This window comes from Myxocyprinus asiaticus, chromosome 16 (assembly GCF_019703515.2).
Source record: "Myxocyprinus asiaticus isolate MX2 ecotype Aquarium Trade chromosome 16, UBuf_Myxa_2, whole genome shotgun sequence".
NCBI lineage: Eukaryota > Metazoa > Chordata > Actinopteri > Cypriniformes > Catostomidae > Myxocyprinus > Myxocyprinus asiaticus.
Genome location: NC_059359.1, coordinates 7,607,569 through 7,677,680, shown reverse-complemented (window position 1 = coordinate 7,677,680; position 70,112 = coordinate 7,607,569). Strand labels below are relative to the sequence as shown.

Here is a 70,112-nt window from a genome sequence, read left to right as displayed (position 1 = left end):
TGGTCCTCTGGGCCACTGGGAATGTAGTCCACCCATTTTGGACCACATATCAGTGTGATAATCAGTCCACTCATTTTCTTTCATTATGAGGAATCATGCGCTTTGAAAGCTGGACATTGACGAAAATGAGATGAAAAGGAGCACCACATGCTGTAAAAAATAAAAAAAAATTCAACCCACTTCAACATAAAAACTTTAAGGAATATTTCACCCAAAAATGAAATGCTGTCATCATTATTCACCCTTGTGTAGTTCCAAATCCACCTGACTTTCTTTTTTCCATCTTACACAAAAAGACATGTTAGGCAGAATGTTACCCTCAGTCACCATTCTTTCCATATTTTTTTTTTTGTTTTTTTTTTTACAATAAAAGTGAATCGTGACTGAGACTAAACATTCTGCCTAATATCTCCTTATATGTTCCACGAAATAAATTAAATAATAGAGAACAATGTAAGGATGAGTAAATAATGTCAGAATTGTTATTTTAGGGTGAACTATCCCTTTAATGTATACAGTATAACGTCTCTTTATTCTGAATACGATTCCATAGAAGCTAGGATGATCTGTAGCATTAGTAATTTGCCAAATCACCAGGATGAAGGAACTTCCCTTTTAAGACCCCCCAAAACAATGAGCCCACACCCTAATTTTAGGATGCCACAAGGCGCCAGCTCCCAGAAGTATAGACCAGCAACTGTTCCCGTCTTTGTCTTCTTCTCAGTCTAGTAAACAAAAAAGTGTCTAGTAAACAAAAAATAGTTGCACAAACAATGGAATGTTAGTCTGGAGCCAGTAGTGATATAATAAAAATACACTGGTAAGAAGCATACTCACAAATATGCACCCAGGCACTGGGGTTATTGTGCGAGACAGCTGCGCTGGGTGTGAACAGATGCTGCAGGAAGAGACAGCAGATGTCAGACAGACTCCTGTGACATTTGCACACACACCTAAAAATGACTCTGATTCCAGAGAGATAGTGTGGATATGTCATCTGAGGAATGATTTAGATTTTTTTCTTTCAGTTGTTATTTTTATGGGTGATTTATTTGAGACTTATGGGTGATTTATTTGAGACTTACACTGTATTCAGTTTGGGTCTTCAATTAAAGTCTTCATTCTCATTCTCATATCATTCCCCACACTTTGCAATTCACTACTTGATTAAAATGAACATTTTTTACTAGGGCATGTTGTGGGGTACAAAAATATGAGATCATCAGTGATGGATGGATGGATGGATGGATGGATTGAAATATTGATTTGTTGGATGGATGGATGGATGGATGAATGGAAATAGTAATTTGTTGAAGAGAAGGATGGATCGATAGATGGATGGATGGATGAACAAATGGATGGATGGATGGATGGATGGATGGATGAAAACAGTGATTTGATGGATGGATGGAAACAGTGATTTGATTGGTGGATGGATGAAATGGGATGGATGGTTGGATGGATGGAATGAAATTTATTGATAGATGAATAAATAGATGGAAATAGAGATTTGTTGGATAGATGAATGATTGATGGATGGATGATTGATGAATGGATAGGTGGATGGATGGATGGATGAATGGATGGGTGGATGGATGGCTAAATGGATGTAAAAAGTAAATTGTTGATGGATGAATGGATGATGTCAGTTATTTGCTGGATGGGTGGATGTATGGATGATTGGATGTATGGATGAAAACAGTGATTTGATTGATGGATGGATGGTTGCATGGGTGGATGGATGGAAACAGTGATTTAATTGATGGATGGATGGATGGATGGATGGATGGATGATAGATGGATGGACAGACGGATGGATGTATGACGGAATGGAATGGAACTGAATGGATGGATGGAATAGAATAGAATAAAATGGGATGAGATGGAATTGGATGGGGTGCGGTGCATGGATGGATGGATAGATAGATGGATAGATTGAATGGAATGGGTGGATGAGATGAGATTGATGGTGGATGGAATTGGATTGAATGGGGTAAATGGAATGGAATGTATGGATGCATGGATGGATGGATAAAACACAAAATGAGCACAATTGTTACGAAATGCCGCAGTAAAACTTGGGAAAGGAGCAGGTCGGGATGCTCAAACAAACTGAGCAATGTTTTGATACTGCAACAGAGTAACTAGAAGTAACTAGGAACTGCCGACTTATAGGTGTCTCTGCATATTAAGATAGAATAAAAGATAGTATTTTAGCATTGAAAAATTATACACTTCACCTTTAAGTGTGCAAGGCATAAAAACACATGTACATGATCAACAAATGTAAGACTGGCCCAAAATTATTTGTCTCTGTATAGGAGAGAGTATTTTAACATTAAAAAAATACATAAACACTTCAGCTTTAAGATAAACTGTCCACCCCACTTTCTCACAACACAGCAAACCTGCAGCTTTCAAGTTTGTATTCTTTGTATTGAGCAGAAAGTTCAATTAGATCCTATATTTGTCAAACGCCTACTCACTTTGCAAATTAGCAGGTCAAAATTCATTTGAACTTGAACTTTGGTACACAATGAAAGATTTCCTGCTCTCTCACCTTCATATGTGCATGAATAAAAATGAATGTAACACAAAGGCTGTGTCCAAATTCCAGTATTATGAGTACAACAATATGTACTAAATTCAATGAAAACTGTTGACTGTTGTAGGTATGCAGGTAGGTGTGTAGTAAATACATCCACCATGTTTACATTGTCTTTTGACCCTTGTGTTCTGTTTACCTGCAGGATGATGTATTAACAAGAAACTTGAAAACAGTTTACTCAAGTTGTATTAAACAAGTACAATCTTCAGTATGCAGCATGCATAATGCACACGGTATGCACATTTTCCAGGCTGGATGACCTGCTACAGTATATTTGCCAAACATGCAGCAAACAATAGAGCACACTGTGTGAATATTGTATCTTTGAGAAGACACAGTAGTACATCCCCACAATGGACAACTTCCTCTAATACACAAATGACATGAACTTAGAATCTAAATATAGCCACATTGTCTATTCATTACTATAATGTGTATTCTTCACAGAAATTCTTTAGTTTAAAAAGCCTTCAATACCATGTGGATTTTGAGACCATTCCATGCACATCAAACAAATGAGGTCCATACGTTGTTTGATGTCTTTGAAACACTATCAAGAAACAGTCTCTCAAGAACAAACAGGTAAAAATAAGAAACATAATTGGTTGATGTTAAAGCTTTGCAGACTCTATACATTAAATACCTTATATGTACAACTACTAAAGATTATCTTCAAACACAAAAGCTAATGTCTGTCTGACGTCAGTATCACTGCAGCTGCCTGCACTCTGGCCTCTAGGATACTGTAGGAGCTTTTTAATTTGTATATTAGAATTAGTGTGTAGTCAAAACAAAGGTGGAGTGGCCGGATAGAGAATCTGATTTAATGTAAAGACACGTCTTATCTCTCAGGTGAAGAAAATCATTCAGACAATAGCAGGAAAAGCACCGCATTTCAGCACCAGTAAATAAAATCACACGAACAAATACGAAAAGGCCTACTGACTGCAGTAGGTGTAAATAAAGAGCAAACAGTGTGATGTAGTAGATTTGTTGTAATGTTGGCAAAAATAGTTCAGTCCCTTCATTCTTCAAAGGGATAGTTCACCCAAAAATTGCAATTCTGTCATCGTTTACTCACCTTCATGTTGTTCCAAACCCGTATGATTTTCCTCCATGGAACACAAAAACGGGATGTAAGACAGAATGTTGGCCTCAGTCATCATTCACTTTCATTTGTGAATGAGGCCAACATACTGCCCAACATCTTTTGTATTCCAAGGACGAAAGTAAGTCATATGGGTTTGGAACAAGATGAAAGTGAGTAAATTACAACAGAATTTACATTTTTGGGTGAAAATTGCAGGAAGGTGGAAATTTGATGAGAACTATCAAGGCAACTTTTCTAAGACTGTACATAGAACAAAAACAGTTTGCACAAATAAAGTTTTTGTAATCACACTATACTGACTAGAGCAATGATTAGATTAGATTATGATAGGATATATTGACCTGTTTCAGTGACGTCACTTTTTCCCCTCATCCGCCATATTTGTGACCATCAGTGGAAGGAAACAATGGTGGTGAATGGAAAAACACCCGTAAAAAAACATAAAAAAACGCTTTTGATCCATGCCAAGTCCCAGGAAAGGTGTATACAGGTCTGAGGTCAGCACAAATATTGCCAAATTTGACTTTCGCTGACATTTAAATATATTTTATCCATTATTTATCTCCGTACGCCAGCGAGTATGGTGTGTTACTGGCGAGTACACACGCCCAACGGTACATCACTGTGAACATCTCTCATTCAGAAGTTATGAAGTTTGTGTTGTTTTCTGTTCTGATTTGTTCACAATACTACAAAATGTCTTTGATAATTCCATCTTCTTGAATGTAAGAGCTGCTTTTAACTCACGAAGAACACACAGAAAGCAACCGAGGCATATTAGTGTATATGACAAATATGTATACATTGTGGTCTGGTGGTGTGAATAAAATCTGTAATTCATGATTTTATGAAGTGCTTTTTATAGATTAACATTAAACACATTAAATATATATAATATTTTCACATATAGTGCTTTTTTATTTATTAGTGTCAGTCTGGGTGATATGAAAAACATCGTCCCATGTGCATTTCCAGTTTAAATGTATATTTGGTACACATTCTAAATCAGCCTCTCTTCACAATATGACAGGTTTAAAGAATGTTTTATTTTCTTAGAATATGTTTTATGCTTTTAAGAATTTGCTATATCATTTGAAAGCAAGCAGAAAAACTTTTAAGAAACTTTAATGACAGAACTTTAATCATAAGAGCTAAAATGTAGAAACCATGTATGAATGAACATTATCATATTAACAAAGAATGATCATATAAATTAATCACTATCAAACATTTCAAACATTGGTCCAGTCAGCCAGAACCAAATAAAAAATTCCTTAATGTCCGTGTCAAATATGATCTTACCGTAACTATTTCAGAAGCTTGTGTCACCTCTCTGTCTACACAGTTGACTTGTTCACAGAAATTTTCTTTTCTTTTCTTTTCTTTTTTTTTTCTAAAATAGATATCACCGTTACATTCATCTAAGCTCAATATAATAGCCAAACAAAAAACATGGAAAAGTCGAAGAAGAATATCATTGTTAAGATTTATACTATGACATTAGATTATTGTTGTCACACACATGAAATAAATCCTGAATGTCTGTCCCCTTTTTTTTTTTGTCTGGGGGTTGTACAAGAGGGGAATTGTTCATTGATATATATATATATATATATATATATATATATATATATATATATATATAGTCTTATTGTATATTTCTATATATACTTAAATTTTCTATTCACTTTTTATTTTTAATTCTCTTTTTTATTATTATTATTATCTCTACACTGGAAGCTTCTGTCACCAAGACAAATTCCTTACATGTGTAAGCAGACTTGGCAATAAAGCTCATTCTGATTCCGATTCTGAGTGTTTTAGTGAAAAAGACTAACAATATTTAAAACTAGCTAAAAGTTACCAAAATGTAAAATGTTTCCATCTGTTTAGCAACATTAACGTACAATAGTCAAAGATGACTTTTCTGTTTGCTCACGTCTTGTCTCAGGTAGATTGCCTGAAAGGCTTTTGGGCTCATTAATATTAATCAAGTTGTCTGGGTCAAAAGGTGGACTATGACCTGTGAGTGATAACCAATGGGATTAGCGCTTTTGAGTTAATTCCGCCCACTGCCGAAGCAACCAGCTGACAGAGGCTTCTGCTGGGCCTTAAATGCTTTGTATTAGGCGAACGGCTGCACTTTTTCCCTTGCACAACAATTAAGCGGAAAAAAACAACAAACATATTACGTATTATCATTATACGTATTATTGTTCTCAAAAAGTGGGGGGGACATGCCCCCTCAGTTATAATGGTTCCTACGCCCCTGACCATCAGGACCAGGACAAACTCAGGGTTTGACATAAAGTCTGATATTTCAAGGATGACCATCATTGCCCCACAGTTGCTGTTGGTAAATTCGGATGAAGGAATCACACAAACCGCATACTTAGGCCAAACCATGATCATATACCACCATGGAATACCTAACAGGATTAACCGGACCCCATCAAAACCGCCGGCTGTTTGTGAATGAAAATGTGAGTAAAGATAATGTGCTACTTCTAAAATGTGTCTTTGCATTTATTTCAAATAGGGATGTCCCCAGTACTGATACTGGTATCGTGTCTGATTGTGTTCATGTACTGGTACTTGTAAAAAATACTCAGATAACAAAAACCGTCTTAAGTACGAATGCCATTACATAAACATTCAGCACAAAATTTAAAATCACGTAATGCCCTAGTGAGATTATTTTACCGCAAAAGCTGCGATTTAATGATATAAATAAATAGTTTGCATGTGCTGCACACTTCAAATGTGAGCCCTTGTGAATGTGTGGAGACAGTGTTGTGCGACACCAGCTGCACGTCCCTTTTAATCCTTCTTGGCTCATACAGGGAACACTGTCATGAGCATTGAGTGCTCTGTTTCAAGTAGATGACAGTGAACAGAGTGCAAATTCACTTTGTAGCACGAGGCACAGACAGAGTACATGCTTATTTAATTAAATAGCAGCCTTTGCGGTTTAATAATCACTTTGAGTCATGTAGTGACTGGATTCTTGTTCTGTGGCTTCTTCTTCGGTGGTGCGTGGCCCATGGGGGTAACTGTTTGTAATGCCTGAGCAAAAACCTATCATGTTATTGTGATAGCATGTCACTGAAGTCTAGGCTTACTGAAAAACACAAACAACGACACATCTTTCATTTAACAATCTATAATTTCAGTTATATACTATTATGTATAACTTATGGTTTAAAAGTCATTAAATGTCATATTTATAAAGTTATATCGACATACACCATAAAATGATTTTAAAGGATTTCTACTCAGGCAGTGAATATAGTACCCATTAATAGGTCCCTCAGCCAATAGAATTGTTGTGATATTAGAGGGAGACCTGATTTTCAGGGGGGACTTGATTTCTCTCTCTCTCTCTCTCTCTTTTTGCTTTAATCAGTAGAACATGACAGTCAAACCAATTGAGAAAAAAGAAAAAGAAATAAAAGAAAAAAAGAGAACTTACCAAAGGGTATATCGACAGTGTACAGAATACATCAGGCTATAAATTATACAGTATACAACACATATACAATTAAGATTCAAAAAGGGATATTCAAGGCTTTATAAAAGTTAATACTCTTTTGCGCTTTTCTGTATTTTTACTCCTGTTAACATATTCAAATAATAATTTATTTCTATTTTGAAGTGTGTGAAATTTGGTTTCTGTAATGACCATTTACATTTATGAATAAATTTGTTCCCCCATAAATCAACAATAAATGTATAATATACCATGCTTATGTTCAATTTAACTATCAAAATAAAATAAAACATCTTTTAAATGCATATCAATACCTGTATTCATCCTAATAAAATATTCAAAATCACACCAGAACATTTTTGTATAAATACAGTCAAAAAGAGGTGTACAATGCTTTCAATTTCAATGTTACAAAAAGCACATTTTAAATCAGCGTCATTCCTAAATCTTGCAATAACTTGTTTAATAGGGTAAATCCTGTGAATAATCTTAAACGAGACTTCACGAATCTTATTGGTCACTCAGTATCGTCTTGTAATTTTAAAAGTTTCTTCCCAATTCATATTTTGAAATTGTTAATTCCAAAAACATTTGGCTTAGGGAACTATGACATTTTGACAGATTTTCCTAAAATAGCCATTTTTTTCTTTTTTTCTTTTATTCTGTAATACATATACCTACCAACTTAACACTGAAATAAACATTTGGTCTTTAAAATTTTTTATATTTTAATAATTCAATAAGTTCAAAGAGTATAGCACCAATCACAGTCATAAACTCTTTAATGGATACTGGGAAGGAATACTTTTCAGAGATTTCTGAGTATGTAAGTAAGTTACCATTGCTGTTAAATAATTGTCACCAATAAAATGACGTTTTTAAACCAACTGTCAAAAACAATTTATTGTTATTTATTACAAAATGTATTTATTATTTATTGTTCCAAATTAAACGTCTGTGAGGGGAGAAGTTGTGCTTATACATAATCATCCACAATAGCAATACCTGTTTATGGAAATTAGATAATTTAATGGGAAGTCTGCTGACATCAAAGTAACAATTAAGAAGAAAGTCAATGCCTCCAATTTTCTTGATTATATTTGGGATGTAAAACCATAACCTATCTCTTGCACAAATGTAATTGTAATTGAATCCATTTGACTTTGAGGATAATGTTGGATGATTCAGAATCTACATTTAACCCAACTTGAGTTTATTTATTTATTTATTTATTTATTATTATTATTATTCAGATAGTGAATCTTATTTCTCCAAATGAAATTATATATGTTTTTATTTACCTGATTAATTAGGGATTTTGGAACATCTATGACCATTGCAGTATAAATCAGTCTTGATAAACCTTCTGACTTTGATAGTAATACTCTCCTATTTAAGGACAAATTAACCAGGAATTAAGCTATTTTCGAATATAGTTATTAATGGGGAGTAGTTTAAATGTATTCTTTCTTTCGTTTTTTTTTTTTTAAAACTAATTGTAATACCCAAATAAGAGATTTCATCCTTAATTGGTATACCATAGAGTTCTGACAAATTATCAGGTCTGTCTTTGAGAGCAAATAATTAGCATTTCTTAATATTTATGTTTAACCCAGACACTAAAAAATTAACGGAGACACTCAAGAGCCAATTTGAATTCTTTTTCATTTTCTTAGAAATATAGCTGTATCATCTGCCAATTGGGAACATTTCATTTCATGATCAAATATCTGAATGCCTTGAAATGGATTTACTTTAATATGGAGACACATTACTAGCATGACCATCAAGAATAATAAAGGAGCTATTGGATCACCTAGTTTGACTGCTTATATTCAATCTAGGGGTTGTCCCAGAGGGTAAATTAATAGGGCGGGGACTCGATTTCTCATGACATGGGGTCAGTGCTACTTGGTCATAACAACATAGAAAAACTTCAAAATAAAAGCTCTTTGGAGCCAAGAAGTTTAAAATCCCAGATGATATTACTTCCAGTTCATTTGTTACACTGGTACTGGAAGGTCTCTGTTGTATACTGCACTTTTTGGACACTAATATACATACTGTACACCGTATACATGCTATATACTGAATAAATAGGAAGAGTAGTATGGTAGTATGCTATTCCACAACAAAGTCATAGTTGCAATACATGTAGTGTGAAATATAAAGAATGTGTGAAAATGTAACCATTACATGATATTATATTGTCATAAATGTTATAGACTATATGTATGACTATGTACTTTGTACAGAGATGGAGACACCCTGATCATCATGCTGTGGCAAAAGATAACTAAATGCAAGGAAGTGTGTACAAAAGCAATCAAGTCTAGTTAAAAGGAATATTTGCACAAATAACCAAGTTTCAGTCAGTACCTCCAATACCTCCGCCGGGGCTTAAATCAAACTTTAAACATGTTCTAGGTCTGGAGCCTCTCTTGCCAAATACATACCTTACTCACCCTTGACCAATGAACTCATTTGACCTGGTGAAAGTTCTCTCTGCTGATACTGTAGAATCGTATTAGCTTTTCCTTGAAGAAAGAAAATAAGGTCCAATAAATACCTTCAAACCCTTATGCAATCTATTGGTGTACTCTGAGGCCACCCACATGCCCAGGCAGAAAGCCCTCAGAATAGCAAAGAAAAATAAACTTCATTGGCTTGGTCAGGAAACAACAATTGTACGACAAACACTGACCCAGATAACAACACAAAACAATCCTAAAATAATACACTGTCCATTCCTGGTCTCTTAATTCTTATAAATGTTTTTTTTTTTCTTTAAATTGGCAACTGAAGCATGCAGCATGTTTTTGTTCCTTATTTTGTATTGGATAATAAAAAACTTTAAACTTTGCTGCAAATTAAAAATATTAGGGCCTTCGAAAGATTAAAAGTATCAGAATGAATGGGATCATTCATCCAAGAATGAAAATTCTGTCATCATCTACTCTCATGTTATTCCAAACCCATTTGACTTTCTTTCTTCCGTGAACACAAAAGGAGAAATTTTAAAGAATGTAGATGTGCTCTTGCTTTCCGTACAATGAAAGTGAATGGTGACTAAAATTGTCAGTCCCTTGCATTCTGCCTGCTTTTTAGAGGTGGGTAAAAATATCGATTTCCCAATGCATCACAATCTTCATTTGAACTCGATATCGATTCTTAAATCCCAAGAACGATCTTTTACTCTATATGCTCAACCCTCCACTACAAAGAGAGGAAATAACTCGCATTTGCAACCAAATTTCGTGCTATGCGACTAAACATTTATATATAAATGTACTTTTGCACTTTTATATGCAATATAATATCATACTTATTGATTAAATGCATTGATTTGTTCATTTTTAAAAATCTAAAATGTGACCAAAATGATGAAAAACTAATAAAATGTATATTATTAATAGTAGTGAAATTAATATTTTCATATTGTACCTAGTTAGAAGGGCCTCCTGTATAATTAACAGCATTAGCTGGGAGAGAATTTATTTCATATGTAAGCAAAAGGGACATTATAACTAAAATATACCTATATTGAATCAAATTGTGAGTGGTGGTGGCGTAGTGGGCTAAAGCACATAACTGGTAATCAGAAGGTTGCTGGTTCAATCCCCACAGCCACCAGCATTGTGTCCTTGAGCAAGACACTTAACTCCAGGTTGCTCTGGGGGGATTGTCCCTGTAATAAGTGCACTGTAAGTCGCTTTGGATAAAAGCGTCATGTAAATCGGAACCAACAGCTTGTGACTCAGAATCAAATTGAATCAGGAAGTCTGAATCAATACCCAGCCCTACTGCTTTTTTAATTATTTTCATTGGTAGAGCAAAAATAAGCAACATCATACAGTATTCTGTCTAAAATGTAAGTTACTCAATTTTAACTTCTTGTTTATAGAACTATGTATTACAGATTTTCTCGATCAGTTTTACACATTTCTCCAAACTCAGGTCATTGCTTTCAAAACAATTAGTATAGCCATCTGAACACTTTGTAATTGTCCTAAACAGATTGTAAAAGTTTCTTGATTTTCATCATTTTCTTGAAACACTACACACAAATTTCTCCGAGCCAAGATTCATGCTTTCAAAACAGTTAACACAAACAACTAAATTAAAGTCATACTCTCAAATGCACATGTCAGAGTGTCAAACAACTTCATATTGATTTCTGCTGTGTTAGTAATGAACACAGTAAAGAAAATGCAATTTACTAAATTTTTCACATAACTATCATGACTTTGCAATAAGCAAAATGGTTCTAAATAGTACCAGATAAGGGTTCGTTAGCTTGTAACAATAGCAGAACTCTTTTTGGTGATAAACAGAACCCTTTTTAAAAGGTTTAAAATGTTCCATAAAGAACTTTCCTTTTTTAAAGTACCATTTTGATTGCCCCTCTCTATATCTGTTCTTATAAAACATTATAGACTCAATTATGGTTTTACATTAAATATAAACAAATTAATAAATAAAAGCAAGGGATGTAGAAAAGTAAGAACTTTTATTTTCTGTTTAAATGAAAAATTGTAGAAAAAAATAACAATGCTTTTACAGCAATCATTAGCTGAATACATTAATAAATTATTGTGCTAATTTCAAATGCATAAATCACTCATTTACACATTACTGTAAAGCAATATCACCCATGCAATCATGCTGTTACACTCCAGCACTCTTACTATTAAAATATACTCAGCCAGCACTTACAGTATTTGTACATTTCTATCTTCATATTTGGCTTTAGTGCAAAAAAACAAAACAGAAAAACAAAGCTGACAAACTGAATGATAGAACAGAAGAAAATTCCAGAAGATTGATTTAAATGACCACTGCCAGTTTATGCATATCAGGCATGCCTCACTTCTTTTATCTCTCTCTTTCCTTCTCTGACTGTCTTTCTTTATCTCCACGTCCCTGGAGTGTCGACACTGTTCCAAATAAAAGCTGACCCTTTGTTCTTGAGAGAGCTGAGATAGACGCTGCCCTCCAAACCCAAATGGACACCCACCATGCCACTATCTATGCTGTTGGGATCACAGCCCGATCTTCCTGGGGCATCGGAGAAGAGACACTTTGACATCTATCTCTTCTAGTGTCCATCCTGTTCTAATGATCTAAGCAGTTCTGATCTTTCATCTGTGAACCTCTGTCTGCATGCCAGTCAGTGTTGGGGAATTACTAATTAAAAGTAGCAATGCTACTGATTTAAAAGGCATAGTTCACCCCCCCCCCCCCCCCCAAAAAAAATAATTCTGTCATCATTTACTCACCCTCATGTTGCTCCAAACCCATTTTGCTTTCTTTATGCTGTGGAACACATAAGATGTTAGGCAGAATGTTAGTCTTAATCACCATTTACTTTCATTGCATCTTTTTTCTATACAATGAAAAAGAATGGTGATTGAGGCTATTCAATTCTGCGTAACATCTCAGTTTGTGTGTCCCTGTGGGGCAAATTGGGTTTCTTTTTTATAGCGACATATTTAGTTCAGTATTGCTGTTTGTTACTAGGTTTTTTGACTCAGTCATAAAAATTAGGGGTGACACTTTACAATAAGGCTGTATTCTTTAATAATATTTATGCAGTAATTAACATTAACTACAATGAAAAATACTTTTACAGCATTTATTAATCTTGGTTTATGTTCATTTCTACATACTGTATAATAATAGGCTACATTTTTACATTAGAATTTTTATATGTTAACATTAGGTAATGCATTATGAACTAACATGAACAAACAACATGAACAATAGTATTTTGATAAATTAACATTAACAAAGATTAATAAATGCAGAACCATTTTATGTTAGGTGTCTTTAACTACTATATACTTAAGCATTTAACACAATGTATTTGTTATTTGTACAAGTGTTGTTGCACTGTACTTGCATTTAAAGTACCTGCATTTAATTACATCTGTAGTTACACTGTTAACCTTAACCCTAATTCTTAACCTAACCCTAACCCAATCCTGACCCTAAACCCTAACCCTTAACCCTACCCCTAAACCTACCTGTACCTCAACCTCCGTAGCAGCAAATGTGAATCTTGTGAGAATTTTGCAGTACAACATATAGTTACAGAATAAGTAGATTATATTATATGTTTTTTTAATGTTAATGCATAGTAGTTAAAGACACCTAATACAAGACATACTGTATATCATAGCCAACGCATTTCGGCTTCTTAGCTGAAACGCGGTGGCCATTATATATACTTACGTTGTAGCCCAGTTAAATAAAGGCTTTTTAATCTGTACCACATGTGCTCCTTGGATTTTTCTGTTTTTTCAAGAATTGTTGTTACCTCTTTTTCCAATGAGCACCAGTGTCTATACTTTTTTGACACCTTTGTTGCACACTGAATTTTTCTTTTCTTCTTTTTCTCTCTCTCTTATTTACCGACATCTAATATAAACTGGGACCATAAATGCTGTACTAAGTAATTGTTCATTGTTAGCTTATGATATTTAATGCATTTACTATTGTTAGCAAATAGAACCTTATTGTAAAATGTTATTAAATTAGGGTGCATTACATTTATTTAGTTGTATTTAGGTGCATTTATCTTACATTTAATGTTGTTATCCTAATTGAGATTGAAAAACTCTCATTGTTTTTGTGTTAGAAAAATACATCTCTGATTAAATTAGAAGTTATATCAGTTATGAATTCAGATTTAAAGATATTGCCCATCAAAGGGTCTGTTCACTGTTCACTTTCCAGAGCTCAAGGACACTTTACAAATTCAGGAATAAACAAGAATACATAAATCAATGTCAGACAAGACAAATAGCATAAACATCAACTATTTCCATTTACATGAGAAGTAAACAGTCAGAGGTGGGGGAGAAATAGAATGAGAACAGGTGCATTTTAAGATGAGACTTGAAGACAGAGATAGAGGCAGTGTTACGAAAATTCTGAGGGAGCGAATTCCAAAGTTTAGGAGCAATGACAGCGAATGACCTACCACCCATAGTGGAGAAACGAAAAAGAGGTACAATAAGTAAACCTGTATCAGAGGAAGAGTGCGTTTTGGGGTATAAGGATGAAGAAGTTCAGAAAGATGTGAAAGGGCAAGACCATTTAGGGCTTTATAAGTCAGGAAGAGTATTTTGTCTTGTACTGTGTACTGTGCCAGTGTTGGTTATTTAAAATGGGGGTAATGTGTGAAGCCCTTGAAGTGTTAGTGAGAACCCTTGCTGCTGAGTTTTGAATGTACTGAAGTCTATTGATAGTTTTGGAAAGTAAACCGATTAAAAGGCAACTTTTACATTTTAAATTTAAATTTGTGCTTCAAATGTAAGAGCTGGATTTAAAGTAGCACCAAAGTTGCATATCGTTTTGGAGGATGCAACAATTTCTCCATCAATGTCAATGCAGTAATCAGACAAATTAGAAACAGTTGATTGAGAGCCAATAAGCATTCATTTGGATTTAGCAGAATTTAGCTTGAGAAAATTGAGGGTCATCTAGTGTTTTATGTCTGATATACAGGATATTAATGAGGGAGGTGGTGATGATGAGTCAGGGCTTGTAAAGAAGTAAATCTGTGTCTCGTCAGCAGAACAATGATAACGGAGTCCATAGCGACTGATAATATGTCCTAGAGGAAGCATGTAAATTATGAACAGAAGAGGGCCAAGTACAGAACCCTGAGGGACACCTTGTGTGAGGGGAGCAGCAGAGGACCTGTGAATTTGTATGGAAATGAAATACTGTCTGTCTGATAAGTAAGACTCTAGAAAATAAAGAGCTGTGTCAGTGATAACAATAGCAGAAAGTCTAGATAAGAGTAAAGAGTGACGAACTGTCTCAAAGGCAGAACTGAGGTCCAATAGAACCAAAATACTTAGGGTCCCAGAGTCACCAGCAAGAAGAAGGTCATTAACGACTCTAACAAGAGCTGTTTCTGTGCTGTGGAAAGAATGGAATCCAGACTGAAAGGGATCATAAAGCTTATTAGAAAGTAGGCGTGACTGTATTTGTGTGGCAACTACTCTTTCTATAAGTTAAGCTACAAAAGGAAGATCTGATATGGGCCTGTAGTTGGTAAGTTCAGAAGTATCATTAACTACTTTTAAATATGGGTAGCTTGTAGCTTGGTGAGCTGTTTTAAAGTAGCTTCCTCAGCACTGATGCTAGTAGTCTTTACTTTCTTTCAGTGGCTAATAATATGCCAGCTGTCTAGCATAGACAGTACGTGAGGATATATGGTTCTACTGCCCAATCACAAAGCAACGTCAGCATGGCCTATGCCTGAAAACATGCACAGAGGATGCCTACGCTTACACGTGCGACCAGCCCAAAGTGCCCCAATTACAGGAAATCACAGGAAATTAATTAGCGTTATCGTTAAAGAGGGAGGCATGCGGCTGACAATGCTGAACCCCAGCGCAGTCACGTACAGCACAGGCTCTGGGGTGAAATGCCCTCAGAGGAGAAGAAGTATGCTTTACCGGTTTCACATACACTAGTCAGCACGTACACAACAACACAAGTGCAAACATGAGCGCATTCACATGTGTTTATTGATGTGTGCCACTTTAAGATGGGCTGAATGACAACACATGAACTCATCCAATCACAAAGTAATTAGAATCTTTTGGCAAATGAATGACAAAAATAAAAATAAAAAAATGTAATAGGATATTAATGAGACCTATCAATTGTAATAAAAATGTCAAATTAAACAATAAATCAATTTTTACATTTTAAAATAAAAGTGGTAACACTTTACAATAACGATCCATTCGTTAACATAAGTTAATGTTTATGAAAAAACAATTAACAATAATTTTTTTACAGCATTTATTAATCTTTGTTAATGTTAGTTAATAAACATGCAATTGTTCATTGTTAGTTCATGTTAGTTCATAGTGCATTAACTAATGTTAACTTATACAAATTTTGATTTAAAAAATATATTAGTATACTGAACAACATTATGACCACCTGCCTAATATGCAGCTGCCAAAACAGCACCAACCCTCAGAGGCATGGACTCTACAAGACCCCTGAAGGAGTCTTGTGGTATCTGGCATCAAGACATTAGTAGCAGATCCTTCAAGTCCTGTAAGTTACACCTTAAACTCTTCATCATAGTCCTCAAACCATTCCCGAACAATGTGTGCAGTGTGTCAGGGTGCATTATCCTGCTGAAAGAGTCCACTGCCATCAGGGAATACCATTGCCATGAAGGGGTGTACCTGGTCTGCAGCAATGTTTAGGTAGGTGGCACGTGTCAAATTGACATCCATATGAATGGCTGGAAACAGGGTTTCCCAGCAGAACATTGCCCAGAGCATCACACTCCCTCCACTGGCTTGTCGTCTTTCCACAGTGCATCCTGGTGCCATCACTTCCCCAGGTAAATGGCACTCACGTACATGGCTATCCACGTGATGTAAAAGAAAGTGGGACTCATCGGACGAGGCGACCTTCTTCCACTGCTCCAAGAGCCAGTTTCGACGCTCGCTTGCCCATTATAGGCACTTTCAATGGTGGACAGGGGTCATCATGGGCACTGTGACAGGTTTGCGTCTACGCAGCCCCATACGCAGCAGAGTGTGTTGCACTGTGTGTTGTGACACATTCCTCTCGTTACCATCATTAAAATGTTCTGCGATTTGTGCCACAGTAGACCTTCTGTCAGTTCGGACCAGACGGGATAGCCTTCATTGTCCTTGCGCATCAATGAGCCTTGGGTGCCCAACACCCTGTCACCGGTTTGTCTCTCCTCGGACCACTGTCAGCAGGTACTCACCACTGCTGACTGGGAGCGCCCCACAAGCCTTGCTGTTTCAGAGATGCTCTGACACAGTTGTCTGGCTATAACAATTTGGCCCTTGTCAAAGTCCCTCAGGTCTTTACTCTTGCCCATTTCTCCTGCATTCAACATGTTGTCTTCGAGAACTGATTGTTCGATTACCATCTAATCTACCCAGACCTTGACATGTGGCCTTGTTAGGCGATGACCAATGTTATTCACTTCACCTGTGTGTGGTCATAATGTTTTGGCTCATTGGTGTATGTTGAAATTAACATCAACTAAGATTAATAAATGCTGTAAAAGTATTGTTAACTAATGTTAACAAATGGAAACTTATTGTAAAGTGTTACCAAAGTTTTTAACTAGAAATACACTGAAAAAAGGGAAAGCAACTCTATTGAAAATACTAAACCAGTACACTTGAAATCAACTTAATACATTTATGTTTGAGATGTAAAATCCAAGTGATATTCAACACAGTCATCATAAAGTGATATGATCACATTGCTACGAAATGTTCAAATGGATTCAGACTTCTAACGGATGGTGTTCACTCAACGTAATTTTTACTGCTTGCTGAATTAAAATATTTAAAATTAGCTAATGCAACACATTTTTTTTACATTTGGTCACAACTTAATTTCATTGTGTACATTTCCAGTTCCCAGCATGCTATACGTGGAACTTGATTGGGAGATTACATTTTAAACTTAAGTGTTATTTCAATGTATTTTTTTGCACAAAATGGAACAAGCAGGAGACTTGTTAGTGTTAAATGTTCTGTTATGTTGAGATTTAGAGGAATTTCTGTCATGCTGAATTGTTGCCATTGTGGAGAAGAGTAGAGCTTATGGTTAGGTCGAGGTTGGATACATCACTACTGAAAGATCATGCTCTTCTCAAGCAGCAAATACTGAGGTATCATCAGTACAATGACTGTTTAGGAATCTGTAAACTCTTAGCAGCACCATATTTGTTATACAGTACAAAACAATGTATGTAATATACAAATGTGTTTTTTGATAGTTAGCAACAAGCTGCAAGGTTCAATAGTTATTTGAAAAGGTAAAATTTAAGTTAGGTTAACTCAATTCATGTAGGTTTTTGCTACATGGAGTATTTGAGTAGAACTTACATTTTAATTTCACATCAAAGAAATTTATTTTCATTGTGTGGAACCAGTGTTCACAATTGAATTAAGTTAAGCCAACTTTTTTTTTTTTCTTCTTCTTCATTGTAGCTACATTTCCTGAAGGAAATACCAATGCTTGCAAGGCAGCAAAATAATCATGTTAAAGATTTAGGCAAGCTCAGATTGTAGGCTTTGGTTCTGGGTAAATTAAATTCCACATCTGAGCTGGTTTGCTGTTGTCATGACATATCTTGTTTTGAATCAACACAATATTTACTGCAGTGTTAAGAAAGCGATAGTTAAATATTTGCAGTGAAGACAGCCCAAATCACAATTCAGTATGCAAGTAGATGTGAGAAAGAAAACCAATCGCAATTCAGTAATAAATATTACTGTGACGGCATCGTTGTCTGTAACATTTTGACATCATGTCATTTGGAAGATTTTTTAAACTTTAATTTTAGATTTAACATATAACATTAATAAACTTTAAAAAGTACTCAAAGGCTGAAGTTATCTTAAAAAGCAAAGTTTTAATGTAGATTGTACATTAAGTGATTCGGCTAGAATTAGTTGCAGAAGTTTAATACTTAGGGTTAGAGGTTTTAAAAATACCATAATTTTTGAGGAATGGAATTTAAGCACTGTAAAAACTAGAATCATTGTAATACATAATTATGGCACATTCCATGATGTCATTAATTATAAACCATATACTATTAGAAAAAACCGCAAAAGAAAAGGTTTTGCAGCAGTAATTAACAAAAACTAAATGAACTTATCTGCATGCAATCTTTATTTTGAGGTAGTTAATTTAAATATATTAAAATGCTTTTTTAAATATTAAAATGAAAGGAATAGTTCACTCAAAAATGACAATTCTCTCATCATTTACTCACCCTTATGCCATACCAGATGTGTATGACTTTCTTCTGTTGAACACAAATGAAGATTTTTAGAAAACAATTATCAGCTCTGTAGGTCCACAATACAAGTGAATGGGTACCAAGAATTTTAAAGCTCCAAAAGCACATAAAGGCAGCATAAAAGTAATCAGTTTAATCCATATCTTCAGAAGCAATATGATAAGTGCAGGTGAGAAACATATCAATATTTAAGTCCCTTTTACTATCAATCTCCACTTTTACTCTCACATTCTTATTTTGTTTTTGGCTAATAACATTCTTCTTGCATATCGCTACCTACTGGGCAGGGAGGAGAAATAATAGTAAAACAATTTTGTTTACTTTTTTTGTACCCATTCACTTGTATTTTGTGGACCTACGGAGCTGACAATTTCTTCTAAACATATTTGTGTTTAGAAGAAAGAAAGGCATGAGGGTGAGTAAATGATGAGAGAATTTTTATTTTTGGGTGAACTATCCCTTTAAAAGCTTTATTATAATTATTTTATTTGACATCATATTAGTATAAATTATCTATGTGTTAATATAGAATACAGTAGTACAGCTTTTATTTATAAATTCATTTTTATTATTTTTGTCTACCCCAAGCTTTAAACTCTAAACTTGGTTTTGGTCAAGTGGTGCTTAATGTGAAAAACAGCAGAAACAAAAAAAGTTGACAAGCAGAAAACATTTGTCAACACAAGTTGGACTGGCTGAAGAACTCAGTCTGTGGGGAAAGAGCAGGTGCTTTCTTTACATGCAAAAACGTTTTGCATTAATGTAGCTACTTAAAGAGGGCTAACAAACCTCATACATAGAAATACTTTGTAGAATGACCGCTTTATGCTATACTTCATCTAAAACTATTTAAAACAGCATTTTGATAATTCTATTAATTGTTTACCAATTATAATGCATGCATTTTTTTTCATGACCTCACATTTTTGTATGTTTAGAAATTAAATTGTCACACCACAGAACTATCCGAAATAAGTGAAGGCAAAAAGGTGATTAAAAGTGGTGAAAAACCTTAAAGAAATTATTACCAGTTACACTTTCCCTTATACATTCATTTTATTGTACCATAATCTTGATATTGATTTAAAAAAAGACCACAGACAAATGATGCATCAAGTACCAATATATAGTATATTAAAGCATTTATTGCAATTTAAAAGCAACATGAATTAGGTATTGGGATACTTTGTAAGATCAGTAATATAACATATGCATGACTTTCTCAGAGATAAACCTCATAATATTTTGTGATACAAGTTTCAGACTAAAAACTAGACAATTCAGGGCCACTTTTCAAACTAATTGTGTTCTACTTCATAATAAGCTCAGAGTTATTTTTTTCAACTTCCCAAGAAATGTCTTGTAACCTCTTTCAATGACTCAAATCAATGTAAACGGATGCAAGGAAGTTGCATGCTCCATGTTATGTTGCAAAAACCAGACAAAGACTTAACTGGCCTAACTGTCTTCACTATTTCAGTGTCTTTATCTTGAGCAATGATAGCAGCAATACAGTACATCTTTTCACTCTGTGCTGCTGAATGAATGTTAAACCTTACACTTGAATAGACACTGAAACAGCAAAAACAGGTTAAGTAAACGGTAACACATTCCCACTATGACTGTGTTTATTTTGATGTACACTCAGATGTCATGAATAGAGATTCTCTCTCATTCCTCATCCCATGGGAAACTGATGTTACTTCCATTCATTTCCTCTTGAATCGCTGCTGTAAACTTGGCATCAAGCTCAGGGCTAAAGTGGTTCTTCCAGTCTCCAGCGATACCTGAAAACAAACAGAACGGTTTCATTCAAGAACAAAAATTTCTATTGACTGCTAGTCATGACAATGGGCCCCACAGTGCAAAAATGGTCATTACTATAAAACATATAAAATCACTGTAAATGTGATGAGTGGATTTTTTTAGAGAAAGTACTAAAATAAGCACTTTATAGATCAGAAAAATAACATGTCAGAAAACTTTTTTCCCAACATACTGATGTTAGGTTAGAATGTACATGAAAGTACAAGGGAAAGTGTGTTTTATAGGTGCTGTGACAAGTCAGCATTTCTTCAAAGTTTTTAAAGATCTTAATCACGTTTCAACTTTTTTCTGGAAGTGCAAATAAACTCTTAAGTCTGCATTTTTATGAGGTGTGAGCATTATTCAGCAAGCCACACTTCAGCTCCCATTAATGCTTTGCGGAATGAATAAATTAGGCAAATGAACATGTACTGCACATAGATTTACTGTTTGCTGATTTTATATATGCTGCTGTTATTGTATTTGTTGTAAATTGTAGTTATTTGTCATTTTGTGATAATTAAGAGCTCATCTTATACGCAGCAACGGCCCAAATTACCCAGCAGCCCACTGGGAATACGCCCGGTGCTCCCGATGGCCAGTCCGCCACTGGGGTGAGTAAATAATGAGAGAATTTTCATTTTTTGGGTGAACTATCCCTTTAATATTATCATAATTTCGTAGCTTTCAATGCTTCAAAGGTGAAGACGGGGAGTGTGTTAAGGAAAATGTGAGTAAAAAGAATCTTTATTTTTGAAATTTTGTTTAGGTGATGCTAGTGGCACAAAAATGACACAAATCACTTTTAAAATATGCACCAGTACTGTTTAAATCTGTGTACCTTTTCTGAGGAAGGAAGACTTTTTGCAGTCCATGATATTTTGTGGCACTAGAGAGTAGTTTGACATGGTGTTTGTTTTCATATTTTTGAAAGTGCAGTGATCGACCACGCGATCCAGAGCATCTGCACTAAGCTGGCGACCAAGAAGGGTCAAAATCCGCACAAGGACTCCACGAAGGTCCTACAATTAAGAGTAAAAGGATGTGAATTTTATTGCAAAAAGATGGGTAGATGTGTGAAATTGCATTTTATGGAGAAATTATAGAAAAGTGTGCACATCCAACCCAAGTGGGGTTCAGGTGCAGGAAACAATGCAGAAAACTTTGGTTAATTTCGGCACTTGGCTTTACCTGAAGCATGTCTTCATAGGTGATGTAGAGAATTCTATCCCCAAGGTCAGTGTTTTGCCAACTTTTCACATGGTCAGTCCACTTCCCGAAAAAAACTGTGCCAGCAATTTTCAGATCATGTCAATATTCGTGATATACTCTTCATCCATCCATGGATGATTCTTCAATTATTGATACATGACTATTTGAAATCTGGAAAAATGAATCCTCTTAAAACCTTTATCTTATGTCCTCGAAAAAGTTTTTTTCCCCCCGTGATATTCCTTTTTTTTTTTACTTTTTGGAGAAAAAGTAAACTGCCTTCGACTGGCAGTCAATTCCCTTTGAATTTATAAAAATATAGACATTTATTTTTTCTAAATTACATTTCTCTACATAAATCTACTCAAACTGAGAGATGTTTTCCCTTGTCATTTCTCATTTCTATAACAACCAAATACAAACTTTTTTGGGTGAAAATCAATTGTTCTTTAAATGTTTGACGTGACGCACTAAAATGAAAAAATAAAAAAAATAAATTAAAAAAAATGTATGAGACTTTTTTTATATATCAGTTATAATATATCCTTTAAAAGTAGAATGATTGTTTAAAATATATATATATATATATATATATATATATATTTAAAATCATTCCTCTAATTGAAGAATCACCCTCATACTGTTTGACGTACTGAAAGATTACTGTAAAAAACATGAATGTCCCACCATTTCCTGCTAGGAATTTGTCAGTGAATTCTTCTAATGTTCCAGGTTCGTCAAGGAAAGAGGCCATTTTATGAAAGTGGAAAGATGAAACTAAAACATCTTTGGGATTCCGAGTGACGTAAATTACCTGAGGATGATAGATAAATTATTACGATCATACATGTTTATTAAAGATCAAGCCATCAACAAAAATGTGGACACGTTTCAACACTTTTCAAGCCACACTTAAAATGTATGAATTTCACTTCATATGAAACAAAATATCCAAACAAGTAGAATCTGTAAACAAATGATGTTTACATCAGTTTTTATAGAACTAAATTTACTTTTAATGAGCTGAACATCACATAATTTATAGTAGAAGTCAGTTGCCTTCAAGGTCACACAGGTGTCCTATAGTTCATCACATTAACTATGGACATGTTTCACTAACCTTTGACAACCAGAAATTGTCCAAATACTTTTAAAACCTCACAAAAGTTCTTGTTGTGAAATGTTTTGCTTGAAAAGTGTGCTTGTACTTTCTTTAAAATGCCACTCGGTTTGATATTTTGTTATCTAATACAATGACATTCATGCATTATGTTGGCTTTAGTGTCAAAATACAAAATACTAGTTGAAATTCCAAGATGATCTTAAACTAAAATGATTTACGCAACAAAGCACCTAAAACATAATAAATATTGGAGAACAGCAATGGTTTTAACGGTCCATTTAGCTGGTCACCAGCTGTTGGTTTGCAGAAGATGTCAATACAGGTAACTGAATACAGAAAATCTTATTGTTTCTGTCCCAGTAGAACATTCAAATGTAAAACCTTCAGTATAGATGAAAACCCAAAAGCAATACAACCCAGATAATCTATAAAGTCTATTGAGATAAGATTGTCTGGCTGATTATTTGTACCTTGGCCTTGGAGTTGAAAAAAGTTTGAGGCATCAAATGATAAGGCATGTGGGACACCATGGCTCGTGGTGAAGGGATTTTATCCAGGATCGAAGAAGCACGAGTTTCCTCTAGCCATGGGACCCTGTCCCAGTTTGGGATGGTTTGCACTACGGTCAGGTCTCCTCCATTCAGGAGCAGAGGAAGAATTTCCTGCATCCATGTGGTACCTAAAAAAACAAAACACCAATGAGGTCACACTGATTAGATTCATGCACATAAAATAATAATAATAATAATAATAATAATTTAATTACATAAAACATCCTAAATACAAATAAATAACTTTAAATCTTTACCAGATTTAGGATAGGTGATAATGAACACATCATTATCCATTACACTGAATTTCTCAAAATATCTAAAACTGTGTTTGCTGTGACTTTCCTTTGGGCACATCAGTCCATGATAGTCAATATACTTTACACTCTCCATAATGACAATAATATGCAGTAAAAGTGCAGGCACAAGAGATGAAGAACAGAAACCCAAAGACAGCAATTTCTAGTCTAAGGTCTCTCAGTATGAAATATAACCCTACAATATATATACCATTTTGCCATTGTATATGGTGGATATTACAATATAACAGTCAAATTATGGCTTCCTCACAATTTGAGGAAGTTGATATGCTTGGCAAATTGCTCGACATATATGCACTTATGCAAAGAATTGCTGCATTTTTCGCAAAATGAGACTTTTTTCTGTGTTGACAGATGCATTATGCATTATATAAAAGAGTGATCTTACCAGATTTTGGATAAGTAACGCTGAAGATGTCATCATCTTTGACTGTGAATTTCTCATGGTAGTTGAGACTTTCCTCTGAATGTGAGATTCTTGGCACCAGGATCCCATGGTAAATCATATAGAGGTCGGTGTTTGCCATCGGCTTTGAAAAACAAGGAAGTTTTGTTCACAGTGTTCTGTGGGAATTCACTTGTATTTGGAGGGTGGGAGGGGGTGGGAGGGGGTGGGAGGGAGGGGGAGGGGGTGGGAGGGATGGGGAGAGAGGGAGAGAGAGAGGGAGAGAGAAAACATTCATTAACTCAATATGGAGTCATAACTGACATTCAGACTAGAGATTGGAGGAAAGGTTATTTGGGTTTAAATGCACTTCAAAAGGCGAAAGATTTTACGTAATCTTATTATGTAAGTAGGGTTGTGGAGTAACGTAACGGAATACATGTAACAGGATAACGTATTTAAAATACAAAATATTAGTAACTGTATTCCACTACAGTTACAATTTAAATCGTCGGTAATCAGACTACAGATACATTCAAAAAGTATTTTGATTACTGAAGAGATTACTTTGCATTTTATTGTTATTGATCCATTTAATATTTAGCCAATTCAGTTGGAAATCATTTATCCATATAAATGATGAGATCCAAGGAGCGTCTGAACAGCGGTGCAACACTTTCTTAAGCAGACAGGGAAGTAAGTTTTAAGTAAGTTTGGAGCAGCAGAAATAGAAATACACCGTGCGTAAACTGTCAGGTGGACATTTAGTTTTATGCTAAGCTAAGCTATTTGTAACCATTTTACAAATTTTACAAAATCAAGAAAATCCACGTTAGCACATAACTTTTTTCCTCTAGTAAGACCTTTGATCTTAGGGCAAAAATGAGAATTGTTGTATTGTTTTTCTGTAAAAATATAAATATATATATATATTTACCTACAACCAGCTGAAAAAAAATGCTGGCTTTTTGACAAGTAACCTTAAGATAATTAAGCTAGTGCTGTGTCATGACAATAAAGGCCGAAACATACTTCACGAACTGGCGGTTACAAACCTCAGACCACAAGAGGGCAGTAGATTTTTTTAGGCGTGACCACGAAACCGGTGCTGCGTACCAAACCACGAAAATGCTACCTTCGGAGGCAGGATGAAAATAAGGTACTTTTCAAACTGTTTGGAGATCAGTTTCTTTAAGCGTTCCATTCATTCAAAACAGCTGTTGAATAATCCATTAACTGATTAGGCAGCAAGTCAGCTGCCTGCCTACGCTTATTCGGATGCAGCCCGGATGTGGTAGATGAGTGGGGGAGAGACAGAGAAAAAACAAGTTCGTTTGAATGGACTAGGGACAAAAAGTCGTACATATTTTTCCGAAAAGATTCATCTCAAATTGCTGCCCGAGTCCGCCATGACAGTTGTTGATTGAAAGAAGAAAACCCACTCTAGCGCCACTTGCGGCAACACTGATAATGCAGCGTGTACTTGCGTTGTGTTATGAATTGAGCACTGACACATTTCACAACGCAACGACGCGTGAAATCGAGCTTGCGTAGCAAGGTGCGTCTGCGTTCATGTTCTTGCGTGTGTTTGGGCCTTAAGGGGCTTTCCACACCAAACCTGTTTTTCATTTGTTTTCTATAAATAAAGATGGATGTTTTTGACCACTACGTCACTTTCACTATGATTTTAGCATCTCTCGCAGGAGCGCTGCATGTTTAGACTCCATGTCAAGTTATAAAGAACTTTAACTGTTAAAATGGAGAGGGGGTCTGCCTGCATCTTGCAAGACTACTACAAGACACGCCCAATACAAGTTACGCCCCCTCCAAATAACCAACTAAATCCTTGGAGCTGTTGGATGCCACATTGATACACTGTTTGTTGTGTTTATGTGGAGTCCTGCTGCAACCATACACCTACGCCTATCCATAACTTTAATAAACCTAACCTTTGTTAAATCATTAAATATACTGTAAATTAGAAGTTTTTTTTTAATTCAATCACTAAGTGGCGACAGTGAGGAGAAATTATATGAAAGTGAAGCGGAGAAGCTAGCGGTATGCTAAGCTAATAGGCTAACCGATTAGCTTGTGAGCTAACAGGAGGAAACAGAACAGATAAATGCTTATCTTACCATTTATATCTTTTTTATTATTGAACAAGCAGAAATTGTACAAACACATTCAGGATTAGAGTAAATAGCACTTTCACAAAGATTCACATTAAACAAGTAAGTTCAGTTTACTATTTATATCTTCTGTTTAATAATATGATATGTGGCATATAATTAAAAAGTTATTCTTTGTCATATTTAAAGAGTTAGTCATGAAACGGAAGTTGTGACGTATTTCCGAGTGAAACAGCTTATGGAACAAGAAAAAAAATTTGAGTTTATCCATTGGATGTTGATTCGATTGTGAAAATATGGGCGTTGCATAGCAGAACAGAGGCAGATCTGAATGCGAGTTTGCAGTGGGGACACACACCCCCTACCAGGGTGCTGCTCGATTCGAAGCTGGTTATCAGTGAAATTGAGCAGCGATCTCATCACATTTATGATCAAACTGACAACATAAATGGATGAGTACATTGTGGCCTTTTCTTACGAAGAGGCTATAACCGTTGAAAAACGAGTGAGTAAAAGATAATCATATTTTAACGTGTTTAATCACAAAACACTAAATATAAAGGAAAAAAAAAAAAAAACTTTTGCTATGCATCCCAAGATAACTGCTTTCAAAAATATATATTAACTCCAGAGGCTTCCGAAGCCTTGTATTCATTAGTGATCACCTCAGCAATTCAGGCATGAAATGTCTCGAACACAACCACGAATTCGCTGTTATTCCTCCTCATTCTAAATGTAAATTCAAGCCAGTGTAAAACGGGTCACAAACCTATCGGTCTGTTCCGGAGTGGAACTTCAATAAATGGCCCTTTGAAGGTCTCTGCCTTGTTCTGTCTTTTCTGAGCGCTGAAGTAAAGCAATTATTGTTAATTTACACTTTACAAATTGACTCCAATTTTATATTAATCTGACTCCAATTTAAGTTGACCTCCTAATTTAGATTACAGCTCTAATTAACTTCTGATCATTCTTTTAATTTGATCTTTTTAAGTTATTGATTACTCTAAATCCTCTTCTATTCATTGTCCTTTCAATCTTTGGAGTCTTACGCCGGCCATTATTAAATTACGTAAACCTCCCGAAAAGTTCAGTTCTTAGTCAGCGGTTGTAGGGTTAACTAATATCGTCTGGTTTGGCTTGTCTCATAACCAGATGATATTGCCGCTTAGTCACGTACATACAACTTGCTAAGACGGGCGGTGAGCAGTGACTGAGAGTCTTTATATGGCTTTCTCCTACCCAGTTGTCCTGGGTGGTTTCTCCTATATTAAAGCTCCAGTATGGTCTACCCTGGTCTAATGAAATTCAAATCCTACCCGGTTGTCCTGGGTGGTTTCTCACAATGATTCCAAAGAAATTCAGAATAAATCAAATAATAACAATTTATTTGCCAGGTAGGATATAAAACATTGTTACAAGAATTCAATCAATCCCAATTTCACATATGATCAGAATAAACAAACTTTCCTAAAAATAAGATATAAGTCAGAGAAACATACTTGGCAAATAGAAACTACATACAGCGACAGTATGGGAGATCTGAATACAGACTCCCTGAGCTTCTTGCCAACTTTCCTTAAATGCCCAGACAGAATAAACATTGTGTACCAAATGGTATTATCTTTTGAACAATGAGAATTTGGGGGTGAATGGGTTCTTGACTTCCTGGGATTTAACCTTTTTAACATAGAGGAGATCATTTAAATTGTAGGTCAAGGAGGGGGATGGACCTCCAGAATAATGCAGTATTTGGCAAAGACCTTATAACTTTGTCACCATTAGTTTTACCAACATGGGAAAGAGACCATTATACCAGTCATACAGAGACCTCTTAAATTATATCAAACACACACAGTTGCATTCTTTGTTTTCATGGTATTTGTTTGTTACATTTTCACATATACATCTTGTGTGTGTGTGTGTACCTTGTGGGGGAGACAAGGGGGAGAGAGAACAGCTGGAGTTTGTGGGGGTAAGCTGGGTTTTTCACACAGTGATGCCTTTGTTTTCTCAGGTGAAAATCCTACTTGTGAGAGAGTTTGAGCGTTGTTTTCCCTGGAAGTCTTTCGTTGTTCCATGTGGGGATGTGCTGGTTTACAGTTCTCTTGGCACCTAGCCTTACACCAGCTGACCCATAACCAAGGAAGTTTGGGTTAAGGAACGATAGTTTTGATGGAAAACAGACGAAAATACACCTTGCCATCTTCACCAACATGCGATTGACACTTCGTTCAACTCTACGCAAGGTTGTGGTATTTATAAGAAAGGGGCAGGGTTTAAGTGGACTAAATGATTGGAGAAGTCCTGCATACGTTACCAAAGAGAATTTTGTCGTTTCACCAGAAGATCATGTTATGAAATTTTGATTAAAGATTAAGTAAAAAAAAAAAAGAAAAAACATATGCATGGATGAATCATTCACAATAAGATCAATAACATGCATTTAGAAAATAAATAGGGTGAATTTACATTTCATGCCGACTTAGAGAAAATGAATCATACAGCGATTGCATAGGATTTTAAAAGTTCTTGTAGCCAATAGAATCGCTTGATAGTCTTGCAGGACACAGACAGTAGGGATGTTCGATTCAGACTTTTTTGGAGTCGATTCTGATTTCTGACTCTAGATGTAAGAGTCGATGGAATCGACTCCTCGACTCCATTTATTTTTTAGTAAGGACAGGGTCAAGATTCGAGGCAGTCACAAAGGGTGGCCATTAGGGGGCAGTGCCTTCCAAAGTGACACAATGTGGCCCTCAAAAATTGCTTGTCAGGCATGAAGGGAAAAATAACTGAATGATAAAAATCCTCAAGAGTTTTCACTCATATTAGCTTGTTTAATACAATCATTTAGATTGCTGCTCCATAATAATTCTGCAGTTTTTCTGTAACTGCTGGTCTAGGCTCAGTTTCTCTCACCCAAACCCAAACTATTAGTGGGGCAGGAAAAGCTGACTCTAAATCAGTTTTCCTTGACCAAAATGTACTAAACAGCAGGGGGCTTAATTAACATATTTTGGTGTGTTTATTGCTTTTAAAATATCGCTTGCTCTCAGATCATAAAGTGTTCCCTATTCAATAGCATGTTCTGGTGATGGACCTGACAATTTTACAGTCATTATCATACACTCAATGTAGTTCCCTTACGATTCAGTTCACTTGACATATGGGAAATTCCTTTTCCGATGACCTAGTTGAAACCCCTCTACAATAACAGCAATTCTAAGATTGGCTATGGTGTTTAAGCCCTGCCCTTTTAGGCGCGAATCTGTCCGGTATATAAGCGGGTGCAGAAATACCATTCCTCCGAATTTTCTTCCTTCAAGACAGCGATTCATCTCTTGTCTTAGAAGCCCTCTACATTTGTCGCCGTCGAAAGACATGAGTCAGTGGGCAGAATATTCGCAAGCTTAGATGACTCTCCGCTCCCCTGAGGTGTTCCGGCGGACATCCTACACCTCGCTGTTAGACACTTCATTGGTGAACGGGTCCTCGCTTCAGCGATACACCTACTCCATGCAGTGCTTCGGCCTGAGTATCCTTTATTGCTATATCTGCTATATTTTTTATATATAAAAAAGAGCCACTTACGTGTTCATGTCTGTAACAGCGTTCATACTTTATGGGCAAATGGAGGCGTCAGGATGTAGTGGAAACAGTCAACGTGAGTATTTAATTTAACTTATTTATTTTTTCTCCCCAATTTGGAATACTCAATTCCCAATGCGCTCTATGTCCTCGTGGTGGTGTAGTGACTTGCCTCAATCTGGGTGGCAGAGGATGTATCTCAGTTGCCTCCACATCTGAGACCGTTAATCCGCGCATCTTATCACGTGGTATGTTGAGCGCGTTACAGCGGAGACGTAGCGCATGTGGAGGCCCATGCTATTCTCATATGGCATCTACGCACAACTCACCACGTGCCCCACCGAGAGCGAGAACCACACATTATAGCGACCATGAGGAGGTTACCCCATGTGACTCTAACCTCCCTAGCAATCGGGCCAATTTGGTTGCTTAGGAGACCTAGCTGGAGTCACTCAGCATGCCATGGATTCGAACTCGCGACTCCAGGGGTGGTAGTCAGCATCAATGTTTGCTGAGCTACCCAGGCCCCCCAATGTGTGTATTTTATTACATTTCAGTGTTGTTCACAAAACTCAAACAAAAGGGCACTCAGTGGCCAAATAAACACACACAAATGAGTCAAGCAGTCTTGTCGCACACACAGGAACATCTTCTCTCTGGTCCCTCTCTTTCTGCCAACTTATGCGCTATTGTCAGCCTTTTCTGGTCTCATCACTATAACAAGAGACAGGTGTTAATGATAATGAAAGCCCAGGTGACGAGCCTTACCATCACGATAACAAGAGACAGGTGTTTATGATAATGAAAACCCAGGTGATGAGCCTTACCGCTCTCCCTCTCCAACTGATGCGCTTTGTCTGCCTTTTCAGGTCTCCTTCCGCCATCACTATAACAACAGACAAGTGTAAATGATAATGACAGCCCAGGTGATGAGCCTTACCGCTCTCCCTCGCCCACAGACAGACACACAACCACGCCCCCATCCCCACAGTGTCTTTTTAAACATGTAATTCCGTAAGTGTTCCTTATGCGAGGGGCACATCGGATCAAATTGAGAGCTGCGTTCGCTGTCTGGGCCACATCCACACAGATGCAGCACTCATGGAGACAAACTGCCCTCACTTTGAGGGCATGAGTCTCAAGGCCCTCGTTCTGAGGGACGATTCAGCCTCCCGCACCTTCCTAACTGCCTCTTCTATGACTCGCGAGGGATCACACAAGGAGGCACGGTGGGGCAGCAAGGTCGAGCAGGATGAATTTGAGGTGGACCTCGTGCCGGCACATGCCCTGAGAGCCCCTCAATCTCCATGTACCGCGTCTGTGGCGGTACAGTATATCCGTGACGAGCATCGGCCCTCTGCAGGAGAGCATGACCTCGTCACGTTTGGCAGTTCTGACGCTGGGGATGATGTTAAGTCTCTCACTGCATCTGACACTGGCGAGTGGTCAATGGAGGATGTCACCGCCCCTAAAAGCACTCATGGGGCCCACCTTCGAGCCTCTGGACTCTGTTGAATTGCGTGTGCTTTCTCTTAAGACTGCATTACTGCTGGCTCTGGAGTTTGGTCCGGGTCTTTCAAAAGCCACCGTCAAACCAAGGAAAGGCTATTTGCCTAAGGTTTTATCCACGCCTTTCAGAGCTCAGGTGGTTTACCTTCAGGCCTTTTTCCCTCCTCCATTTAATTTGGAGGAACAGTCCTTGCATTTATGCCCTGTGCGAGCACTACACACATACGCTGAGTGTACATGTCAGTTCAGACTGTCTTACCAGCTCTTTGTGTGTATGGAGGATGCACAAAAGGAATATCCATCTCCAAGCAAAGACTTTCCCACTGGATCGTTGATGCGATCGCCTTGGCTTACGAGTCGCAGTGTGCGAATTGCCCAATTGGTGTTAAAGCACACTCAACTACAGGCATGGCCTCTTCATGGGCATGGACGAATGGTGTGTCCTTACAAGATATATGCTTTGCAGCAGGCTAGCCTTCTCCAAACACATTCGCAAGGTTTTACAACCTAGACCTAGAAGTTCTGAAAGTTTTGTCTTTAGGACGCACATGCATTACCTCTCACTCAAATGTACAGTACTGTGCAAAAGTTTTAGGCATTTGTGAAAAATGTTGCATAGTGAGGATGTCTTCAAAAATAATTACATAAATAGTTTTAATTTATCACTTAATGTCATACACAGTCCAGTAAACATAAAAAAGCTAAATCAATATTCAGTGTGACCATCTTTGCCTTTATAACAGCACCAATTCTCCTAGCTACACCTGGACACAGTTTTTCTTGGTTGTTGGCAGATAGGATGTTCCAAGCTTCTTGGAGAATTCGCCACAGTTCTCTATCTATTTCGGCTGTCTCAATTGCTTATGTCTCTTTATGTAATCTCAGACTGACATGATGTTCAGTGGGGGGCTTTGTGGGGGCCATGACATCTGTTGCAGGGCTCCCTGTTCTTCTATTCTAATCTTTTTTATTTGCAAAAGTAATGTTTGGGAGTCTAACATTTATATTTCCTATTGACACGCTAAAGCTGAAGATATAAATAACGATCTTAAGACAAATGCTTTTGTGAAACATCTTATGTGAAACAAACATCTTTTGCACAGTACTGTACATGATAAATGAGTGTCCCACCTACATGTGTGTGTAAGGCATGTGATTGGTATAAGAAAGCCAATTCATAGAACAAAAGAGTCAATCCCTATCTAGAGTCGACTCCGATTACATGGCTTGTCAGTGTCGAGGAATCAACTCTTTTGGAGTCGACTCCCCATCCCTAGCAGACAGATACACTTGGGAAAATGCATCTCGAGACACCTACGTTCTGCTCGTCATTGTGCCTCATCTTGCTTTTGTAGCACGTGAATGTTTGTTCTGAACGGTTACAGTCTTTTAAGCTTTAGCCAGTGCTACACATACTCAAGAAAATTAATTAATGGTAATTAATAAATGGTACTTTTAGATACATCACAGTACTGTATGATTATCATATATAGATCTTATTTAGAGAAGCACCATCTTTAATTTTTGACGGGAATGACAACGAGGCTGTGAGGGACAGACTTACAGTCCCTTCAATTGGTTGTACTGCTTTTTAAAGTTTTTTGATCTTTCCACTAATGAAATAAAAATTTCGCAAAGAATAAAAAACATCTCAAAGATATGAATGTCTTATTGACATCCAAGAGGAAATGCCTTTTTTACGTATTGCAGATAAGTAAACAACATATAAAATACGTCTTCCAGTTGTAAACACACATCAAATAGATGTCTGGGTGATGTACGTGTGCTAACAGGGGATCTAGGAGCTTTTGATGATAGCTTTATACGGTGGATGCCATTAAAGAGACTGTAAGTCTACCCCTCACAGCCTTTAAAGTTCAAAGATTGCGCTACTGTGAATAAGGTCCATTACCATGGCATTTACATGGTAAGCTATACCCCCAAAAAACTATGGTATTACCTATGCCCCACAGATGCACCCCCAAGTGTGCATCAAAACTAAACAAAACGTCCATTTTTAAACGTTACTCTTACATTTATAGTTTCTATTAATAAAATATTCAGGTCAGGAATGTAACATCACGCTCAGGTTTAGGCTATACATGAATACATGGGAATCACGTGTGAATTGTGTAATAAATTAACATAGACATTTCAAGAACGTGTATATGATGTCGTATCTTAATGTTACATTTGATAAGCTCCAGACACGCACAATTAACAGAGACTGCAAACTGAGTCAAGACCGTGCCCACAAAAAATCACAACGTGTGCATTTTCATTCATATGGTTTACACTTTAGAAAGATTGGCTGCACAGATTCATAAATTATTAGTAATTTTGTATATGTTTATTTAAAATGTCACTTTGTCCTTGTGCCTCTTGGATAAACAGTCATACAAATATTTTGTATATTATTCAGATGAATTTGTTATTAATTTTGAAGTCATTATTCGTGCCTTTCCGAATAAGGTATTCAGCTTCGGGCACATCCATAGTCTCCAGCTAGGCTGTTTTTTGTCAGCAAGGAAATATAAGATAAATGTGTACTAAGCCACCCCCCATTGACTGATTTGTCTTTAAAGGTGTTCATTATTTTTTTTTTTCCTGTTATAGTAAAACTACCCTTAAGATTCTGCAGTAATACACACAGCTGATAACCCACACTCCATGCATCTCAACAGATTTATGAGATGAGCTTGACTGGATTGGCAACTGGGTCAGTACACTGGAATACACTTCTAAAAGACTTGAACAGAGCTGCTTATCTTGGAAAACTTTTTTAATTAAGTACTAACCCTCTATAACTATTGCATCAAAACACAACATATTATTAAGACGATGTCATGAAAATATCCTTGTACACATTAGCACACTTATTTAAGGATTGTTCACCCGAAATTAAACTTTTTCATCATTTTCTCACCCTCATGTTGTTCCAAACCCGCATGACTTTCTTTCCTTTGTGGAACACAAAAATGTTAAGTAGAATGTTATAGACTCGGTCACCATTTACATTCATTGTATGGAAAAATAAGATGCAATGAAATTGAACGGTGACTGAAGCTGTCATTCTGCCTTTTGTGTTTTGTGCAAATGAAGACAGAATTTTAATTTTGGGGTGTCCCTTTAAGCATTACAAAGTGTAGTAGTTTATGCTTATAATAAATCCCTTATACTGTAGATGTTGTAGCTTTTATTATTTTTGGACTGTGCATTTAAATTTGTAGGGTTTTTACAAACTGTGTTACTAATTAAGTATAAATCAACCATTGTTTTTGTTTTAAATCTGCTTTTTCATGCTTATTACAGATATGGCGATGTTTTTAATATGGTCAGTAATTGGCTGATAAATATCATCAGCTAAATACATTGGTGCATCCCTACTTTTTTTTAATATTGAGGGTCTCTGGGTTGGCAGAGAGTCTGGATGTAAGGTGTACCATTTAAAGATGCAATTGTTATATTTACCAAGGACCCTAATGGTAAAAAATAAGGGTTTACACTAGTCTGAATTAATGTCATTACTTTTATTAGTTTTAAGTCACACAAAGAAAAGTTTTTAGTGATGCTTGAAACCATCGGATGATTCAAAATGCTTCTATACCTTTAAGTTGAAAATGTTTGTTTATTAACAGTTAATTTATTTGTAAAGTATAAATGCAATCTCATCATTGACAATTATACACTCACAGTCTTCTGATGGCAGATACAAAAGTGATTCGCTCTTTAAATACTTGAAAATGTCCCCTGTGTGGTGACATTGTACAGTACAAAAAAGCATTTAGTTGCTGTGAACGAGTGTTACAAAAAGAAAGAGTGAACAGAGGGAAATGGCACCGGTGAGCACGGCCTTTACTAGAAGAGCTGTCCAACTGCCCAGGAGGAAAACATGAACAAACAGTCTGGAGGAGAGAGAGAGGTAAATTATCAGTCATGTGTAGTACAAACAACAGTGCCATCTAGAGGAAGGACAAACCAAGTGCATCAGATCCGACTCAAGATACTGATACTGGATTTAAATAAGCAGATACTTAAGAGCCTACAGTTGTGCTCAAAAGTTTGCATACCCTGGCAGAAATTGTGAAATTTTGGCATTGATTTTTAAAATATGACTGAAAATATGACTGAAAAAAAAAAAAGTATTTTATTTAAGGATAGTGATTATATGAAACCATTTATCATCACATAGTTGTTTGGCTCCTTTTTAAATCATAATGATAACAGAAATCACCCAAATGGCCCTGATCAAAAGTTTACATACCCTTGAATGTTTGGCCTTGTTACAGACACACAAGGTGACACACACAGGTTTAAATGTCAATTAAAGGTTAATTTCCCACACCTGTGGCTTTTTAAATTGCAATTAGTGTCTGTGTATAAATAGTCAATGAGTTTGTTAGCTCTCACGTGGATGCACTGAGTTGGCTAGATACTGAGCCATGGGGAGCAGAAAAGAACTGTCAAAAGACCTGCGTAACAAGGTAATGGGACTTTATAATGATGGAAAAGGATATAAAAAGATATCCAAAGCCTTGAAAATGCCAGTCAGTACTGTTCAATCACTTAAGAAGCGGAAAATTCAGGAATCTCTTGATACCAAGACAAGGTCAGGTAGACCAAGAAAGATTTCAGCCACAACTGCCAGAAGAATTGTTCGGGATACAAAGAAAAACCCACAGGCAACCTCAGGAGAAATACAGGCTGCTCTGGAAAAAGACAGTGTGGTTGTTTCAAGGTGCATAATATGACGATACTTGAACAAAAATGAGCTGCATGGTCGAGTTGCCAGAAATTAGCCTTTACTGCGCCAATGCCACAAAAAAAGCCCGGTTACAATATGCCCGACAACACCTTGACACGCCTCACAGCTTCTGGCACACTGTAATTTGGAGTGACGAGACCAAAATAGAGCTTTATGGTCACAACCATAAGCGTTATGTTTGGAGAGGGGTCAACAAGGCCTATAGTGAAAAGAATACCATCCCCACTGTGAAGCATGGTGGTGGCTCACTGATGTTTTGGGGGTGTATGAGCTCTAAAGGCACGGGGAATCTTGTGAAAATTGATGGCAATATGAATGTAGCATGTTATCAGAAAATACTGGCAGACAATTTGCATTCTTCTGCACAAAAGCTGCGCATGGGACGCTCTTGGACTTTCCAGCATGACAATGACCCTAAGCACAAGGCCAAGTTGACCCTCCAGTGGTTAGAGCAGAAAAAGGTGAAGATTCTGGAGTGGCCATCACAGTCTCCTGACCTTAATATCATCGAGTACTCTGAGGAGATCTCAAACGTGCGGTTCATGCAAGACGTCCAAAGACTTTGCGTGATCTGGAGGCATTTTGCCAAGACGAATGGGCAGCTATACCACCTGCAAGAATTTGGGGCCTCATAGACAACTATTAAGAAAGACTGCACGCTGTCATTGATGCTAAAGGGGGCAATACACAGTATTAAGAACTAAGGGTATGCAGACTTTGTTGCCATGTTTTGTTTTATGATTGTGCCATTCTGATATAACCTACAGTTGAATATGAATCCCATAAGAAATAAAAGAAATGTGTTTTGCCTGCTCACTCATGTTTTCTTTAAAAATGGTACATATATTACCAATTCTCCAAGGGTATGCAAACTTTTGAGCACAACTGTATGATTGGATCAGCTGACTACCTGAATGTACTGAATGACCAGGTTATCCCATCAATGGATTTTTTCGTCCCTGACAGCATGGGCATATTTCAAGACAACAATGCCAAGATTCATCGGGCTCAAATTGTAAAAGAGTGGTTCAGGAAGCATGAGGAATAATTTTCACACATGAATTGGCCACCACAGAGTCCTGACCTTAACCCCATTGAAACTCTTTGGGATGTGCTGGAGAAGACTTTACGGAGTGGATCTCCCATCATCAATACAAAATCTCGGCCAAAAATTAATGCAACTCTGGATGGAAATAAATGTTTTGACGTTGTATAAGGTTGTCAAAACAATGCCACAACAAATGTGCACCGTAATCAAAGCTACAGACGGTCCTACGAAATATTAGAGTATGCAACATTTTTTTTGGGCAGGCAGTGTTCATTCCCAGCTTAATATTGCAGAGATAACTATAAGTAATACATTGGTAGCTTGATTTCTGTGAAAAGTAAAAAAAATATATTTTTGATCAAATTGTGGTGTAAATGAGTGTTGAATTGGCATGTTGTACTGCTGTAACATTATGGCTTTAAACTTGAACATTTCGTGCAAGTTTTGGTCTCTTTGTTTTTCTGATAACATCAACATGTTTAATTATAAAAAGTGCCACAATTTTCCATAGTCTGCGTTTGGTAATGCTTGTTTTGAAACTTGATTGTCAGTGTACTGTAGAGGACATGAGAGTATATTAAAACCATCAAGCTGTTTTAAAAACCAATTGCAACATCTGTTGTGAAATAAATTTCTCTAAAGGCAGAAAGAATATAAACAAGTATGACTGTGATACTCACTCCATTAAAAAGCCCTTATAAACACACAATCCCAGCAGGATGGTGACAGGGAGACGGAAGCTTTTTGGAAGGTCGTATCGGGTGAACATCCATACAACTGCTGCCATGGCAATATAATGCACCTGATGTGATAAAAATGTAGTTGCTCAATTAGTATGCATGTGAACATAAAACTGCATGTATAATAACTATACAACTATATTTTTTTAGATGCAGTAAAGGCATCATGAGCTTATGAAACAAAATAAAAACACATTTATATACATACAAATATTCATAAAAAAATAAAAACACATTTTACCCAATAATATTTATCCATATTATAGTCCATTTATTTTTTAAATATTTAATCTAAATCGCAAATGTGGTGTAATAAGCTGAAAAAACTAACAGTGCTGAAAGGATTGGTTTGCTACTTTTCATGTAATGTAATTTCCTTTGCATGTGGCAAAACAAACAGGCTACCTGGTGAACAATATCCCCATAAATTAAGCACGTATCTTACCAGACTTATGTTGGAATCAAAACTCATTTGGATGTATTTCCAGTCAAATTCTATACCTCGAGCTCCCACCCATAAAGGTATACATCTGTTTAGAGAGATCAGAGAAGCAGAAAGATCTTTTTAAGAACTGGTCATTTATCTACTGTTAATTGATACCCAAATTAACTTATTAAAACTCCTGAACATGAGTATATGACCAAACGGTACAGCATGTTGATTTGGTAAAAGGTAATTTTGATTTCTAATAGATAATACTGTATTGAATCTGTCATTACAAATGATTATTCCATTTGTTGGTTGCTCAGAGTACCTTGACATGATGAGCTCTGCTGTGGCCCAGCCCATTGCTGCAACCATGATCTTATATTCTCCCTTCCCAGCATTTCTGGACATAACCAGATGAAGACCTAGAAGATCTGCCATGTCTACCGTAGCCTTCATGAACTCCTGGGTTTAATGTTACCAAAATGAATGAAGTTAGAACTTTGTCTCAGATATCATCACTAACACTGAAATGCTTCTAAATCATTACAAATCTCCTGTATTCAAGAAAATTATAATTTTTTTAACCACATGAATACACACAAAAATAAAAGAGCATTTGCACTGAATACAATTCAAAGTGAATGAAAAAGAATAGGTAAAGAGTTCAAAAGATCGCTCACCCCAACAAAATCATACATCCCAGCTCCTCCTTCCCAGGTGGGGAAAAATGTGGCAAGAAACAGCATCTAAAAGTGACATCACAGATTACAAATGACCAGATATTTTCTCCTAGACAGACATACACACATGTTGGTAATGTCTGTGTAAATACCAATGGTCTCATTCACCTTGCACAGCTGTACAAAGAGGTAGGTTGCACCTGCTTGGACACATCTCCAAAATGCATTATATTCCGATCTGACACAATAGGAGACATACAAAATTTGTTGTTAAGATTAGAATGATGCCTTATGTTCAAAAGATCACCTGAAAGAATACTTAACCCATTAATGCCTAGATTTTTTAAAGATCACTCTTAATTTGCAAAATATTTCATATGAGCGTACCATACAGTTATTATGCTATTTCTAAGTCTATATATATTAGTGATGCACCGATGTATTGGCTGCCGATATTTATCGGCCAATTATTGACCAAATTAAAACCATTGTCATATCAGTTTATAAGCACGAAAATGCAGATATGAAAAACTGATGGTTGTAGAAACTCTGTGATTTAAATGCACAATCCAGAAATAATAATAGCCAAAATATGTAGAAGGGTTGGCACTCCTAAGAACATGCAATATATAATTTTGATTCTTTCTCATTCTCATGTTAGTGTGGAAAAACCGCCATAAATGGACTTGACAGTTGTGAATGATGAGGGAAACCATCTAAAATGCTTTGAAACCAGCAGACTTTGACTTCTGAGACATCGGTACGATATCCATTAATGCTGCATGATTAACTGAATTAATACTGAAATCGCAATACCCACCCTAACCCTTGTGCGATTACTTAACCTTAAATGGCTGTGCTTCTGCATTCAGCACTTTAGTTGGCGCTGTGTGAACAAGCGGCAGCCTCAAGCAGTGTGTGCCATTATCCACTGTCCATTATACCACTATAATACAGAATTTAAAAGGTATTTTTTCTCCTTTGGTTAAAACTTTTTATTTTTCCATGATGTGGTTGACATTTCCATGGAACTGCCCAACAAACAGATGAAGTCAGAAATTTACATACACTTAGGTTGAAGTCATTAAAACTCATTTTTTAACCACTCCACAGATTTAATATTAGCAAACTATAGTTTTGGCAAGTTTCACTTTTAATTGACTTTATCACAGTTCCAGTGGGTCAGAAGTTTACATTCACTAAGTTAACTGTGCAAGCAGCTTGGAAAATTCCAGAAAATTATGTCAAGCCTTTAGACAATTAGCTTCTGATAGGAGGTGTACTGAATTGGAGGTGTACCTGTGGATGTATTTAAGGCCTTCCTTCAAACTCAGTGCCACTTTGCTTGACATCATGGATAAATCAAAAGAAATCAGTCAAGACCTCAGAAAAAAAATTGTGGACCTCCACAAGTCTGGTTCATCCTTGGGAGCAATTTCCAAATGCCTGAAGGTACCACGTTCATCTGTACAAACAATAGTACGCAAGTATAAACACCATGGGGCCACGCAGCCATCATACCGCTCAGGAAGGAGACGCATTCTGTCTCCTAGAGATGAATGTATTGTGGTGCAACAAGTGCAAATCAATCTCAGAACAACAGCAAATGACCTTGTGAAGATGCTGGAGGAAACAAGTAGACAAGTATCTATATCCACAGTAAAACAAGTCCTATATTGACATAACCCGAAATGCTGCTCAGCAAGGAAGAAGCCACTGCTCCAAAACCGCCATAAAAAAGCCAGACTACAGTTTGCATGTGCACATGGAGACTTACCTTTTGGAGAAATGTCCTCTGATCTAATGAAACAAAAATTTAACTGTTTGGCCATAATGACTATCGTTATGTTTGGAGGAAAAACGGTGAGGCTTGCAAGCCGAGGAACACTATCCCAACCGTGAAGCATGGGGGTGACAGCATCATGTTGTGGGGGTGATTTGCTGCAGGAGGGACTGGTGCACTTTACAAAATAAATACCATCATGAGAAAGGACAATTTGGTGGATATATTGAAGCAACATCGCAAGACATCAGCCAGGAAGTTAAATCTCTGTCGCAATGGGTCTTCCAAATGGACAATGACCCCAAGCATACCTCCAAAGTTGTGGCAAAATGGCACAAGGACAACAAAGTCAAGGTATTGGAGTGGCCATCACAAAGCCCTGGCCTCAATCAGATAGAAAATTTGTGGGCAGAACAGAAAAAGCGTGTTTGAGCAAGGAGGCCCACAAACCTGACTCAGTTACACCAGTTCTGTCTGGAGGAATGGGCCAAAATTCCAGCAACTTATTGTGAGAAGCTTGTGGAAGGATACCCAAAATGTTTGACCCAAGTTAAACAATTTAAAGGCAATGCTACCAAATACTAACAAAGTGTATGTAAACTTTGTGACCCACTGGGAATATGATGAAAGAAATAAAACCTGAAATAAATCATTCTCTCTACTATTATTCTGACATTTCACATTCTTAAAGTAGTGATCCTAACTGACAGGGAATGTTTTCTACAATTAAATGTCAGGAATTGTGAAAAACTGAGTTTAAATGTATTTGGCTAAGGTGTATGTAAACTTCTGACTTCAACTGTATGCATAGTATGAAATATGAAATGGATTATCATATACAGTATATACATGTAAAATGTGAGTTCTGTTTTTTTTAAGTGCAAAACAGATGTGCAAAAAAAGTACAAAATAACCTTTTTTCATATCAATCATCATGTTATCAAATTTAGGTATTTATATATATATATATATATATATATATATATATATATATAATCTATTTATCTTTTATTGCGGCTCTCTAACAGTTTTGGCCTGTCATGTATTCAACAGATCCTATCCATGTTAAATGGAAATTATTTATTGTTAGAACGGTGAAAAAGCTTTTGTATCTCTTTGTGCATTTTTAAAGCATAATTCCAAAGTAAAACAGTGATCTAATGACGAAATATGGTAAGTGGAAAAATATCAGTATCTGTTTTTTTGTTTTTTTTGTGTGTGTGTGTTAAAAATCAGTATTGGTTGAAAATGTTAATATCAGTGCATCCCTATATACACATTAAGATGACTTATACAGCAATTACATAGAAACTACCATAAAAACCTATACAAAAAATTAGATAATAAGGGGATATGCCCATCGGTTACTAAAGTTGCCAGGTAAATTTCTGTGTAAACACCAAGAAAGTAAAGTGTAGAATAATAATAATAAAAATAAAGTGGAAATAATAATAAAAATAACAATATTTATGCAGGAAATAAATTGTTTCCTGACCACACATCATAATGAACATTAGTTTGGCACATGGCATATGACATAAGAGGATTAAACTATAACACTGACTGCATTTCTAAAGCATTTTAAACAATCATCACAGTTACTATTCAGAATTAATATTCAACAGACAACTTATATGCCATCGCATCAAACTATGCTTCATAATGTCTACTAAGTAAAAAATAAATAAAAAAATTACAGGGGAAACCCACAAAATACTTACAATCCGCTACACTTGTAAGTGATGAAATAAGGGAAATAGGCCAAGGCAAAACAGTTCCCGAAATGAAAAAGCGTCATAATTCAGACTTCAGTGTGATTTTCCTCCTCAGATCCTGGTAACAGATAAAAACACCAGATATATTCTGCATCAGGGCCAAATAAACCTGATTAATGAGGTGGCCATTCTTCAGAATAACTGACTTACTGAAAAACCTGACACGTCTTACTTCATATTCGTCAGTATGTCTGTAACTACAGATTATTTATAGACATACGAATATAACATCAGTGTATCTGTGATTTTGTTGATAGTTTATTCAGTACTGAAGTTATTAACATGCTTTACATAGGCATCAGACAGCGTGTTAATTAAATGCGAAAATACTCGATATCTAATTATTATATTACTTGACATAAAATTTATTAGTTTCAGGAACTAATGTACTCTTTCGGTAGCTAGTTAATTTAAACACAGTTGTTTTCTTACCAACAAATTTGTGATTTAGAATGACCGGCGCAGGTCACTAATCCTCCGGTGCATCACTACTGAAGCTCGACCGGATGCAGTTTCCGTCTTACTGTAGTTCCGCCTCCCATTCTGAACTGAACCACAACATAGCAGCGAAGCTATTACAATGAGCGGTAAGAGGCGGCTCGGACGTTAATTCTCCCCTTATGTAACTCTTTAGTGTGAATTATTTTCAATTCAATGGCTATTCAGATTTCTTCAGTATAGTTATTCAGAGGTAAATTATTGTCAAGGCCGCTGTTTGAGGTTGCACGTAGACGGTGTTGTCACGTGGTGTGACTTTTCTCAGCGTTGTGTCAAAATGGACCAATTACAGCCATTTATGATTACTGGGAAAGCATTTTTTAAATTAATTAATTAATTTATTTTAATTGTGGTGTTTAATTACTCGGTCTGTTTATGTCATACGGTCCTCATGTCATCCACTACTTGTAAGAATGTCTTTCTTCTGCAGAACACAAAGGAAGATTTTTTAGAAGATATCTCAGCTCTGTAGGTCCACACAATGCAAGTGAGTGGTGACAAAATCTTTAAAGCTCCAAAAAGTGCATATAGACAGCATAAAAGTAATCCATACGACTCCACTGTTTTAATCCGTGTCTTCTGAAGTGATTCAGTCCGTTTTGGATGAGAACAGCCAATAAACTAAAAACCTAATGTTTCACTATAAATCTTGACATCAGCAGTGGCGATCATGATTTCAAGCTCGATTACACTTCCTATTCGCTGTCTAGCACTATGCATGCCTTGACCACTAGGAAGTTTAATCGAGCTTAAAATCATGATCGCCAGGGAGACTGCAGTATGTGTAGTAAAAAAAAAAAAAAACATAAATAAATAAAGTTACATTTTGGTCTGTTCTCACCCAAAATCGATTGGAATGCTTAAGAAAACATGGATTAAACCTCTGGATTCATATGGATTACTTTTTTGCTGCTTTTATGTGTTTTTTTGGAGCTTCAAAGTTTGGACACACAGGGAGAGATTTTCTTCTAAAAATCTTTTGTGTGCGTGTGTGTTCTTCAGAAAAAGAAAGTCATACACATCTGGGATGGCATGAGAGTGAGTAAATGGTGAGAGAATGTTCATTTTTTGGGTGAACTATTACTTAAAGACTCACTCCTGTGACAAGGAGAAACATAAAGTACATGTGCATCATTAATTATGCATAAAAAAGTATTCTGCAATGCTTGTGTGTGTTAAATAGATGTCGATGCTGGGGTTGGGAACTTGTCATGTATTTTACTTATTCATTTGTAACAGAGATTATTTTATTCTGTCAGCTCAGTGGGGCATTTGTGATGTTTAAGACATTTTTATATGACTGATATAATGACAAGCTCTAACGTTTTCGATGCCACGTTGCCATTATGCTTTCAGCTACCAATAAGAGTGTAGGACTCTCAGCTCAGTATAACACATTTTACCATGTTTAAACCCTTATTGGTAAGCCCTCTTTTAGTAACGTAATAAGCCATAAAAGGAAAGAAAAATGCCATAAACACCAAAACTTCAAACAGTCATTTGATTGATTTACAAATGAAAGGACCTTACACTATTACCATGACACAAATAAGTACACCTTATATGAGACAAAATGACAGGAACACATTTACTTTTCCAAACAGTTTAATTAGTTTCCTTTTAAACTGCATTACAGTAGCCTCATGTAACTTTTTAATCAGGTATAGTTCTCTTTACACCAACACAATGTGGTTACACCCAGTATGGAGACAACTACAGCAATGCCAGTGGAGTGACATTGACTACTGAATACTGTCAAAAAAAACTAACACGCACACACAGACAGCTACAGAGACAAACGCGTCTTGTAGGTGGGAACAGGAATACCAAAGCGTGTCACTATGGCTTTAGCTATGAAATGAGTGCTTTGAAAAGAAGGAATGGTAGGGCTTTTTGATGTCACAAAGCTTGGTGAGTTACTCCTTGGAGTGCATGTACACTAACAGGTCAGCAACGCGATGGCTGTAGCCAAATTCATTGTCATACCTGTGAGAAAGTAGGACAAAAACAGATCATTATGCAGAAAGAGTACTGCTTCTTTTACTGCCATGTAATTTTGACTGGAATACGGCATAGCTGCATCTAGGGCTGGGTGATATAGTTAAAACAGTTTAAATGTTGTGCAATTATGCCTAATTTATTTTTTTTCTTTTTAAAAATATTCAATATATATCTCAATATTTTTGTAACTGCTCTCAAACAATTTAAAAAGGTGACTTTTTTTCATTCCGAGGAACCACCTTTTCAACCAAACAGCAATGGTTGCAAAATAGATTCAAAATGTTTGATGCCAAAAGGAAAAATACAGTAACAATCTAGTTAAAAATAATCAAGGCATGTTTTCCACACTGTTTTTCACAAAATGAACATAAGGAAAAATTATATTTAATCACTTTCATTTAATTGTACCAATATAATGATACTTAGGCTAGTAATAACAGCAATATTTACCTATGTACTGTATATTACATACATTAAAATATTTCTATCTTAAAACTCTAAACATACTCATAAGTCATGAGACAGTGAGGGATCGCAAAAGTTGTCTAACAAAATGTTCTTTAGTTCAGGAAACTTAATGGTCCAATAAAAAGCGCATTAAAATCATTGCAATTTCCGCAATGTTACTTAATTCATAATGGCACCAAAATCATCACGAATAAATTGTGAATATTTGATATATTGCCCAGCCCTAGTTAAGTCTGCATAAAACTTACCAGGAGATGAGTTTGACAAAGTTGTCATTGAGGGAAATGCCCGCACCAGCATCAAAGATAGAAGAGTGAGTGTCACCAATAAAGTCGGCAGAAACAACCTAAAAGAAAACAAAAATTAAATAACGCAATTCTGCCCGTTGTCTATGGGTGAGATTTTTAAACTTAACACTTACTGAATCCTCTGTGTATCCCAGAATTCCCTTCATTGGTCCATGAGCGGCCTTCTTGACAGCTTCCTTGATGTTAGCGTAGCTGGCAGGCCTTGAGAGACGGCAGGTGAGGTCAACAACGGACACATCAGCTACTGGCACACGGAATGCCATTCCGGTCAGCTTGCTACAAAATAGAGAGAGAATGCAGACACAATCAACATCAAAACCATCAACATTGCATTGATCTGTATCTATGTCTCTTGCACTGACCCGTTCAATTCAGGAATGACTTTGCCCACAGCCTTGGCAGCGCCAGTGGAGGCAGGGATGATGTTCTGGTGGGCACCACGTCCATCACGCCAGGCCTTAGCAGAGGGGCCATCCACTGTCTTCTGTGTGGCAGTGTAAGCATGGACTGTGGTCTGTGAAGAGGTACGAAAAAATAAGAAAGACAAATACAGTGACTTGTTAATACTTAGCAATATTTTTTAAGCAGGATTCACTCTGTCATGCCAGGCGCTTACTTACCATGAGGGCCTCCTCAATACCAAAGTTGTCATGAATAACTTTAGCCAGTGGAGCCAAGCAGTTAGTGGTGCAGGATGCATTGCTGTGATGTTTTCAACAAAATATACATGTTAATTTAGTTATTTGCTATTGATAATGTCACACCAAAACAATAATGAGTCAGTAGGGATGGGAATTGTGAGGAATTTAACGATTCTGGTTCCGTTTCCTTATAGATTCCAACAACAATTCTTATAGTTAATCTAATGATATCGAGTCTATCATTAATCTTTAAGGAATGTTCTGGGTTCAATACAAGTTTAGCTCAGTTAACAGCATTTCTGGCATAATGTTGATTTCCACAAAAGTCTTTTCGACTTGTCCCTCATTTATAAAAAAATAAATACAAAATTGTTATGGTTCCAGTGAGGCACTTACAATGGAAGTGAATGGGGCCAATCCGTAAAAGTTAAAATACTCACTATTTCAAAAGTACAGACACAAGCTATAAACATTACACACATTAAGATGATTACAGTTGATAAAATCGCTTACTAACCTTTTCTGTGTAAAGTTATAGCCAATTTTACAACTTCGTTGCCATGCCGATATAATGCCAACAAACTCAAAACCCTAAAATGACTTTAAAAATGATAATTTAAACAATTTTACAGTTCAAATAATACAAGTTTTAACAGAAGAATTAATGTAAGTGCTTTTATAAAACTATCAACTTCAAATTTCACCTTTAAACCCTCCAAAAATTGGCCCCATTCACTGCCATTGTAATTACCTCAATGCAACTTTGATTTTTCCTTTTTTTTTTTTTTTTTTTTTTAAGAAAAGGAGGGACGTGGGTCTTTTGCATGCTAACATGCTTTTAACTTGTAGATTGCTTTCCTCACCTGACAATGGTCATACTGGAGGGGTCGTACTTTTCCTGGTTGACTCCCATCACAAACATGGGAGCATCAGGTGATGGGGCAGACACAACTACGCGCTTAGCGCCACCTTGGATGTGAGCCTATGAAGTGGACGGGAAAATCTCAGTATTTTAAGAGCATTTGATGCTTCTAAGTAAGTGTTTCAGATAAATTAGAGGAGCAGACTTACTGAGGCCTTCTCAATGCTGAGGAAGACTCCGGTAGACTCGACTACATACAGGGCACCAGCATCACCCCATGGGATCTCAGCAGGCTTCATACTAGGTACAAGAAAGAGACATAAAATTAGCACAAGACTAAAGATTTTAAGGCCAAGACTAAGGCTATGTTCGGAATAACACACTACTATGCTAATTGTACTATTACTATTCAAAAATATCTGGATGCCTCTCGCTATATTAAACAAGTAATGTAGAGTTTATTTGACAATAATGTAACATACTAGCGCAGTATATTGCATAATGTTTACTATAGTATTTTATTTTTATAGTAGTAGGCAGTATATTGTACATACTGTATAGTATGCAGTGCGCCAGAATTCCATTCCAAAGATGGCCTGAATCTTGATTATTTAACTGTGTGTACTATAAATTCAGACATGTTTGTGTTCTATGTGCTAAGATTAAAGTTATATCCTTACAGCTAGACATTCCTGAAGGGAACACACTGTGACATATAAGACCAATAAAACTGACCATTGGAACACAGAGATGGCTTGGCCATCAACAATCAGCTTGCCATCCTCTTGATGAACGTCTCCCTTGTAACGGCCGTGAGTGGAGTCATACTTGAACATGTAGACCTGTTGAAGAAGAATATATGATAAATCGCATTAGAAAGATTTAAAATCAAACAAACGTTAATGATTACTGCATAAGGATTTTAAAAAATCAATCAAATCTTTCCACTAAAAGACAAACTTTTTACAGTTACATAAAGAGATTTCTAGTGGATAAAATATTTGATGACATTTCAGAGGCAGAGCAAATTATTTCATTTTGATTAAAGATTCAGAAAAAAATGTGCACTGATGAATCATGCACAGCGATACCAGAAATGTGCATTAAGAGAATAAATAGGGTCAATTTTGATTTGATTTTGATGACTTATCCTGTACATGACCTCAACACCAAAAAATGTTGTTAAAGTTACAGCAAATGCTGCATGTGTGAAAGCATCTAAAATCTCATACTAAATAAACTCCATGCAGTGCAGGTCTGGCCTACATGTTATTGTTATCTGTGAGGTTCTGCTTGTCTGTTTAACCCGGCTAATGCTTTGATAACAATTATTTCCACTTCAGTGAATCTTACCATGTACTGCAGGTCAATGAATGGGTCATTGATGGCGGTGACTTTGATTCCCTTCTGCAGACAGGCCCTGAGGACCAGACGGCCAATACGGCCAAATCTGCACAAACAGAGAGCAGAGATATTTAACCCTCTGATGCATGATTTATTAAATCACAAAGGAAAAAAATATATAATACCTGAGAGAGTTACACATCTGGCCATCGCAATGGAAGATAATGATACATTTTCCAAAGATACTTTGTGCATCTTGGTGTTTTAGAACAACTAACGGCATATATACATGTTTTTACTAAAATATAAATTCAGTTTATTAATTTCATTCAGTGAGGAGGTCATGTAAAATGTAAGCATTGTTATACAACAGAAGTGTGTGTGTGTGTGTGTGTGTGTGTGTGTTTGCTGTGAAGGGAGGCTTATAGTTCATCCTGAGTAATTCTGTTGTTGTAATCATTCTGAATCAGGCCATTTGCTCTCTATCTCTCATCTGTACACTTCTGCATGTTACAATCTTTATTTATGAAACTGTTTGAACCACAGAATCAAACTGTATATGGAAGCACAGTTTGTCGTGTCGAATGTTTTTAATATACAGTATAGTAAAATGACTTGAAAGATCAGATTAGGTGAGGTGAACTTACCCGTTGATTCCAACGCAAAGATCAGACATTATTGCAAGAGTGTGGATTGTGGTCCTGAACCTAAAATGAGAGAAGACAAAAATATAAGAGGCTTTAGAACAACCGTATCACCTTTTTAAAATGTATATTTTTTTCTTTTAACTATTATTATTTTTTACACTTAACAGTATTTAAGTTAACTGCATTAATTAACATGAAGTAATAATGAACAATACTATTACAGCACATTTTAATCTTGGTTAATTTCAACATATACTAATAATTTTTTGTATTAATTGTGTTGACATTATTTAATGCATTATGAACTAAGATGAACTAACAATGAAAAAAATAAAAACCCAGTATTAATAAATGCTGTAAAAATATTGTTCATTGTTGGGTCATGATCCCTAATGCACTTACTAATGTTAACAAATATTGTAAAGATTTGTTTAATTTTTTAATGCAAACATCGTCTATGTAATGATGTCTAGTCAGCATCTTGTGCATAAACGCCACATTTTTAAGATGCTTTTAAGAATTTCGACTTGAAAAAAAAGTGTCTCAAGACACTTAAGAAGTAAGAACAGTAGAGCTGATGCTGAAATGAATATCACTGATACACAACATGGTACTTTTCGGAGCTCGAGAGCAGATTTCACATTCTGCTAAACATCTCCTTTTGCATTCCATGCAAGAACAAAAATCATAGGGGTTTGGAATGACATGAAGGTTGAGTAAATTATGACAGACATTTCCTTAAATGGGTCAACTGTCAATTTAATGGGCACTTTTGATACATATTGTACATTTTATTTATCAACCAATCTTTCTAGATGAGATTAGTCATCTCTCTAAACATGATTGTTGGATTCCACTTTGTGAACTGTCTCTCAGCCAGTGTTGTGTTCAGGATGGTGGGTGGAGGTTTGAACTATTCTCCAGTTTTTATTGTTCTTGGATCTATTAGCATGCTGTTTGTGAAGTTTCCAAAACTTGGCTCACTGGACCTGCATACTTTATTAGCCTGGCAGACCAGAAGGTCTATTGTGTGAAGACTCGGCTTTTATTTTCCTCTTTCCATGCAGAACAGGGGCGCAACTTGTGCACTTATGGTACATCAGTCTTTAGATTGTGCAAGGTTACCATTTTGCCATTATCCGTCCTCATTTGCTTTTACATTTGACAAATTTCTGCTATAATCTTGGCACTGGTAATAATTTAAAATCAATGTAATATTTTCTACATTTCTTTATGTCTTTAATTAATTCTGAATTTTGTACAGCATCTCCTAAGAGTTTTCTTTTAAAAGAGACCATTTTATTTTGAGGATGAGCCACCAGTTAAAGGAGTAGTTCACCTAAAAATGGAAAATTTACTTTTACTCACTCGTTACTCACCCATATGTTCAAAACCCCAAATGCTGGGTTTTTTTCTTGGAACATAAAAATAAGATATTTTAAGCAGCTCTATTCCATAGAATAACAGTTTATAGTGAGCAGGAGCTGTCGAGCTTCAAAAAGGACAAATATAATAAAGCACTATTAAAGGTTCAGTATAAAGACATCATAAAAGTTGTCCATATGACAAGTGCATTATAATCCAAGTTTTCTGGGGCCACACAACAGCTTTGTGTTGTATGGACTACTTTTATGGTATATTAATAATGATATATTTTTTTTTCTTTGGACCTTGACAGTAGTGCTCAAAATTAACCGTTTTTGTATGGAAAAGAGCATCGTTCTGGTTCTCGAAGAAAAGATTGTGTTAAGATTCTACTAGGGAAAAAACACAATGAGGAACAACTTGATGGCAGTAAATAATTTTGTGTATTTTCTTTTTGCTAGCCAGCTGACATAGTCATGTCATTTTACAGATGCATCAGTGATGAAAAGAAATTCAAATTATATTCGTCTTTTCTTTGATATAGCACAAAAAATAAAGAAAAGATTACTAAAACAGGCAAATTGCTAGCAGTGTAGACATAGTGGTAGTCTTGTGCTGTGTGAACTAATGTGCGAAAAAAATCTTTTGAAACCAAATATTATACAATTTTGTGCCTTTATCGCATTTAAAGCCTTTATTCAGAAAATGATTGCATTCAGAGCCTTTACTATTTTAAAGGCAGAGTTACAGCCTTGCATTTCTGCACCACTGTTACAGCTAGACCGTTCAATTTTAGGTAATTAAGCATCTTAATGACTTACTTTACTGTGGTAATTCAAACACTGCAGCATTGTGTACGCAATAACTAAAAAGAATGGCCCTAATGTGTTATATTTTGTTTGACATTTTAAGATATACATATATTTTAGCTAAGAGATTTACAATATATGCATACATATACTCACAACAAAATCTAGCACTCTAAAAGCCCATATATATGGCTAGTTGGTGGAGGACATCTCATTCATTAGGTTTTATTGAGCTATTGAGTTTAGATGTGAGCTGACATGTTTACACTTTCGTCAAGACAAAGCCATTAAAGAGGAAACTGAACAGGTTTTCCTGGGACACCAATAATTTGACCTCATCTGCCATTCTGATTTCTGTCTCTCTGTGCCATCGACATGACAAAACATAACTAAAATCTATATTGATATAACCTCTTTTGAACCTCTTATGCTTTTGGTGCGGTCCATTAGATATCCAAGTGCATTTGATATTCGGTTCATTAAAGTTTTGTTGGTAAATTCAAAGGGAAAAATACTACTGGGGATTGGACCAAGCAATCAAACCAAATTCAAAACACCCTTGATAAGAGTGATTGAGACAATTTGTTAGACCCTGGAGATCAAATGATCTTTTGTTGGCAGTGAGATTATGAGTTTATGAGCTGGATATGTACATTTGCAACAGCAGCTATAATAGAGGAGGGGGGTTGGCTGGGGAAGTTCTGCACTAGTGGTCTACTTTCCAGCCATGGAGAAATCCATATTCCCAATGTAAATGGCTCCATGGTTTCGACGAATACGGGAAATCACACTCAGGCTAAAAACACAGCAAACAATCAAAGCGACTCCTTGATTGATCAACTAAAATGAACATGAGTAGTTCTTCTGGTTGATTAATTTTAGCCACTGGAAACCATCTCTGTCAAATGGTCTATATAGAAAATTAGGTGACTTATTTTTTATGGTAATGTCATCATAAATGTCAGCCATAAACAAAAATTTCATATTAAAATAACCATCTATATTATGTTGGGTCATTCTTGATGCCTGAGGGCAAAACTAGATTAGGTCTACACTCCATCTATAGCAAGCAAATGGAAAAGTATTTCAATTGCAATGTTACGTAAAAGCACAAACTACGCTCAAGGAAAATGCACTGGGATGATCCAAAGAAACTAATTAATGCAAACTGGGCAGCGATGATGTCATCCTCACAACAAAGAGTTTCTGAGTCTGAAAGAATGAAGCTTAGTCTTTACGAGCAAAGACTGTCCTTGCATCTGTGTGTAACTGAAGACATCCCTTTAATCTCCTAATCTGGCCATGAGTTTGTGTGTGCGAACAATGTACTGCAACTGAACTACCTGGATAATCCTAATCCAAGTTCCCTATCCAATGCAGTCTTGTTAGGGAGGCCCAGAATTTACTGCACGTAAATCAACTGACCAGTGGATTCAGCCTCAAGCTAAGATGGCTGCATATAGTCTGCAAGTGCTGCTTTTGGATGAGCCTCGTTCACGTACTGTCAGGGTGCAGCCCAGTTTTACTAGATCTCCGCATCTATGCACAATGTCTCCACATGCACCTGGAGTTGACTGTACTAGAATCGTAGCGTGCATGTGTCAAATGCATCCAGACGAGCTTGTGGTCAAAAAAATATATTTTTGAAAGGCTATAACCTGTTCACGAGACGGAAAGGCACACAGAAAAACAAAGTATACTCTAGCCTTAATGCGCCGAGTTGATATGTTTGTAACAGCCTAACAGACTAATGAACAATATTACAAAATTACTTTAACTATTTGTTGAACACTGGTGTTTTTTATCCCCACTTCATAAAGGCAATAAACTCTTCAAACAGCTGGACCGAGCACAACAGAATGCAGGGATCTCGAGATGTGTTTTTTAACGTTTCAAACTACATTTAACTTGACACAGGATTCTAAAAACACAGCACCTATGACTAGAGATGCTAAAAAGCAGTGAATTGTGACGCAACCAAAGTGAGATGTTTCAAAAGTGACCTTCTGACACGAGTACATAGACCAAAAATTAAAAATAGCTCACAAGGAAGTAGGCCAATAATAGGGTTATGTTCAATGATATGTAAACAAACAAACAAACAATATTTTGACTTTTAAGACACTTTTTGTGTTGCAGATATGGTTAATTTGTCTGCTGCCAATATACACTTCACTGAGCACTTTATTAAGAACACGAATAAAGTGGCCGACGTGCTGTTGTAGCCCGTTTGCCTCAAGGTTCGATGTGTTGTGGATTCTGAGATGCTTTTCTGCTCACTACAATTGTGGTTATCTGAGTTAACGTAGCCTTTCTGTCAGCTCAAACCAGTCTGGCCATTCTCCGTTGACCTCTCTCATCAACACAGTGTTTCCGTCCACAGAACTGTTGCTCACTTGATGTTTTTTGTTTTTGACACCATTCTGAGTAAACTCTAGAGGCTGTAAATCCCAGGAGATAAGCAGTTACAGAAATACTCAGACCAGCCTGTCTGGCACCAACAATCATGCCATGGTCGAAATCACTGAGATCACATTTTTCCCCATTCTGATGGTTTATGTGAATACTAACTGAAGCTCCTGACCAATATCTGCATGATTTTATGCATTGCACTGCTTCCATACAATTGGCTGATTAGATAATTGCATGAATATGTAGGTGTACAGGTGTACCTAATAAAGTGGTCATTAAGGTATATGTATATGATTATATATATTTGAATGATCAACATTATAATATTTATTTTATATTACATTTATAATTATTTTATATACTGTATATACTAAATTATATTTATTTGGGGGCCTTTCTCATTAAATATTGATATGCAGTTAATTTTCATGTAATTAATGTAATACATTTTATTAAAAATGCTCGATTGACAACGTAAATTAAATTATTTATTGAACTTTGATGTCCTTTACCATACTGTGAGCAAATAGAATTAATACAACAGTACAATATCAGCAGTGGATTTCACTTTCTCTGTATCTCTTTTGCTTTCATCTGGCTTTCTGATGGCAGGATTGCTTAATCTCCTGGTGCAACAGGAAGCTAAACTTGACTGACTAAACACAACGCCACACCTCCTCTCTCAGAGAGGAGAGGAGCTGCAGTTTGTCCCGACCCAGCCAGCGGCCATTTCCTCAGACTAAAAACACCCCAGTGTGACAGAACAAGGGCAGAGAGCTGCGCATAACCAGGTTCCCGGGGACACACATATAGTTATTGGAGTGGAATACTGCAATAGTGCAGTGAAACTGGATCATGCATCAGTGCTGCTTTGCACAAATATCAGGATTTTCTGTTGCAAACTGTTATGGACCTTTGTGTTTGATCAATAAAATGATTAATATTGTATGTAGAGTGAAAATGGATAATGTATTCCTGGAGGAGTGAACGTAAAACGTCCTGAAGAAGTGCTGTGTCATTCCAGCCAGACAATAGCAGCAGTGGAAACAGTGAAGAGCAGATAAGAGCCAAAAATGAAGACAGAATTTCATTTTTAGGTGAACTAACCCTTTAATTACAGTGTATTAGGTATGGCATAAGAAAATAAATTCACCCACACAGTAATTCATTGTTCCACTTCTTGACTCAGTAATTTTCCTGCTGCCAGGACATGTGTGGGGAAAGGGGAGTGGTATTTCTACTGTACAATTCACTCTTTTAAGGGTGCTAATTACAGCCTGTTAAACCCCAGAGAAAAAAGTTCACTTTTTTTATAGTATAAGCATATAGCTTGTTTTGCATATACATATTAGGTTTTTTTGAAACAATGCAATATGCATATAATATGTATATAAAATCATTCTAACTATTAATAATAAATATTCACTGTATTTTATATGTGAAATCATTGCTTACTGAACATTAGTCTGAGCTGGCTGCCAGTTAGACATCTGTAGACACAAGTGTCAAACCAATGAACATCACTTGGTACTTGTGATGTCATAATGCATAAATCACTGCAGTGTGCAGCAGTCAAACACCTGAGTAAATCTGCAAGGGCTTTTTTTTCCACTGGAGCAAACACCTCCAAATGTTCTGGGTATAACCATATATGTATAATAATGCAACCATGAAGGTAACATCAACTCAGGTTAATGCCACTGAAATGGCCAGCTGAGGACTTGAAGATCTGGTTGCCAATGGCAACTGCAGAGTCAGACCGCAGAAGGTCATCACGACAGGTGACATCACTTCTTTCCAACTACATCATATTGATCTTAATGGCGTAAAATTAAAAGTCTATACTGCGTCATTAACTAACATATTGTCTAATCGTACCAATTCGATGGAAATCCCAGGACATGTCATCAAATGTTCAGTATTGCTCATTATAACCATGTTTTTCGGTATGAATGCGCAGTGTTCAAATCTGACTCATGTTCTCCACTGCAGCATCCATGCTCAACATGTCTCTAGTCACGTATATGAGGGGAAAATCACCCTCCATGCTCACCAGGTGACATGTGATTTATCTCAAAGTCATATTAAAACACATTGGAGAAGGTGATATATATATATATATATATATATATATGTAGGTATGAATCATTAAATAACAGGCCAAGGCTATTAGAAATCCGGCCATGTCCATTAATCCCAGGAAATTATATAATTTGACCTTGACAGCTCATTCGACCTTCATGATGCAGCTGATGCGAGTGGCATGTCCTTTGGGTCGCACATTATTGCTGTTTATCTGCTTTTATATCGAACAGAGCGCAGAAGGGTGCTTCAAATGTTCAAAAATATAGGGGCAGCGCGTGCCCTCTGCCATTCATAATCGCCTGTCTGTGCCACCATGTCGGTTAAATATCAACCTCTATTAATACAATTGCTAAATAAAAATGAGCTCAAACTATATTGAGTCGAATTTCGTTCTGTTATTAAAAATATGAATGAATTTTAAAAGGCATCTCCCTCTTACGCAGCATCTTTAGCATAATGGTACATTCTGGAACGATATGACGCAATGAAAAGAGTTCATCGCGAGCGGCCCGCGAGGCACGTCGTCCTGCGCGTGTTACAACCTGCGCGCATCATTTTTTCCCCCTTCACATTATTTACATATTATAGCTATTTCAATTCCATGTGCGTGACATTAATTTTTTTATATATTATAATAAAACTTTACGACAGTTTCGTAATGTCGGTTTAAACGAATGAATGAACCACGCCTCCCTATGTTATAGAAGGTTTTTGGATGCAGTACGGGACTTATTTTGTTTTCAGGCTTGCAATAAATCTGCTTACCTAGCCAGAAGACATAACAAGAACATCGTTGTATTTAGTGCACGCATGTCACTTACATATTACATAACCACTTCCTTACTAGGCCAAACGCAACAAAAACGTCATTCCACCTCAGACTCAGAGCTAAAGGTCTTAATTTAAATGTTTAATTTGTTTCTAATCTTTAAAAGTCTATGAAGTTGACAAATAGTATTATTTAGACTTGTGAGGATGGACTCACCTCCTTTAGTGATGCTGCGGCTTCTGCTCAGTTTCCGCGTAATGCCGCGCCTTTTTATACCAGACACGTGCCACCGGGACTGGTCGCCCTGGCAACTTGACGTCACGCGTCGTTCTTGGGATAATTTTAAGGAGGCCGCTACGAGCTATCTTTCACGAAAGCCATGGAAACGCTATTGGGAGACTTGGACATACGATACTATACGAGGGCAGAGAAAGATTAATAACTTGGTCAGTAAAAGGCCATTTTAATTCTGTACAGATTCTGGATAGACTGCCAAAACACCATCCATCCATCCATCCATCCATGCATCCATCCATCCATCCATCCATCCATCCATCTATCTATCTATCTATCTATCTATCTATCTATCTATCTATCTATCTATCTATCTATAGGGCAATATTTTTTTAACAGCATTTATTAATCTTGGTTAATGTTGATAAAAAAATAATAATACAATTGTTCATTGTGAGTTCCTGTTGGTTATTCATAATGCATGATCTAATGATGACATATATAACTTTTAATAATTATAATTAAAAAATAATAATAATAAATACCATATGTTGAATTAACATTAATCAAAATTACAGTTTTTCTCAATCGCTTTGGCAAATTTTTTGAAATTTAACATTCTCTAATCTGTAAGTGCAATTGTCACAACTGTTTTATGGGACATCACAACTCTATTGCATGTCTGCGAAATGTAATAACTCACCCAAAACATTTAATTCATACTTCAAAACTATTGAGTCAGTAAATTGGCCAATGCTTTCAAAATGTAAAGTTTTTTTTTTGTCATTGTGTGAGCCGTACTGGTTAAACCATTTAGATGTTTTTTCACCATGGCAGTAAACCCTGGAAATGTTTGTTATATACAAATTTATTTTTTGTTCTACTTTTTGTTGACACTGTCTGCTTACTGTACTATACAAGAATGTCAGTTTTGTCTAGCTGAATGCTTTTTAGATACTGATTTCAACAGTAGGTAAAAGTTTACTGGGAAAAGTCAATACTGTACAATACTGTAGTACACAGAAACTACAACAATGAAAAAATATTCCATGTCATAGATATTTATTGCATATACATATATGTCTGACAGATTTTGATAATTGAATGGATCATTTTGCATGTGATTGAGAGAAGTTGTGAAGAGTATGACAATTTCACTGAGAATCAACTCATCAGTTTTGATCAGCAAGTCATGTGCATTTAGTTATTGTGCAAATTGTAGACATTTGTACTTACTCTTTTGCACACACTTTGCAATTTGCTTGAATGAATAAGAAATTCAAATCTGGTGTGAACAAGAAACTAATTGTTCAGAGATTTGAACTAAATGTTTTGGAAAAATAATTCTCATTCGAGAATTGAGCCAAAGCGATTGAGAAAAACTGTAATAAATGCTGTAAAAGTAGGCTATTGCTCACTGTTAATTAATGTTAACTAATGTTAATGAGCACAACCTGTGAAGTACACTCTTTTATTTCCTTATTTATTTTAAACTTTACATTAATATGTCCTTATGTTTCTCTGTTCTTTCAGATTATTATTATTTATCATGCCTATGTAATGCACTTTGAATTAGTATTGTGCAAGACATATGCACACATTGCTTCCTTTGTTATTAATATGTTATATTTTTCATTGCATTCCTCTGTTTTGTATTAGGGTGCACGTTCTAGTCTCAGATGCATCATGTATACGCAGAAGTATAAACTGGCTTCAGTAAGTGGGTATGAATGTAACGCCAGGAATCAGGATGAGTCAAAACTGTGGAATTCCTCAAGCTGCTGCACGTGACCTTGACGGTGTCGAGCGGATGCAGATACGTGAGAGATGGCGCGTGCTGCAGAGACTGCGCAGAGGAGCAGTGGGCGGGGTGTCTGCTTACAGCTCTGGGTCAAAATATATACAATTAAATACAGAGTACACGTATACAGTAAACATGAACAGAGGTTTATATATATTTATTACCGCATTTAAGCGTTGTGCTGGTTTGAGGCAAAGACCGTTTGCGTATTTTTCACATTACGCGCCCTCGTGTGCTATAAATGTGTAGTTACAGAAAGAGGAAACAGTTGGAATTTAGGTTGAAATCGGTACAAATAATGTTAAGTAAAGACCTGCACTCAATTCCAATTTTCTTTTCTTTTTTTTTTTTTTTTTTTTTTACATTTACACATTTCAATTTCATAATAAAGTTCCATCAAATCGAATCGCGTATTCTTTAACTAAATAAAATTGAAAACTAATTATTTTATCAATTTAATTTAGTTAAAAATCACACAGTTCAATTCGATGGAATTTTGTTATGAAATTGAATTAAGTAAATCTTAAAAATATTTTTGTCTTTTGTCTGATATTGCATTACTTTTATTCAAGTTTATCAAATCAGTTGCGCCAGCAATTCACTGGCAAAATATCACCACAGAGTCTGTTTCACTGTTTTATTCATTTATTTACATGGGGCATGTTGTCACAGCATATGTGGTAAATTCTCAAAATATACTATATTTATATACTAATATACTATACTATTTAAATAGGCAATTTAACAGAATATAATAGGCTTTTCAGCTACATTTAAGCAGTACAACAAATATGAATATGAATATATATATATATATGAAACAGCAACATTTTTTAAATATAATGTAGAAAAGTATGAAAACATTGCTTTGGCCATATTGTCCTTGATAATTTATATATTATACTATACAGGTGCATCTCAATAAATTAGAATGTCGTGGAAAAGTTCATTTATTTCAGTAATTCAACTCAAATTGTGAAACTCGTGTATTAAATAAATTCAATGCACACAGACTGAAGTAGTTTAAGTCTTTGGTTCTTTTAATTGTGATGATTTTGGCTCACATTTAACAAAAACCCACCAATTCACTATCTCAAAAAATTAGAATACATCATAAGACCAATAAAAAAATTTTTTTAGTGAATTGTTGGCCTTCTGGAAAGTATGTTCATTTACTGTATATGTACTCAATACTTGGTAGGGGCTCCTTTTGCTTTAATTACTGCCTCAATTCGGCGTGGCATGGAGGTGATCAGTTTGTGGCACTGCTGAGGTGGTATGGAAGCCCAGGTTTCTTTGACAGTGGCCTTCAGCTCATCTGCATTTTTTGGTCTCTTGTTTCTCATTTTCCTCTTGACAATACCCCATAGATTCTCTATGGGGTTCAGGTCTGGTGAGTTTGCTGGCCAGTCAAGCACACCAACACCATGGTCATTTAACCAACTTTTGGTGCTTTTGGCAGTGTGGGCAGGTGCCAAATCCTGCTGGAAAATGAAATCAGCATCTTTCAGCAGAAGGAAGCATGAAGTGCTCCAAAATTTCTTGGTAAACGGGTGCAGTGACTTTGGTTTTCAAAAAACACAATGGACCAACACCAGCAGATGACATTGCACCCCAAATCATCACAGACTGTGGAAACTTAACACTGGACTTCAAACAACTTGGGCTATGAGCTTCTCCACCCTTCCTCCAGACTCTAGGACCTTGGTTTCCAAATGAAATACAAAACTTGCTCTCATCTGAAAAGAGGACTTTGGAACACTGGGCAACAGTCCAGTTCTTCTTCTCCTTAGCCCAGGTAAGACGCCTCTGACGTTGTCTGTGGTTCAGGAGTGGCTTAACAAGAGGAATATGACAACTGTAGCCAAATTCCTTGACATGTCTGTGTGTGGTGGCTCTTGATGCCTTGACCCCAGCCTCAGTCCATTCCTTGTGAAGTTCACCCAAATTCTTGAATCGATTTTGCTTGACAATCATAAGGCTGCGGTTCTCTCGGTTGGTTGTGCATCTTTTTCTTCCACACTTTTTCCTTCCACTCAACTTTCTGTTAACATGCTTGGATACAGCACTCTGTGAACAGCCAGCTTCTTTGGCAATGAATGTTTGTGGCTTACCCTCCTTGTGAAGGGTGTCAATGATTGTCTTCTGGACAACTGTCAGATCAGCAGTCTTCCCCATGATTGTGTAGCCTAGTGAACCAAACTGAGAGACCATTTTGAAGGCTCAGGAAACCTTTGCAGGTGTTTTGAGTTGATTAGCTGATTGGCATGTCACCATATTCTAATTTTTTGAGATAGTGAATTGGTGGGTTTTTGTTAAATGTGAGCCAAAATCATCACAATTAAAAGAACCAAAGACTTAAACTACTTCAGTCTGTGTGCATTGAATTTATTTAATACACGAGTTTCACAATTTGAGTTGAATTACTGAAATAAATGAACTTTTCCACGACATTCTAATTTATTGAGATGCACCTGTATATATTATGTATAACTTTTAAAACACATGGGACACATGTTGCGTAAAGATGGGTCCATTGCATGAGAAATGTCCATGGGCGTATTCTCTGACATCAGCTAAATGTTCAAGAATCAAGACGGGATCTAGTTCGAAGAGAAAGAGAATTAAAATCTTCTGTCTTTGTGATGGCCGGCAGATGGCGTCCTTGCGTCGTCAGGTAAATTCTCTCATCGCCTCATAAGCAATTTGAATAATATTATATATTAAATTAATTTTGTGGTTTATAAACCAATGTTTAGTACTTGTCCTACCGTGCCTCGCGTGCTGTGTATTTTTATTTATATTTAATTGTCGTTATTTGTGTAAATTAGGCGAATTGTAAATTAGGTCAGAGGCCACAGTAATTTTTTGGCTCGGATTACGTTTTTTTTTTTTTTTTTTTTTTTCATTATCACTGTGATTGTCAGCGGTTAGCTTGACATCTCAAATTTTATTTAACCTCAGGTTATTTAATTGTTTTGTTACTTCTCCATATTCAAATAATAACCAGTTTTTGTGTATTTCCTCTCTGAATTAAGAGGCAGCTGGAAAACTAAACAGATCCTGAACATGAATATAACAGAACCAGAGCATGTATATTTAGTATAGTAAATTCATATGGAACACCATGCAGAGGCAATATGATTATACTCACAGCTCTGAGTGTGACAAGCATTTGTCACTGATGTGATCCAAACATTGGTTCATGAGTCTTGCACTTTCAAACGTTTCTGCTGTGTGTTATATTGCATGACTGGGAAAGTGTTACATTTGTAATTACAAAAGTGATGCTTGCCATCAAAAGTAACACCAGTTACATAATGGTATTAGGCATGGTAAAAGGATCAAACTGACTATAAGACAGCTAGTTAGATATTGGCATTTCAATTTATTTAAAAATAAAAGACAGCAGCAAACTATTTGGCTGCTAAAACGTTTTAAAGACTTTGGTTATTAGCATTTAGTGCTAATGACGTGCAAATAACTTCAAAATTGCACTTTTCTGCACAACCAAAAGGTGGAGCTACCCTTGTGAGTAAGGCTCTGGGCTGGTGAAGTACAAAACGGGTTTGATATGGAGACATGTGATCCTACAGAGTTTCCAGAAGAAAACTTTATGACCATTAAGATCTTAAGCAAGATATTTAAACCCAGAGGTACACTTTGCTATTAAGTGGCATTTAGTAGTAAGTCACATTCAAGTGCTTTGTTGACGGAAAGAACATGAAGGACGACATGGATAATTACTTATATATTTCTTGGGGAACTCTTATTTTCACACTGTAATACATTCACTCAGTCAGTTTGCTGATGATAATGGAATTCTGGTGAAATAGACCTTTTTCACACTTAAACGTCTGCAGGGTAAACTTCAGCAGCGGTGAATGGGTGATCAAATATCACAAATATTATTTTCACTTACCCATTTGTTCCAAGACCAAAAGAAAAAATCCACTATTATGTTTGAATGACTTTCCAGAAGAGCAAAGACTTGCCAAATTTACTGTCACTCTCTCAGCAGCTGTAATAGAAACCCCCTCACAGCTGTGGTAATACATTTTTTTTAAAAAACGAATTCCAGGGTAATATAACACAAAGCATAATGCTATAAATTTACACTCAATATTTTAAAAGTGTATAGTAAAAAAAACAAAATTGCAAGATTTACGCTGCTATATAAAGCGGAAAAGCATCATCACAGTCCGTGAAAAAGATCTGTCCAACTATTTCCTGAATGCAGAAGTGTTCCACGATTCGACTGTTTTCAATTTCTGGTCTCCAGTGTTTTCACTCGCATTGGCGTATATTCTTAGCGGGTAATGTAATGTTACATAATGGGTATTACATTTGTAAAAATTGTCAAAAAGCATGCCGATACTTCATAGAGTTGAGATGACCGTTTGTTATAGACAGTGCCTCACCTGAGTGTGTAGATGTCATGAAGCGATGGTCCAAGGTTAGTTACGTTGATGTCATTAATTATTCTGAGCTGTTATGACAGCCAACAATGGTACAAGTTGAGCCTGAAATTCATTTTTACACCAAATAACACTTAAATGGTTGTTCTTCCCTGGATCGCTCATTTTGGCAGTTTTTACTTGGCGTCTAGTTTTTACTTTGTCTAGAGAAATACAAAACAGGCAATTAGAATCATTATGGTGCCGCCCAGTGATTGCTCAGGAAAGCTGTGGATACAAGATATTTTCTTGGTGTAAACATGTGCAATATGCATCAAATAGTTGATGATATACGTAGATATATATAACTGAAACGGCAAGCGCTAAAAATTATGTGTATCTTCAGAAAAATCATTCACTATAGAAACCGTACTCTCAACCACCATGTTGGGAGTTTATCTCTCCTTCCAACTCGGAATCTCAGTACTAATACGTATTTATGAGTTTCCCTGTTATAGTTACGATGGGTCATTCATGTTCAACTTCCGGGTAGGAAACTCATATTTACGATAATTCCAATAGCATCTGCAAAATGAATAAATATAAATATAAAGAACCCACACTATTTGAAGCATCATTTTGGGGGACGTACGAGCCAAAGTCTAATACTTAGGGTTAGGGGTTTATTCAAATCCCAAACCCTACATATGAGCAATAGTAATCTTGGCTTTGCAAGTTCCACTAGATATTCAAGAATTTGGTAACACTTTACAATAAGGTTCCATTCATTAACATTAGTTAATGCATTAGCTATCATGAACAAACAATTAACAATATATTTTTTTTACAGCATTTATTCATCTTTGTTAATGTTAGTTAATAAAAATACAATTGATCACTGTTAGTTCATATTGCATTAACTAATGTTAACTAATACAACTATTGATTTAAAAATAAATGTATTAGTATATGCTGAAATGAACATTAACTGAGATTAATAAATGTATTAATAAATTAATAAAAGTATTGTTAATGTTAACTAATATTCTTAACTAATGCTAACAAATGGAACCTTATTGTAAAGTGTTAAGAAGTCACATATGAATGTTGAGCCAATCTCTGGTTTGTAGATCTTGAACTGTCGGAAGGAAATTAGTTGCTTCCGACGGTTTATAGGATATACTGTATAAATTCTGCTTAAGGAATGTTACAACAAGATAATTATCTACAAGGAAGCACTGTAGAAAACAATCCCTTTAGTGGTAACAGCTCTGTTGTGTAACATTCAGTTCAGATATTTTTCAGAAATAGCTTCTGTCTGCACGGTTGGCTTCTGTGTGAGCTTTAAAGACATGACAGATTTAAATTATCCACTTTGGCCAAGAATTTTACCCATTTAATTCTACACAGAGTATGATGAATTCCAATCTATTCTTATAAATTATGGCAGGCAGAACTCTATTGAATGATATAAAACTAGTAGTATACATGAAATGTTGATAACTGTTCCATGGTTTTTTAATACAAACTTTATGTTTACAATATGCTTTATTGCAAACTAAATATGTACAAGTACATACACACATCTACATACACTCATAGCCTACTTACATGTGTAATAATATGAGAAGATTAATAAAACATAAAATTAATAAAAAGTTGCATATATATATATATATATATATATATATATATATATATATATATATATATATATATATAAAGAAAATTAAGAATATACTGTATTATAAATGAAGCATTGTATATTTGGAAAGTGCTGATTGTTGTATATGTTTTGAAAGCCCTCACTATCTTTTTGGTGACCAATCATGATCTTTCTGACAATTATGGATATTTAGGCCTATAGTGTAGCTACAATGACAGTAACAATGATGCAGATGACAAACAAAAAATATAAGGTGCGGCCAACACCAACATTGACATTGTTAAGGGTTCGTGCCATTATGGAGTTCTTCTCTGCTATTTGTTAGTGTCCGAACATGTTAGCATCTCAAGTCTGTGAAAGTAAATAATAATAATAAAATTGGTTTAATCTCTTTCAGACATGTTAAAAATACATTAAATCAGTTCAAAGTGCAGAGGAAATGAGAAAAGGAATATAAATAATAATAAAAAATTGTTTGTTGCGACCAACAAAAGGCACTCTCACAAAGTCGCGCTGGGATGAGTGACTGATGAGAAATTGAGAGAACCTGGAGAGCATGCACATTGGAAAGTGAAACAGAGAGCGCACATAATGGCTCAAACTATCTCTATCGCTTCATGCAACTGTCTGACTGTCGCCTCTCACATTACATCAAATATGCTCCGATTTGTATTCGCATCAGTAGTTGTTTAATTTGTTTTGACATCCGTTTGCAGTATCTTTGTACAGTGTCTGTCTCTAACTGTACAGAATTACTACCATAATGACTGCGTACAGGACACATGATGCAAATTTTGTCATCAGCAGGGTGCTCGAGCACGGAACGCGTGTGGGCCAACTTTTCTAATGCTGAACGCGCAGAATGCGTGTGCATCTGGAATTATTTGCACTAATTAGTGGGTCCACAAGGTGGCAACACTCACAATTGAGCTGTTGCTGTCATGAAGAAGCGCTAGAAGATGCTAAACATCAGGAGACGAAGGTAGAAACAACAACAGTGGATGTGCACATTAAGAGCATGTGTGTGAGGAGGTCAGGAGATACCTGCATTTGTTTAACTCTAGTCTAAAGAAATATAAAGGCATATTCATGGGTCTAACTCCTGAAGAAAAATAGTCCAGTATCTTTTAGCAGTCGTAGCGCACATACACCAATCGCCTGTGTATGCACGCACAGTCAAATAAAGTATACTTTGAAAGGCTAGCATTCGACTGATCGCGCCACGCACAGTATGCGTGATGTAAATATTATCAGCACAGTTCGGCACAGATTTTCTCGACACACTGACGCGGTCCTCACCTGTGCACATTCTTGCCTTATGTGTGTCTGCAATGACTTTTCTAAAAAGAGTATCACAAAGCAGTCATAGTGGGCATGCATCGAACGCGTTCGTATTCACTCAGCGTCAAAAGAGTATACTTTGAAAGGCAACGCGATTGACCGCATCCGATCCGGAATGCAGAAAAATGAAGTATACTTGGGCCTTATGCGTTCGCATCAAAACCAAAGTATACTTTGGGCTTTAATATTCATACACATGTAATTCATACACATTCTCAAAACAAACCAACATATTCATCTGAATTACAGCATGTCTTGAAGTGTAAATTCACAAATGCTTGGAATCGCCACAACTCTCCTCCAGTGGCCGCAATGTCATGCTCCGAGGACTGACCAAGTGCTCATTCATGTGATTTCATGTCTGTTGCAATTTTAAAAAAATAGGCACTGAATCTAGGCACAACCAGCTGATTGCCGATCAAAGATATTAACAAAGATTGGCCAATAAAGATCGGTGGCCGATTGTTCGGCGCATCTCTAATTGATATTATACTTACTTTTACCTTGTATTTATTTTTTACATTCGATGTTCTTTCTTGCTGCTGTTGCTGTTTAATGTTATATTGTGTGCTATATCATCTTCATAAATACACAAGTACAGATAAGGGCTGTCTCCATTAAAGCCCTTCCCTAAAACTCTAACAATAATATTCCTTGAATTGTTACCATTACTTTGTCTTCTGACTCAAGTCTCATGATTAAGTGTTGACTGACTTTAAATATTAGACAAACATTTGATATTTCCTGAGGGAGAGAGAGATCTGGTAACAAATGAACTAAATCTTCATTGGATCTTACAAAAGCAGTTATGATAAGGAGTTTGCCACACCGTTTTCTCTGCAACTGAAAGTAACGTAATTTACATGGACATAACCTGATAAACTGGGCGTAGCTGCTCAAATATTTACTGAGACATCACCATCATCCAAGCATGTTTATAGGGAAGTTTTTTGATTGAAATTCTTGTTTTGAATCCTCACCCTTATATGTGACCACATGTTCACAGTAATAATGCCAGTAATAGGGTACAACAGGGCTAAAGGCTCACCTGAAGAAAAATTAGCTTTTTTCTGGTCACAAAATATATCAAGATTGAAAAAATTACTTTTTATCGAATACTGATGGAGAAACATAATTTGTATGAAAAGAAATGATAACGCAAGGTTGTTTTGATTAAAATTCAGTTTTTTAAAAAAGGTGTTTAGGGAGCCTTTTAACCTACACTTGATACTGTGTAGATATAGGGGCAATAGTTATAATGCAAAATTTGTCAACTAATGCAAATTATTTTTAGACAGCAACTTTTTTTTTAGAGTAACGCATTAAAATAATGCTTCCTCAAAATAACTACTTCAGAAAAGGGTGCACCATTTCCTGTTAATTTCAAACACATTTGGCATTTTATAACATGTCACGTATTCTATAAACAAATTAATCTCCATTGTAATTGGATCAGTCAATATGAGCCCATTTTTCAGAACAAATCTATTCCCCCCACTTACAAAAATGTGCTTTATAGGGGCTTTTAGCCCCCAAAAACCATCCTTTCACTTATTGGACAGTTATTAAAAAACTTTTGATTTAATGACCTTGAAAAAAAAAAAAAAAATTTTTTTTAAATGAATGTTAATTTCAGGGATTTTCTTTAGCTACATAAATTTGCAATATTTAAAAATTATATCAAACTGACTCAAAATCAACCTTTAGACACTACACAAAGACCTCATGGATCATGGACAAACAGGTGTTTAGGAAAGTGCTGTGGTAGTTTTTGTTGCTATTTAGTGTTTTGGGAGAAAATCAAATCAAAGGAGCCCAGAGGGCATTTAGCCCTGTTGTACACTACTAGAAATTTACTTATGAATATTAGCAGACTCTTGTTATTCACTCATATTTGTGCATATTTAAACACTGAAAAGTGAAGCATGGTAAAAAAAAGAAAGAAATAATAATAATACATGTCCCAACATATACATTTCCCCTATTTAAATGTTTTTTTTTTGTTTTTTTTTGTTTTTTTTTGTCTGATCTCAATGACAGTTTTCACTGTAATTCAATTACTGACATGAACCTAATGGTCCTGTAAGGGTATATGTTCTTTGTGAGTTTATCCCTAAAATTAAAGTGATTTTAGTGGAGCACCTCTACATAATTTCATCACAATATCTGGGTAGTTTTAAAAAGTTGATGTGTCCTGCAGTGTGACATGCTATACTCCATCTAAAACTATTTCAAACAGCATTTTGATAATTATTTAGTTTTATGGAATATTTGTACCTTTAGAAATGCATTTATATAGCATTCATAATGCATGCTGATTTCCGTCTCGTCCCTTGTTTATTTAAAAAATATGCAGTGGTTAAGAGTAAGGCACTTACAATGGAATATAATGGGGCCGAAACGTCAAAATACACAAACTGTTTAGCCACAATACTTAAATATTATACCTATTATGATGATATTAGTGTGATAAAATCTCTATTTTACATGATTTTAAATTTGATAAAATTGCTTACAGTTTCTACTACATTGTGTCATCATGGCAATGAAGTTGTTATACTGGATATAACTTTACACAGATATGGTTAGTAAACGTTTTTATCACACTAAAATCATGTTAACACGTATAATGTTTACAACTTGTGGCTTTACTATTAAAAAAGTGTGAAATTTGTATATTTCTGGACTGGCCCTATTCGCATCCATTACAAGTGCCTTTACTGTTTATGCAATTTTTGCTTTTTGATAAATAAACGAGGGAGGAGTCGAAAATATTTGTGGTTATCAACATTATGCCACAAATGCTGTCAATTGAACTTGTATTGAACCTGGAACATTCCTTTAAAATGAACTAGTTAAGGCAAAAAGTGAAGTTACAGGTCCTAATATACTGTATACATTCATACTGTATCAGTTTTATCCTAAAATCTTGATGTTGATAATGTAAATAAAGAAATAAAGTCCACGGACATGTTATGCGTAAAATATTCATTAATGCATAGACTTATGTTTAAATCAAAGGTAACTGTATTGTTCCTTTTTATGAATGTTAGTGTGTCTAACATAATCAATATCAATGAACTATGCATGAAATGTGGTGAGACAGGTACATCAACTATGTAGTCATTCTTACAGCCATGGAGAAAACAAGATCTGCAGATCCTAGCAGTAAACAGCAGCAGAACATGGTAAACATAGAATAGCCCAGGTAATCTGGCAGTGGACTGGCCAGTGGAGGGACAGTCACATAAACAGCTGAATGCACAGTGACCACAGACTGCCCTGGATATGGCCCTTGGATGATTAGCTGGTCTCTTGGAGTTCCATATTCCTGGCCCAGGTGACTGAAAGGGCTGGATAGCTCCCAGGAGGAGGGTATCCTGTATTAGGGTATTTAAGGTGGTTCTGGTATAGTGGAACTATAGGCTGCTTAATCTCTGATTTTTTCAGATGTTTTCCAGTTGGTTGGAGGCTCATTCAAAGACCTCAGATCAGTGTTGGGTAAGTTACTCTAAAAAAGTAATTAATTACTAACTACTAATTACATATTCTACAGTGTAATTTGA

At 36.1% G+C, this 70,112-nt stretch overlaps 3 protein-coding genes across 4 annotated transcripts; all 3 read right to left on the bottom strand.

Annotated features, from left to right (window-relative positions):
• Positions 1–20,181: 20,181 nt before the first annotated feature.
• sult2st3 (sulfotransferase family 2, cytosolic sulfotransferase 3) lies at positions 20,182–24,635 on the bottom strand. 2 transcript variants are annotated; one of them, XM_051721181.1, is made up of 6 exons: positions 24,455–24,635; positions 23,666–23,874; positions 22,760–22,886; positions 22,052–22,146; positions 21,702–21,882; positions 20,182–20,841 (listed from the first exon to the last, which is right to left on the bottom strand). In XM_051721181.1, the coding sequence occupies exons 1-6, from the start codon at positions 24,591–24,593 to the stop codon at positions 20,726–20,728; spliced, it is 867 nt and encodes a 288-aa protein (XP_051577141.1). In that variant the 5' UTR covers positions 24,594–24,635; the 3' UTR covers positions 20,182–20,725. The 2 variants fall into 2 exon arrangements, with proteins under 2 accessions (XP_051577141.1, XP_051577142.1); XM_051721182.1 differs by lacking the exon at positions 24,455–24,635 and adding an exon at positions 24,004–24,233.
• A 10,557-nt stretch (positions 24,636–35,192) lies between these two features.
• Positions 35,193–43,433, bottom strand: tmem147 (transmembrane protein 147). Its single transcript, XM_051721183.1, has 8 exons — positions 43,331–43,433; positions 42,845–42,956; positions 39,509–39,578; positions 39,341–39,406; positions 38,986–39,122; positions 38,676–38,760; positions 38,171–38,292; positions 35,193–35,582 (listed from the first exon to the last, which is right to left on the bottom strand). The coding sequence occupies exons 2-8, from the start codon at positions 42,919–42,921 to the stop codon at positions 35,462–35,464; spliced, it is 678 nt and encodes a 225-aa protein (XP_051577143.1). The 5' UTR covers positions 42,922–42,956; positions 43,331–43,433; the 3' UTR covers positions 35,193–35,461.
• Positions 43,434–44,983: 1,550 nt separating this feature from the next.
• LOC127454094 (glyceraldehyde-3-phosphate dehydrogenase 2-like) lies at positions 44,984–57,409 on the bottom strand. The gene is made up of 11 exons (XM_051721054.1): positions 57,324–57,409; positions 49,668–49,727; positions 49,030–49,126; positions 48,412–48,518; positions 47,886–47,976; positions 47,678–47,796; positions 46,794–46,875; positions 46,536–46,687; positions 46,287–46,449; positions 46,114–46,211; positions 44,984–45,382 (listed from the first exon to the last, which is right to left on the bottom strand). Exons 2-11 carry the CDS (start codon positions 49,694–49,696, stop codon positions 45,313–45,315), a joined length of 1,008 nt encoding a protein of 335 aa, XP_051577014.1. The 5' UTR covers positions 49,697–49,727; positions 57,324–57,409; the 3' UTR covers positions 44,984–45,312.
• Between the last annotated feature and the right edge of the window lie 12,703 nt (positions 57,410–70,112).

Excerpts from the sequence above, each read along its gene's own strand:
- sult2st3 (XM_051721181.1), bottom strand. The coding sequence starts at position 24,593 with ATGGCAAACACCGACCTCTATATGATTTACCATGGGATCCTGGTGCCA. Across the intron at positions 23,875-24,454 it reads CGTTACTTATCCAAAATCTG|GTACCACATGGATGCAGGAA; the intron begins GTAAGATCACTC and ends TTGTTTTTTTAG. Across the intron at positions 22,887-23,665 it reads TTTTCAACTCCAAGGCCAAG|GTAATTTACGTCACTCGGAA; the intron begins GTACAAATAATC and ends TATCATCCTCAG.
- tmem147 (XM_051721183.1), bottom strand. The coding sequence starts at position 42,921 with ATGACGCTTTTTCATTTCGGGAACTGTTTTGCCTTGGCCTATTTCCCT. Across the intron at positions 39,407-39,508 it reads TCTTTGTACAGCTGTGCAAG|ATGCTGTTTCTTGCCACATT; the intron begins GTGAATGAGACC and ends TGTCACTTTTAG. Across the intron at positions 39,123-39,340 it reads GGATGTATGATTTTGTTGGG|GAGTTCATGAAGGCTACGGT; the intron begins GTGAGCGATCTT and ends CATTAAACCCAG.
- LOC127454094 (XM_051721054.1), bottom strand. The coding sequence starts at position 49,696 with ATGTCTGATCTTTGCGTTGGAATCAACGG. Across the intron at positions 48,519-49,029 it reads TCATTGACCTGCAGTACATG|GTCTACATGTTCAAGTATGA; the intron begins GTAAGATTCACT and ends CTTCTTCAACAG. Across the intron at positions 46,212-46,286 it reads TGGGATACACAGAGGATTCA|GTTGTTTCTGCCGACTTTAT; the intron begins GTAAGTGTTAAG and ends GTTTTCTTTTAG.